Raw genomic sequence first — 72,089 nt, forward strand, 5'->3', positions numbered from 1 at the left:
TCATAGACATGTGGGTTGAGTGAATGCAGCAATATTAGTAGAACACATCAGAGAGAGTTTGAGCAAAATCAGACAATCCGTGAAAAAGTTATGAATTTTTGAAGTTTCCGCTCAGTCACGGCTGGATGAAAAGACTACTATAGCTTGTGATGTCACATGAGTACAACGATATAAAGAAAGAAAAAAGAAAATTCAACATATTTCCAATTTTCTCGCATAACAAAAGAACACTCGACTTTTCTCTTTCCGAAGGCAGTGAGAATTATATTACCCTTAACATACGTCAGTAGCAAGTCGAAAAACTGTCCACTTTATTCAAAAGTAAAGTTTTGTGAAATTCTCTTTTTATTTTCCTTATAAAAAAAATACGCATGTGACATCATACACTGTAGTAGTCTTCTCTTCCAGCAGTGGCTGCGCAGATACTTAAAATATTCGTAACTTTTGAACGGATTGTCCAATTTTCCTCAAACTTTCACTGATGTGTTCTACTAATATTGCTGCATTCTCTCAATCCTTATGTGTATGAAGGTGGACTTGTCCTTTAAAATGTTACCTTTATTCGTTTATAGATTATTGGACGTAGATTTACATTCACGTCTGCCGGTTTACAAATTCCGCGATAAGCCCCGATAGAAATCTAAGGTAGAATGACACATCCATTCCGACGTTACCTCCTATACAACCATGGGTATAGTGTTGAAAATCAAACATATATTTATGAGCAAGAAATGCCAGGTCGATAGATGGGATACTCCCATTGCAACGCCACCTGTCGATAGCAACCGTCCAGGTCCACGGTCATTTCGTCCCCTGACTATTACCGTCCGTCCATGAAGGATGTACCCGGTGAATATAAGGTGAATGCTTTATATCCGGCAACGCGGCGAGATTTTCGCGCGAGTGGGGAAAGCGTTTGCACCTTAGAGAAGATTATCTTGCGGAATAAGAGAGCCAGCCACGGCAAGCCAGACTTGCTAACATGTTTTCGTGTCAGATTGCTCTAGGCGAGTACATCTATGGATGAGCTCATACATCTTGCTGCCAGTCCGACAGATTTCTGGCGAGTGGGTGTTTCGTCTTCTGGCCTTAAACGCAAAAATAGAGAGTGCGTGTATAGGGGTGGGGCGAGGGAGTTTGATGTGAGTTATTATGGAAGGGTGCCATCGTAAGCAACCTGCTCCAAGTATAATTTGCATGCTTTAATTATGAGACACTCATAACCAGCGCAAAAAGAGAAAGAAAGAAAGAAAGAAAAAAGGTGCCGTTCACCTTTAGGGGGAATGCATTATCGTGTCTATGATGAAGGCTTTTGGAAGTATCTTATCTTCATAATGATATCTGTCTTGTATGAGAAGATTATTGCCCAAAGGCACTACTTTTTCATGAAGACGTCATATAGAGAATAAAAGCGTTTGAACATGCTTATCATATTTGAATAGATACGTAAGACTATCGATAATGTTCCTACTTTGGCATTATTCAGTTCCTGAAAAACGGGTATATCATCGTTGTTGTTATTGTTTGCGTCAGGTTGTTGTTGTTTTTATTGCGTGAGGGCAGTTTGCAGAGGGGATGTTTCCTTGCTTGTAACACTTAAGCACATACATCTATACCATTATGTATATATCATTAGAATGAAAATAGCAAATTAAATCGTTCATCGGGGCTGAAACAAGAAGGATAACACAAAACACATTAAATCACATCAGCGTTAACGCAGTTGAGTTAATTCACGAGGGCAAATACATTATTGTATAGTTGATGACTGGCGGGGGTGGGACATACGAAATGATCCATCGGAAGGGTTTGAAATGCCATGGAGATAGCTTAGAAGTCCAGAGGCAAAAATCGAGGTACACATTACCTCCCCGAAATAGCATTTCAAACCCTGTGGTTGGACTGGGGGTACAAATTTTCTCAGCGTCGCCGACAAGCCGACAGCAGTATATCTGCTAGTCAGTCAGGTACCTCTTTACAGTGTGCAATTCGGATTAAGCACCCTTCTTTTATTACGCACTGTTCCTCTCGTTTGCCATTGTTTAGAAGAAAAAAAAATCAAAGAGAGAATGTTTCAAACTATATGTTCAACTTGCGGGAAATTATTACAAACCGTCCGCTACTCGTGATTGGATTTCAGAAATGAAATCAAGAGAATAAAACTGAATTCAAGTTGATGTGAGTTCACATTGTTAGCCGTTATTTTTCTACGTAGCCGGAAAACAGGGTGTTTGTTTGCTTGCTTGTTTGTTTGTTTGGTTGGGTTTTTTTCAGCATTTTTCATCATTTCGATTCAAAATAACATCATCAATACGGACGAGAGAATATACGGTGCAAACATATCTTACAAATCTATTATCAACGATGATAATCGACGCCAGATAAAAGGGAATGTTTATAAGGAGAAAAATGCTTCAGACCACATATCGTAAACGTGTGCTTGAAATGATAGTGGCCTGAGAAAGTGGTAGTGGAAAAAAGAATCGAAAATGAGTGGGAGTATTGCGCCTGATATTGTGCAAGGTGCATCGTGCTGTGCGCGAAAGTGCATGGGCCTCAGAATAATACATAACTATAAAAAAAAAAAAGGATTCAGAAATGATTGCATTAAGACAATAATGCAAATGAGATATTTGAAATCAAGTTCCGATGTCAGACACAGTATCGATTTAATTGGTATGATTATGTAGACAATAAATATTTTTTGATGGTTGAAGGAATAAAGTGTGTGACAGGTAATGAGTTCCATACGTCAGGACCATGATGTCTAATGGTGATTTAGGGATCTAGGATTATTGAGATGAAAGTCGGATGATCGCCGTATGGGGTAAGAATGAATATCAGTATTGCAGGCAAAGAATGTTCAAATGAAGATGGAAGTAAGTGTGTGACATACTTAAACATAAAAAAATGGCTGTTTGAAATGTATGAATATTCTGAACATTCGATGCTTTCTTATCTTTAAAAATGGGAGTAGTATGATCAAAATAGTTGGATTTGGAGCATATTCTAATTGCTTTCTTTTGTAATAACGAGAGTGCTTCGATCTTGGTTTTGCAGCAGTTCCCTCAAACAATGTTGCAATAATTCAGATGCAGTGTCAGCAGGTGTTAGTAATGAAAATGGATCCACTAATCACATTGATTCCTCAGTGCTCGATTACAAACATCGTGACTACGACAACTAGACACCTTTGAAAAGTGAACTTTTTTTTTCTACTCTATGTCGCACACACATCTAACTCACAAAACAGGAAGAAAAAGAAAACCACCCAAAGAAAGATATAAATAGAAGAATCGATATCACATCACTACAATTCTATCCTGGCTAATCATGAGGTGAATTCTTCAGTTTCCACTTAAATTAGTCTCACCAACATAATGCCTCCCTCCCCCCAAAAAACAACACAAAACAAAAAAACAAAACCCAACAAAAACCCCAACAAGCAAACTAAAACTTATAATGCCAATCTGCGTTCCCCACAGTCTCTTATTCGATCCGCCGTATAATGGGCGTATTACACCTCATTCCCCGTCCGCACGCTATTATTACTTTCCAGATTTCTCTTCACAGCAGCATCGCGTTCATTTTGCTATCTACATACATGGAACACTCTAGCTTTGATGAATTCCCTCTCATCAACAAAACAATATGAAGGAGGTCATTGAAAGTACTTGATGCACAAGTCACGTGACCAAGATATTCAAATTACCGCTATGGGTCATTATTATAGCTGTCTTGTCGGTCCCTCGTGAGCTTAATAGATAGGTGTGCTATTGCCTTTGTTTGTAGCCACTAATTACAGTTGCAGGAGATATGATTCCAATCAATAAAGTTTCTTTTATCATTTTTTAAACCGTTGAAGACCCTTTCCATATAGATAGTATCTGCGTTTGGCAGACAATGCACATGAGTATGAATTATTGACTTTGCGAAACTAACCGTTATTCAGCGATATGGGTCAACATTCGACAATGAGTGTTGATATCATGAGTATATATCAGCAGCACACACTTCACAGGCGAGCCCTTCTGAGAAGATATCAATCTATCATCACAAGTCATTTACTTTGACGTCAATTTTTCTTTTCAATCTTTTTCACCAGTAATGCGAAGTTTCAGTGTAGATCAGCGTATGAGGACTACTATCAGCTACTGTTATCTGCTTCTTGTTGGCTTCGAAATCTGTCTTCATACATATCAAACTTAAGAGAGCATGGACAGCGGATCCAGGAAGGGGGGGGGGAGGACTACCATGGGGCTGATCAATCCCCAAACATTAAAAACACGTTCCACGGAAAGTGTACGGGGCTATGGAAAGTATATCCCTGGCATTAGTCTATTCGGGTATTGAACAACCTTTGCTTTCAGTATTCATCAAAGTCCATGAGAAATTATTAAAAGTATAGTGCAATGTGTTACCTTCAAAATGGGGTGGAGAATATTACTATTCTGATCGTTGTTAATCATAAGAGACTAGCAGTCAATAACATCCTAATTAGTGGGAGCAAGTAATAATCCAAGCAATCTGTCTCGGGAGACTCGCAAGGGGTGTAGAAGCCAGCAATCACACAAAGAACAAATAATCCATCTTCCAGGGAAGCGACAGCTCTCGTGATAACGAGTCTCACTGATGACAAAGCAGGTGAAAGCTCTTTAATTACCTTCATTCAACAGTCATCAAGTCCTGCCACTTAGCACTGGCGTGTCACAAACTGAACGAATCATGCCATTTTCTATCTCTTTGTTTGTCTTCAATCAATGATCGTGGTCTGTTTTAATAACTATACTTTACTTACTCCTTCAAGATCGATGACCCCCTACTCACAATTATGCTAAAAATCGATTCGATGTTATCTATCTAATTGAAAGTTATTACTCGCAGTGATCTCGACATCTTCGAGTAGTTGCATGCTTTTCAGCGAAATGTCAACATACTCCTTAACTGATATTTGAACGCTTCAGTCAGAATGATGAGCTTATGATTACATCCTCAGGGACTCGTTTTCTTGCGTCAGAGATATAACATGTTCCACCCACTATAGAAAAGCTTTATTTTGTCCATGGATCATCCAGTCAGTTAACCATTCATGTGTAAAATAAGGGGAAAGAGAACTGCCATTAGGCGATGGGATAGATCGTTCACACATCTCGCACGTACCAATTAGGTTAATCGAAGAAATCTCTTGCTTTCAAAACTGCTCGTCTTTCCCTGTCAACTAACTTGTAAATAAGTGCTGCAGGGACGCTTTGGAAACATCAATTTGAATTAGAAATGTGCACAAAGTGTCTCTCTGTAAAGTGGAGTAGTACTGATATATACAGTTTTACCAGCAAACGGTGCCCAAAGGATATTTATGACTTGGAAATGAATTCGACAACCCATCAGGGCGAAATTGGTGCAGCTGAATATTATCCACATTCTTTCTCTTTTATTTTTCTTTCTCTCTCTCTCTTAAATCTGGAGTCTCGCGGTCAAAATGCAGAAAGAAAGTTTTGCTTTGTTTCAGCCTATTTCTTCTGATCACATCAGATTTATTTCTTAATATCGTCTTCACAGACATCTCCTCTCTTACTTATGCGACGAAGGATGCATAAAATTGTATGAAAGACGGTTTATCGCTTCAAGTGGACACTGTGTGTCACTGCCGTGTGACTGTTATGAAACCTCCAAATACAAGTTATGAAATGGCACATGTTGCATATTTATAAGATTTACCAGAAGATGTGGGACGGTCATTTCTCTCTGATATAGTTCACCTTTTCCTGTCCTGCACCCCGCCCACGCCTCTTACCCCATTGCCCCCTATCTGTGGAATTGGTGATTTCGTGCACATCGAAGCTTACTATCTAATCCCTGGACTTTTCCCCAGTGCAATGTAAAGCGATTGACTTCATAATTGGCACTCATGAAAGTTGATAGGATGTATAGATGCCTCAACGGAGGGAACCAAAATGCGTTCATGACTGACAAATTCATGCCATCGTATCCTCATAGGAACCAGGGGGTGATTTTATGCCAAGATCAAGATGTTACAGCGACATAAAGAAGAGTACATGACTCGTCTACATTTCTTAGTTGTCTTTTATACATGTATTTCAATGTTAAAATCATCCAACGCCTGAGCACTGATAACAATAGCGTTTTTCCAAGATCGTCATTGTGTACCGCAAACCATATAATTTACTTATGCTCTCCTCTCATCAATCAATCTTCAAGAAATGAATAATACTGGTCATATAACATGATCGATATGGAAACCACTGCTATACAAACAATCTCGTAACCTCGTTACAGAGGCATGCCTGACATTACCACTAGTAAGTTTTCTACAAGTTTTGCTCATCTTACTTTGGAATGTATTGATTCTCTGCTTTGTGTTGTAATATTTTGAAACCAAATGTCTGCTTTCCCGGACGATCATTTAAGCGTTGTCCTTCTCCATGAGACGACACACCTTAATCTTGTTGAATTTATTATGGACAGTACCCCCCCCCCATCCTTTTTATTACTCGTCAAGAGGTGGTTATGGTTGTCATCTAGTCTGTTTATACATTGGGCCAGGTCTTGGGCAATAATGTCATATGATGGAGCCCATCCCCCTCCATGCCAGACCACAACCGATGTATAATAGGTGGCATTTAGTCGATTTTGAGTGAAAAGGAAAGACGAGATATGTAACGAGAAAACAGAAATGATTACAACGAGGATAAAAATAAGAGGAAAAGAAGAAGAAAAAGAAGACAAACATCTCAAGATTTAGTATGTTGTTTAGAATCACGTGAGTCTTCATTTATTTTGTGAAATTTAGTTGATTATGTGTATTATGTTTAATGAACATGTTTAGAAGCGGAGATCCACTGGTTCTCATGATATCAAAGAAACGACAACAAGCCTCTTAGAGCAATTGATAGCAATGTAAGAACTAATGTGAAAACCGTAAAAAATGAAATTTTGCTGTAAAATTTGTCTCGCAAATTTTTCGCAATCCCTATACTACATGCTATATAGGGGATTGTAATTCTCCTATACTGTATAGTGTGTCGTAAAAGTCTTTTATTGCATTAGTGTTGAAGACTATATATATATATATATATATCTATATATATATATATATATATATATATATATATATATATATATATATATATATATATATATAATTGAGTCAAAGAAGACAGTAGATGTCGCACGATGCCGGCTGTTGGTAGAAGCTTTCGACCTCAGGTCTTCATCAGCTTTATTGTCCGTTTACACAAAGTGGAATAGAGATTTTGAGCATAACAAGAGTGATGAACATAACACACTGAGTATAGTTTTAGCATGAGTTAACAACTTTAGAACATCCTTGTCAACATATTTAGCAATTAAAAACATTCCGCAATATATTACTGTTAGTAAATACATAATAATCGGTATATTATATATATATATATATATATATATATATATATATATATATATATATATATATATATATATATATTATGTGTGTGTGTGTGTGTGTGTATAGTATTTATACATATAATGATATACGTATGTGTATAAAGATGTATAATATATAAGATTTTCTTTGATATTGATTTACTTTGATTTTGCGAAATCCTTAGGGATTTATATGATAAATGCAAATGTATATTGACTTGTGTTGATTCATGATACCCATTGAATTGATTCATCTAATTCCATGATATAAAAGACATGGAGATTCAATCTCATACCCACACGCACATTCAAACACACTCACACACACATACGCATTCACATACAGATACAAAGACGCACTCGCAAGAAACACACTCGCAGTGAAAATGACTTCTATGGAGTCGACACAAATATAATTTTGGTCCACAACCTTTCATCTTATACCTAAGACTATTTTTTTTTTTGCATGATCACAATTTGCCAAACCTCACTACGAGGTAAGGTGCATCGACCTCCCTGTGGAAAGGACAGATGTCAAATTCAATTCAAAATTGAATGGCCCTTGCCTATGTACTTCCTTCACTACAAAGTATCCAGCATTTTCATGAATTTCAGTTATTCCTTGGTTAACTGCCTCGGTTCCTATTCAAACAAACAGTATTGCTCTTTAATGCAATAACAGACCCACCCACGCTTATGTGCGTATTGCTCGCCTCGCCTCGCTATACTAGCTCTACAAATGCACTTGGTTGTTACGGCTGTTGTCCGCAAGCCACTCGCTTTGCATTGTTACGATGAAATTGCATGGCGACCCAGATTGGAGGAGGTTTGAACGTCCTCCCCAATCTAGCTATCGGGGCCATTAGGGCCCATAAATACGCATTTCGTCCGCTGGAGGAGACGGAGCGACAATCGTCAAACCGGGAAGATAAATGAATTGAAAGTAGTCGGGATGTCTTTGACCTGTGAAACCTGAGTCTAAGCAGCAGGTGTATGAGAGCGATCTAGCCAGTGGTCATCATCTACGGTTTCTCTTCCTGATTGCTGATGAAGCCCGAGATCAAATTGCCCAGTACAATTAGAACACCCCCCAAATCGAGCGACTAATAGGGGCAGTCATTACCATGGAAACAACCGAAGCTGAACTTTCAAATCACTTGTCTTATTGGCTCCTGCTAATTCAAGAAAACCAGAAAACATGGCTAAGACTCGGTGAAGATGTTGGGACGTTAATATATCAAATATTTTTGATGTTGTTGGTACCACTATGCGCCATAGGCCTACACTTACACCATGAAGACTTAGCGATGTAATATAGCTTTTAGGCAGGCATGCGATTTTACGCCCGCACCCATGCATCCTACAATTAGCAATGAAAGTAGCTCGGAAACAACAACTTTGGTAATGAATCTGCAGTAATATTGAAGCACTCAAACAAGCGACTGTGTACCACGTCTGTTTCCCGGAACGTTTCGTAGGTATGAGTGGCCAAACCTTCATAATTATAATGCCCATCATATTCCATTGTTAGATATGAGAGTAAAATGAATGGAATATTCAGAACTGGAGCAAAGAGTGATGACACATCGTTATTATCTGTCATTTGAGTATGACTTCAAAATTACGTAATGCTAGATTTTTGTCAGTGTCACGTATCAGAGTCAAAATATTCGTTATTCCTAATGTTCGTTAATCCAAAAATGAAATAAAGTTCATGTTTCCGAAGGTTCGTTATTCCGAAACACACAATTTCCTTGTACCTGTTATGTTCGTTAACCCTAAAATGAAAAAGGAATAATACTGAATAACTCGAACATTTTGTGCCGTTGTTCCGAAGGTTCATAATTCCGAAAATGAAATAATATTCGATATTTCGCAGGTTTGTTAATCCGAAAATGAAAAGGGGGTCCGTACTAACTAACCTTTGGAATTAACCACAACTATATTGCTTTTTCGCATTTATAATCTCATTTCATTTTCGGACAGACAAACCTTTGGTATAAGGAACCTTATTTCTTCTTAGGATTAACGAACCTTCGAAATAACGAACCTTATTTCAACTTCGGGATGACTAACCTTCGGAATAGCGAACCTTGTTTCATTTTCGGATTAACGAACCTTCGGAACAGCGAACTGTAACCCATCTTGGCCATGAACCCAAGCGCTAAATAACAGGAACCTTTGCTGCTGCTACGTGGTTTGCTGACTCAGTGGTTACTCCCTCCATGAAAGACTCACAAAACACACGCGTCACTAGCTCTTGGGCAGGTTCGTCTGATCGGAGAATTCATTTTTCTGCCTATTTTACCTCCGCCATCAATGAAATAAAAACAACAACATACAAACAGAAGAAACATACAAAGAACCAATCGAACAAAAAAAAAAAAAAAAACCCTACCCAAACAAACAAGCAAACAAACAAGCAAACAAACAAACAAACAAACAAACAAAGCTTTCATGAGCAAGCGGATATCAGATGGAATCGTAACTGGTTCTATAGGTGTGAGGGTGGCTGTTAGATGGAATGATAACTGGTTCTAGGGGTGAGAGTGGCTGTTAGATGGAATGATAACTGGTTCTAGGTGTGAGGGTGGCTGTTAGATGGAATGATAACAGGTTCTGGGTGTGAGGGTGGCTGTTTTCCGCTTATCCTCCATCTCTGTCTTTGGTAAATAAATTGTGCTCCAATAATGTGACTACTACTCATTTGAACTTATCAGCTTTTCGATACGAAGCACCTTTCTAGGACAAGTTACACATACGACTACTTCCGGTTAGTGTGTATATTGATGGTGAATCTTTCCGAAGATAAGTAGATAAAAGGTTCTATACTCTTCTTTTACTATTGTTTTTCTTTTAATTTTTGTTTTATTCATTGATCTTTCTATAATTCCACTCTTTATTTTTGGGTGATTTAATATTTTTTTAATGCGGTGCACAATGATCTCGGGTCTTTCCTGGGTTTGCTTCCCTGTCTCCCCATCATGATCTTTCATGAAAACAAAGCATCAAGAAACAAAAAAACAGAAAAAACTCACCAAAAACCCTTCATATTTAACACTTGGCTCTCGAGTTCTGATGCTGATTAGATGTGAAATGAACAGAAAGGCAACATGCTATCGTTTTATTAAAAAAAAGATATCTCCTCAGGTTTTATTTGTCATCCTCTGACACTGCTTTTATGACAAACTTGTTGAGTTTATCATGAATCGGATAAAGGGGTAATTAGGGCACTCAGGGACTGAACCACTTTTAAGATAGGTTACTACAGGCGGTCCCATTAAACGTGTCAGTGATTCTATAATCATTTTACACTGGAAAACCTTGAAGGCTTGCGATAGGCCCACCCATCCCCATCAATTATACCTCGCTCCAACATTTGTCGACATCCTGAAGCATCGTATCACCATCCCTCTCCGAGTCATCTCCCCCACTCCCCTCCCTCACCCCTCTCTCTCTTACGCACTGACCTGTTTGTTAACTCGTTAATTACAGGGCAGAGGCGTGTCAATCTATCCGCCGGAAATAGCCCGAATGGGCGATTGTAATTTCCTCTACGAAAGTGAGACTGCTGATCCTTTGCATCGAAGGCTTTAGGGCAGGAGACTCCTAAGCCATCGATCACTTAAATCGACAAATACCATTAATTAACCATCAGAGTACACTACAACCGAGCCCAGGATGTTGAATAGCTTTCCCTTTAATCATTAATGTACTGGCGTTTTTTGATAGAGCGTGTAATTCCATCAGGCACGCCTGTCAACTTCAAGGAAAACCTGGTGAGAGTGCGTCACTCAATGGAGTATTTTTATATGTCATACTTTATACAAATACTAAAAAAGCATTTATGTAGGAAAGACAAAAATTGAAAAACTGAAAAACAACTTGGGTCAAGGGATTGCTGCTGAAAGAAAGGTCACATGGAGTAAAGTCAGAATGGACACATCTTCAGAAGATGTGAATGAAAGAAAAGTTAGAATGGAGAAGCATGGACGTTAACGACAAGCGTTGGAGACAGATGAAGAAACACACATACATACATACACACACACACACACACACACACACACACACACACACACACACACAACTCCCCCTACACACACACAACCCCCGCACACACTCACACGCACATACACTGAATGCAAATTGTCGAAAAAGGACGGTGAAAATGACCTATTCATACAGTAAGAACATATCAGATAAAGGGAAGTAAGACTTTTAAAGGATAGATGCTTTGTAATTCACTATTGCCAGGAAGAATTTACATTAAAAGAATGAGAACTGAAATGATCCATGGTAGGCACATCGACATTTTTCTTGGGCTATCTTTGCGTTTATCGATGGTTAGTATAGTTCATCCGGCACCAGTAGCTTAAATCATGTACTCACTTGGGTTGTTCTTTAAGCTATTTGAGAACGATTTTAATCCGATCAGGTGCTGAAATTCCCCAGGGGTTTATAACCATTTCAGGATCCAACACTTTGTAATCATGATACAGATTCATTAATGTCCATATACAAGCGCAACCGATCAGTCTCTATGATGTCTGTACTTCTTTTTACTGTATTTTCCCTTATTTTTCTACATAATTGAGTCAAGTAAAGGAAAAACTATCTAGAGTTAAAATCACCCACGTGAATAGATTATAAAAACCCCTTTCTTGTTTGCTATTTTGTATTGGAGGTTTCTAACCAGCAGTAAAACACCTGTCAGCCCTGAGGTACTGACGTTTCTGGCCACACAGTTGCTCGTAGCAAATGCAAGGCTACACTGCAGGAACCTAGAATGGAAGGGAGCAGGTGAGTACAGTAGAAAATAACACGCAGAGAACTGAGGATTCTTTTCTCCTTTTTTTTTACACACATGATATATATATACATATATACAGTAAACCTCGCATGAGTCGAAGCTCTCGGGACTGGCAAAAATGCGTCGACTTAAGTGAACTTCGACTCTCGCGAGAGTCGATTTTTTTTTTTGACTCAGTTATGTACAGTACATGTATTATAGTACATTTACATGCATGTGTGTGTGTGTGTGTGTGTGTGTGTGTGTGTGCGTGCGTGCGTGTGTGTGTTTGCATTCCAATTTTTCTGTTCTTGAAGATAATGTTCTTATTTTGTTCTAAATTGAACATGGAATTTGTATCAATACTTAAGTTAAACGTAGTTCTGAGAATGTCTGCGCTAATGTGGCAATGTGCATGTGCTATGTCTATGATGCAACATAGGTAGCCATCTCTGTCAACCTACCCACCCTGAGACAAACACTCTCCCAGGCCCATCCCACCTCCATTGAACAAAACTATACAGCCAGCCGGGCACGCACAAACAAGCTCCGCCCACTTGGCCTGTCACTAAAATATTAAAGCAGCGATTGGTTGACCAAGGAGTTCTGGCTTGACATGGATAAAGTATGGATGTGCTGTGTGTATGGATAAAGTATGGATCGATGTGCTGTGTGTATACATGTATACATGTGTATGTATTCGACATGCGTGCGGAGCGGTACGGTGCTTACCTGCAGCAGGTCAGGGACGGGGTTCTGCGACATGCCGATTTTTTTGTTCTCCTCTAAATGTATGAGAATGCCCAGACAAATCTTCTTCGGCTCAAGTGATGTAAACTACGTGTATTTTGTACAAAATGGACTGAATGTTTTACTTCGACACAGCCGAAATTCGACTCTCGTACTTCGGCTTATCCAAATATTTCTTAGAGAAAATACATAGGGAAAAATCGGGACTTCTTATTTTGCTTCAAGTTAAGTGATTTTCGACTCACTCGACGTCGACTTATCCGAGGTTTACTGTATATATATATATATATATATATATATATATATATATACATACGCGTTGGGGTTCCATGCCAAAGACCCGGGTTCGATTCCCGGCGGAGACCAATTTTTCAACTCTTGCACTTTTCCGAAAAGGAGGAACAGTGAGAGGAATAATGATGTCAAAGCTACGCACCGTTTTCTACTTCCTTTCTCATATCTCATAACATATATATATATATATATTTACTGAAGTTCATACTGTCAATATCAACAGTTTATTTTGGTACAGAAATTCGCACTTGTTCAAGTGTTCTTGATTCCGAAGTTAAGTTAAATATCTTAAATTTTCTTGCCCGAAAACTGACTACATTTGAAATTGCAGACTTTATTGCAATTATCTCTATTTTTACTCAGCTCTTAGAAACAGCCATGTACAAGAGGCTTTATACCTTATCACACACACACACACGCACACACACACACACACAAAACAACTTATCGATTCCTGAACACAATGGATTAAAAAACAACAACCCTGTTCAACTTCATTGAGTACCAATTTTCCGATTATGGTATAATTTACGATAATTTGAAAAAGATAACCTTTGTTGTGGAGTTTTTATGGATATTTCGGTCAAAAGCATTTGATATCATCGATCACCACATTCTACTTAAAAAAAAAAGAAACAAAATATGATATAACAACATGGATTAAGGGGACAGCCATTGCGGTATAATATGCAATCGAAAACAGTACTGGTATGTGGTGGTCGGTGTTGAATTTAAATGCCTGGGTGTTAATATCGGTGTTCCGCGAGGCTCAACTCTGGACGCTACAATTTCTGTCATAAATGTTGATAACATTGTCAATTCTTCAATTTTTTTTTCTGATGATACCGTTGTGTTATACTTGCGTATAGATATGTCTGGAATTATTTCCATGATGAATAATGAACTGTGAATATTGAGCAAATGGTATAAATGCAATAAATTATTTCTAAACTATAAAAATAAAATACATGTACATAACTTTCATCCAAAATGGAGAACTCTCACACAGCAGAGTGTTACGATGGGTAGTGCCTCTTCACTTACATTATGAGTCAATATCTTTTTTAGGGATGCTTAAGACCCTTGATTGGAAGTACAGTACTCTCCGTGTAATCGGGTATCGCTTAAACGGGTACTCCGCTTAATTGGGTAGTAATATAAAAATCAGTTCCAATGCACATTAAAATTACCTGATAATCGGGTTGCCTCTACGCATAAACAGGTAAATAATTTCTTGTAGTCTAATTTCTACCCACATTTTATCGCAGATATAACACTTTAAGAAATCATGAATGTCTAATTTCCCTCGGCTAATCGCATTCTCTGCTTAATTTGCAAAGAAGACGGATCATTTGGGGAGTGATTTAACATGAAAACACATGTACCAGTACCGACTTGCCACACGTAAACGAACATTGCACACGTAGCTGGCACTCACAATTGAATAGACAGACGGGAGTTAAACACACTTACGCTCCTCCCTTGCTCCGCAACAACATTCACAATACGAGAAATTTGCAACAAAAATCAGGTCATGCACCACCTCCATAATTTTGCTTTTCCCCAGTCACTTCTCGAAAAGTAACCCGACGTTCTACGTGACTATAGTGCACGCAAATAGACGTGTTCATTTTGGAAAACGCCTGCGTGTTAGCTAGGAGTCTAGAGTCAAACAACAAAGTTTTCTGAAGACATATTTATTCATAAAAAGAGTGTAAATTATTGCTCGTGACTGAGCAAGTGTAAGGTATGTATATGTGCCGTGCAAGCACGCGTGTTAAGCATAGAGTGAAGGTGTTTGGTGCAGTGTACAATGCATGTACATACACATTGTGTGTGTCAATTATGAATAATATGTGTTCTTCTGTTAATCGGGTACTCCGCTTAATCGGGTAAGAAACGCTCTGCCCGAGCCTACCGATTATGCGGAGAGTACTGTACCACATTTGTTTTAAATAAGCTGTAGAAATGAAGGTGTTTCATCCAAACTAACATAGTACCGGGTACGTCGCCTTCCAGTATATATTGGTTGATATTCAAAACGCAATGATTTACCTCATCTCAACTATCGCAGTGTCATTTAGGGGAACACAGGCAGTGAATTATTTTACATTGCAGAGAGGGTCTTTACGTGCAGTGTAATGGTCATTTTATTTGGCGTGCGTAAATTCATCGCTCAGTGTAGTTAAGAATAATTCCAATCTTTAATCAAAAATGTTAAACCTACTGTTTTGCCATTAATGTTTAAACTTTTTCATGATAATATGTTGTCTGGAGTATTTAACAATAATGCTGTAGGCTAATTCATGTTGTCATTTGTAACCCACCAGAGTTACAATTCACGAAACCTCTGATTTATTCAACTTTTAGATTGCAATATATTTTGTTTCAGTGCACGGCGTCAAGGAATGTGACTCTGTTGATAGTAATCTCCAATCTAGCACACTTTCCGAATTTAAAGTTCTACATAACAAATGTTACAACATAACATTAACAAACATAAACAATGACTGACTTGATTTTCTTTCTTCTTTTTATCTTTTTTCCTCTTCCTTCGATCTATGTCCTTTGTGAAGTGTGTGTGTGTGTGTGTGTGTGTGTGTGTGTGTGCACGTGCAAATAGGTTTAGGTACATGTTCAAGTATTTTATGGATATTTTTTTCTTATTGGTTTGTCTTGCGTGTGATTTAGCTAAACATCTAGATATGTCATAATCGTTGAAATGCATCTTTTATGATTTTTTTTTTCTCTCTTACAATAAGCACTCCAAATACAACTCCGTCTCAGGAGTCCTAGCCTTAGTATGACTCTTTCCTCTGTCTTGATTTGTATTTTATTATATTTATATATTATAAATTAATGAAATGAGTGAATGCATGAATACACACGGGGGATTTATAGGAGGCGCTTTTACAAAATAAAAAAAAGGGGGGGGAAGGTGCACGCCCTATTTTTCTCTTCATTTCTTTTGTTTTAACAAAATAAAAATAAAGAGGGGGCACGCGCCCGGTGCGCCCCCCTCTGGATCCGTCACTGAGGAGAGGCAGATGTTGGACCTTCTACAACCTCTGGGTGGCTCAAAGAATGTCAGCGACAGGCCCCCAGGATAAATCCAGCAAGACGCAGGTTAACAAACTGTAAGACCGCGATGATTGGAAACACGAACAGTGCATTTCTTCAGTACGTTCACCTAACCCTCTGCGGAGTTTAAATAGTTTTGGAATGACTGTGACATATTTATTGGATTTAGCTTTTGATTTATGATCTGGATATGTCATACATCTTTTTATCGAACAGTAAGTAATTGGCAATTCCACATTGGATCTATGTGTGGTTTTGCAAATAGAGGAAAAAATTTAGGAAAGGAAATGCTAAATTTCGAAACTAACGGCTGTCAAATTTCAATTTGATTCTAAAATCACTTGGTGCTTTAGATGTTTTGGAAAGCTTGACGAGGATGATAATATTTTGTGAGATATGAGGAGGCAGGAGAAGAGGAATCATAAAATGAGTGATGGTATGCAGTATGTGAATGTTTGTGAATGTTTGAAAAGATTTTATTTTCTGCATTTCATATTTTCTTTCAGAATACAAAAATAACAAAGGCAGGTTCAATTACACAAATACAATTCTGAAAATTATTGACATATTACATAGTAAGTCATATTTTGTATATAAAGACAAATGAAACGTTAAATAACATACAAAATGTTTATATGGCCAATAATGACTTGATTCACAGTACAATATATAATATATACATATAATGCAGAGGGCCGCCGTTATAAGCCGTGCTTGAACAGACGGACAGCCAGAGTTAAATTACCATTTTTTATTGTAGTACTTGAACACTAATACGGATGGGCCATGTTAAAATGCGTGTAAATCCAGTTTTATACAATTACTTGGTAAACAGGAGTGGTGCCTGTGAGTGCGTGTGCAGGTGATGAAGCGCGAAAGTGTTGATGGTCAGCACTTCTAAGAAAATGATTGAATATGTTATAATATGGGCGAAGGGTCAAGCAGCAAAGTAAAAGAAAGGGAAAAGGGGGTGGACCAAAATATTGCCTTGTTGTTGAGTATAAGAGGTACATGTTTAATGATTACTGTACCGTATGATATTGTGCCAAGAAATATTTCTTTGTATTTGCCTTAAAGGAATAGAGAGATGTGCACTGTTTTATGTGGAGAGGGAGTGAATTCCAAATATCAGGCCCGTTATGCCGAATTGATTTTTGAGCTAATAGGAGTTTAGGGTTATTCAAATGGAAATCATTACGATGGCGCGTGGGGTAAGCATGGACATCCCTGTTAAGGGAAAATGCGTTGTGGAAGAGTGGGAGTAGATTTTGCGTGTATTTGAACATAAATATTGCTGTTTGAAATTTGTGTATATCGTCAACTTTAAGAACTTTTAGTCTAAGGAATAATGGATCAGTATGTTCTAAATAATGTGAGTTAGTACATATTCTTATTGCCTTTTTCTGTAAAAGAAAAATAACATTTACTTTGGTTTTATTACAGTTTCCCCAGACAACATTACAATAATTAATATACGGTAAGATTAATGCATTGTATAACATAGTGAGTACTTTTTCCGTTACAAAATATTTTAATCTCCGAAGTATTCCAATGACTTTAGATATTAATGTGGTTATATTATCAATGTGGTTATTCCAATTTAAATTGGAGTCAAGGGTTACCCCTAAGAACTTGGTTGATTTTTTTCCAATAATGGGCATACCATCAATAATAATGTTATTAGGCATTATCGGTTGCAAATGTGAAGTATTAAAATTTATGAAACACGTTTTATCTATATTTAATGATAATTTATTGCATTTAAACCATGTGGAAATTTTTGCAAGCTCAGAATTAAGTATATCCACCAGTGTGTTTAAACAGTTGTGAGAGTAGAAGACACTGGTATCGTCCGCGAATAATACATAGGTGAGAAGGGTTGAGGAATTTATAATATCGTTAATATATATAAGAAAAAGTAGAGGTCCTAAAATGGATCCCTGTGGTACACCGCAAGTAATATATGACTTAAACGAGGTACTTGAATGAAATGCTACGTATTGCTGACGTTGGGATAAATAATCTCGGAACCAGGAAAAAACTATTCCTCTTATGCCATAATTATGTAGCTTTTTTAATAAAATTCCATGGTCTATTGTATCAAAGGCCTTGCTCAGGTCCATAAAAACTCCTATCACGTGCTGTTTGTTCGCAATAGAATCGATAATTTTGTCACAAGTTTGAATGATTGCAAAATCTGTAGAAAAACCTTTTCGAAAACCAAATTGGTTAGGATTTAAAATGTGGTTATCAACTAGAAACTTATACAAACGTTCATGTGCAATCTTTTCAAGGATTTTGGAAATGACGGGCAATAATGAAATTGGACGATAATTCTTTATTTGGGACGCATCATCTTTTTTGTGAATAGGGATTACTTTCGCAATCTTTAAAGAATTTGGGAAGATCCCAGTAGATAATGATAAGTTACAGATATGTACTATGGGGGTTACTAAAAAATATATTATTTGTTTTAGTAAGTGCATACTTAATCCATCGTGGCCACATGATCTACTCGACTTAAAAGATCGAACAATATTCAGTATTTCATTTTCATTCGTGGGAGTAAAAAATAAAGAATTATTATTACTTTCAGGAAGGTAATCTGTAAAATTTCCAGCGTTTGGAAGTATTGTTGAGGCGAGATTGGGGCCTATGTTGGTAAAGAACTTATTAAAACAATTTGCAATGATTTCAGGGTCGTTAACATCTTGGTCATTTTCGGAAATAACGGTCGGGAGTTCTTTCTTTTTATTCTTAATAAGGTCATTGATAGTTCGCCACAGTTTGGTTTTACTGTCCTTATTTGATTCTAATATGTCTGAATAATATCGCTTTCGAGATGCCCGGATTAATGTGGTTAATGTATTTCGATATGTTCTGTATTTTGCTTTGTTCTGTGGTGTTGGTTTACGTAAGGACATTTTATATAAACGATTACGGGTGAGTATAGAACGCATTAGCCCTTTGGTAATCCATGGTTGTTTTATTTTTGCGCGATTGTTCTTATTAACTAAGGGAATACGATTATTATAATAATAAAGAAATTTATGCAAAAACATTTCGTAAGATAGATTCGCGTCATTGACCGAAGTCACATCTTGCCATTGTTCGCGTAATAAATCAGATATTAATGAATTAATATTTTCGTGAGATTCTTTTCTTCGCGTTCTATAGCATTTTTGTTTTGGTTGAACGTTTCCAATCTGCTCGTGAATGGTAAATATGGGAAGATGATCAGATATATCTGAATAAAGTATGCCATTAGTATAATTTTTATCAATAATATTAGAGAAAATGTTGTCGATTAAAGTCTCAGTTGACGTGGTGTTACAGATTCTCGTAGGCTTATTAATGTGAGGATAAAGACTACTTAATGATAATGTGTTATGAAATCTAGAAGAATTATGGTTTGTCGTACTTAGTAAATCAATATTGTAATCCCCCATTAAAAACAAACTTTTATTTTCATGAATAATTGTATTTGAAAAAATTTCAATGCTGTCTAGAAATAAATCTATTTCGTTATTTGGTGGTCTATAAATAATACCTATAATAATATTTTTAGTTTTATCATTTATAATTTCGACGAATAAGCTTTCAACACCATTTATGGATAAGTCAGGTCGGAGTTTGTAACGAAGTTGATTATGTATATACAAGGCTACTCCACCTCCTCTTCCAGTCCTTCTATCTGCACGAATCATATCATAATTTTGAATACTAAACATATTTGGGGAGACATAATGCAACCAAGTTTCAGAAATTCCTATTACAGAAAAGGCAAAATGGTGAAGAGAGTTTAAGAGCGTTTCGATTGATTCAAAGTTCTTATTCAAGCTTCGTGAATTGATATGAATGAGGCTGAAGTATTTATCTATGGAAAAACTGTGAACAGATCGACTATCATTTCCAGTTTGGGGGCAAAATTCGGAATTGAATTCGTCAATTGTGAAGTATTCACTATGATGATCTGTTAAATATTGGTCCACAGCTTCGTGTGCAGGTTCGTTATTCATTATTCAAAGGAGAACACGACGGAAGAAATGGAGGCCATTGAACACAGACGCGCGTCGTACTGTGGGTGAGTGCAAGTGAATGAGTGGAAGGTTGCCTATTGTGTGTGTGCATCTCGCGTGCGAGAGGGAAAGATACAAAATGTTTAGCTTTACTGGATTCGGACAGTTATAGCAGACTATCTTTGTGAAGTGCAGGAAATATTGCAAGTCTCTGATAAATATCTTTCAATGATAATTTAGGACAAAACTTGTTATTTTGTTCAGTAGAAGTTTGTAGAAATTTGTAAATTGGAATAATAATTCTATGATAATTTAGGACAAAACTTGTTATTTTGTTCAGTAGAAGTTTGTAGAAATTTGTAAATTGGAATAATACGAGGAAATAGTTCAGAATTAATGAATACTAAAAGTCGACGAATATGACTGTAATTGTTCGAGAAATATATACATCAAAATTCGCGAGAAACAAAATCTGGCATAAGATACTGTAGCGATTCTCAAAACTAAATTCACGATAGTATGAATGCGAGAAATATCAGAAAAAAATATAGTTATCAATACAGTCTCACTAATTCTTAATTTCCGAATACCCCAACAGATAGTTGTTGGAACAGGTTTGTGACTTGTTATTATGTAAATAAACATCTTGGGACCGTAAACATTTGAAAATTTCAAGCTTCTCTTGAAAATTGAAAATGACTCATGCATCTTGGACGATCGGGTACAACAAAATTTTAGTGATGCATGTTGCCTATGCTGCATGCATAATAAGAAACAATCAGTAAGGTGCATGCATCTAGTATCATGCGTTTGAACAAAGACATAAAATTATGTTGGTATGTGGAATGTGTACTCTCATGATACACGGTGCATGTATGACAATCTCATGTAAATGTTATTCTCCTTTAAATGGGTTGGTGGAGGTAGGAATTCTGGACAGTGCACTTTACAGATTCCTGTATTTTGCATTGCATTGAGCTTTGTGAATACATTACCTTGACAAATTTCTCATTACATCCTAGAATTTACATAAGATATACTACACAATTAATATCCCCTTACTGCTCCCCAAAGTACTTTGCATTTGCACTGAAGTGGTAAGCGATTTTGCATCCTGAATCTAATTCATTTGAAACACACATACACACGCACACACAAAACATGCACATGCACACACACACACACACACACACAAACACACACACACACACACACAATGTATGCTCTCTCTACCGTATTTATGTGATATGTATATATATACATATATATATGTGTATATATATATATACATATATATATATATATATATATGTGTGTATGTGTGTGTGTATACATATATCTATTATGAATTATGCTCTCGTCCTATGCTTGCACTAACATGACATTTTACAGACATACAGTCTCACTAACACACGTATACAGTTATAGGGTAAACCTCGCACGTTAATTTAGGTTCATTTTCGTGACATTTAAGAGATTCGCAGCAAATTGAAGCCAGCAATTTCGGGTGATTTATCATTCATTTTTGCAAATATATCTCCATCGGACCACGGCCGGCCCGGCCTCTGTGCCGGCCAACGGATAGAGTGCTCAATTGCGAATGACGTGTTGTGTGAAATGTACAGAGTAACCTTGACACTAAGGACTTTATATTGGATTTTAATATTGGGGCACTTTGCAGAATCCTCTTCCAGTAAGGATAAAAACTATGATAGTCAATATTGTCAGTGGTAACTCCAATAATGGGTGTAATTTGAAACTCGTATTGGCAAATTAGGGAAATAATAAAAACAATGAACAAGAAGTTGGGAAACAATAAATATGATATCTGGCCACAGGATGGTTTTACAAGAACATGAACGTGCCTCCGCAGATAATAGGTTGCTGGGAAGAAAATTCAGCGAGGGCGTGCATTTCCTTTGAATATCGTCATGATTGTAGGGCCGTGATGGATGGCTGATCTTACAATTAATGGTATGAGGTGAATGATATTGAGAACTGAACGAGAAGCTGTACAAACGTAATGAAGGCTTAAGATTAAATCGAAAGATATCATCCCACTTCATTTAATGTTAAGGGCAGGAGAGACTAGTTCGTTTTTCCTCCACATGAGAAATATTCAATTAGGTAACGTGTTTAGACAAACTGAAATGAAATGACCCGGTAAAATGAGTCGTCAAAACCATGTGGCTTGTCGATTGCCCAACAGTAAAAGTATTGAATAGTAAAAAATGACCATTTAATATGACATGCTACGTGAGGTGTCAAAACTTTTAAATTGTTTTAAGAGACTAAACATTTTACCCTTCTAGAGACTGCGTGCTCTGGCTATATATTCTCTTGTACTCTAAGCTGGCAGATAATTTATTTTTATGTTTATAGCTTGATGCCAAATATTACCTATTTGTGCCATTTATGTTCTGCTTTCTTGATATTACAATTACGAACCATACACTCACGAATCCATAACTTTAAAGAATTTGATAAATTTGTGAATATTAAGACGAGAATATTCAAACAGTCAAAAGAACATATACATTTTGTAAAATAGAAACTTTAATGATTTACAACAGTCTTCAAAAAGGAACAGATAATGACAATAAAACACACCTATATGGAGTGTTCAATGTACAGACAGATTAAACATTATCACTTCTATCACGACAAAATATTCCTACGTCACCGTATTCACAAAACAAGATAACTAGTGCATATGAATATAATATGAGTGTTATCAATGAATACAAGTATGTTTCAGTTCTTACACTCATGCCGATAAACACCTATCATGTTGCAAGGTGTGACTTCGTCAAGTGGCTCTGGCAAAAATTTACACAGACCAACGATAAACTCTTGATAGGTACGACATGCGGTATTTCTGCCGCCTTGAACTTAGAATAAGATATTCTGGTTCTGTTCTAGTTATGTTCTATTGGTTTAGGCTGTATAGGACTTGAATGGACTATCTGACCATTCTTTTGGTCTAAAGTTAAAACTTACATACCATGTGGTATCGCAATGACTTCAGTTTAACTTCTGCGTGCACTTGATATCGATATGCTTTGGTCTCCAATTTGCTCCTGTGCACATAACTCTCCTTGCAGACATTCTCATAACTTGAATTCGTTACAAAGTGATGTTACATTCGCTTGTATACTTTTGCTAGCATTTCTTCTTTACCTATAGTTCTCCTCTTTCTTCTTTTATTTTGTGTTTGCCCTTTGTTCTTTGCTATTTTAGCTTCTACGTGTCCTCAGCATTAATATGTGTACCATCTCCATTAAAAAACGCATTTACATTGTTCACATCTTATCAAAATTAGTCCTTGACGTAGATTTCTTATGCAGACACACTTTCTAGTTATAATCCGCAATATATCTTATCTTTAGTACATTGTTTAATATCATGTATCATCTTAATTTCAAGTGAAATATGAAAATAAGTGGAACTGTCCACCGAGTCTCGAGTGTATACAAGACCGATGGAGTTTCAGTAATGAAATAAGCAGTTGGCTTCGAATATACTGCTGTGAATTAATTAAATTGCGTTAACGTAGTTCTACAGTGATGCTAAATCCTTCGCTACGACTCAATTTATTATCATCCATCGACATGCTTATCAGGATCAGGCGGAACGCCTCCGTAAAAATAACAGTTAAATTATTTACTGTTTGCAGCACATTCTCATTACGTTAATACACGTTTATTAAACAAGAGGAGACCTGGGGATCTCGCGCTCGCCTGAGTATCGCAAGTTCACCGTCCACACATTTTGTACACTATTGTAAATTACCCAAAAAGAACATAGCAAACTTGCGAAGCTTTGGGAACCTCTAGGAGGGTATGGTGTCCATTTGTATTCTCTGTCACAAGTAATGGCAGTAATACCTGCTAAGTTTGTAGATAATTTGACCATGCTTTTCCGAGAAGATGATCAAAATATGAAAAAATGGCCCCCAATTTGGTCCCGGCCCCAAGGCGGCCATCCCTGGATCTGCCATAAACAAATTTGAAAGTACATCCACTGATGTACAGTGCATTCACTCACAGAATACCTATCTGTTCTTGTATGTATAAAAAAAGATTATCTAATTTGGGGATTCTGGGATCTTCGTGGCAACAAATTAGGGCATGGTGATTTATTAAAGGTATTGTCTACCATTGGGAGCAGTGATATAAAAGTTATCAAACGTTATCACATTTGATGCATTTATGTAGGTTACAGTTGTATCACAAAAATCCTACCATGTATAAAAATAAGATATATGAAAATTTCACAATAAAGCTTAGAATATAAGGAGATAATAATAAGATCACTATTTTCTCACTAAACCATAACTGAAGACGGTTTAGTCCAGAAACGATTTTATTATAACTACTGTTTACATTTTGCTTATCTAACAATACTTAGCATTGATTATAATGATTAAAACTTTTACGTTGGTCGTTTTTATCCTTAAAGGACAAGTTCACCTTCATGTACATGTGGATTGAGTGAATGCAACAATATTAGTAGAACACATCAGTGAAAGTTTGAGGAAAATCCGACAATCCGTTCAAAAGTTACGAATTTTTAAAGTATCGGCGCAATTACTGCTGGATGAGAAGACTACTACAGTGTGTGATGTCACATGCGTACAACGATATAATGAAAATAAAAAGAGAATTTCACAAAATTTTACTTTTTAAATAAAGTGCACATTTCTTGGACTTGTTAGTGATGTATGTTAAGGATAATATTATTCCCCTTGCCTTCTGAAAGAGAGAAGTCAAGTGTTCTTTTGTTATGCAAGAAAAGTGAAAATAAGGTGAATTTTCTTTATACTTTCTTTATACCGTTGTACTCATGTGACATCACAAGCTATAGTAGTCTTCTAATCCAGCCATGACTGAGCAGAAACTTTAAAAATTAATAACTTTTGAACGGATTGTCGGATTTTCCTCAAACTCTCACTGATGTGTTCTACTAATATTGCTGCATTCACTCAACCCACATATCTATGAAGGTGAACTTGTCCTTTAAACAATACCTTTAATAAAATGTGGGACTTTTGGGCCCCCGATGGGCACCATGTCCCCCCTCCCCACGTGTGGAAGGGGGGGGGGGGACATCTTTGTTGCTGCCGACAACTCCACTGGTAGATGCACCACAATGATTAACTCAATTAAGAGTAGCACGAGGAAGGAAAGATAATAGTATTGGCAATTTCTGGACTATTACATGCTACAGTATATCTGAGCTAAACTTCTACGCGTCACTTGTCTATTGACATATTATCACTGCCACTGTAATACAAAATTTGGTGACAACTTCGCAAGGTTTCACAGAGGACTGCGGGCGAAGAATATCTCCGATCCGTTCCACTAAAAAGGTCACCAAGCTTTTGATCAAGTGCCATCATATACTTACCACCAGGGAATTGATTCCTTCATCATATCCTTTTCATCTCTTCAGCTCTAACTAAATATATTACATACTCAACCCAGACAACCATTATCTACATTGAGCTTGTGTCAGACCCTTTAGTTTGTACAATGCGGAATATAATTGCTCTAACCAGATAACATATTATGTGACGTGTATGAGAAAGAAAAACATTGAACATTGAAATTTCAGGGTCTGTGAACCATCAGGTACTCAAAAGAAAAGGTGACCCATGTACATAAGCACACACAAAATACACGCACACACCCACCCACACATACACACAAACAAACTTCGTGATAAAGATTACGGCACGGCAGTGCTTAGACAAAGGTATAGTGATGATTTTTATCAATTACACATAATTCTTCTGTCTACATTGTTATGAATGCGAGGATATAAATCAGTTCGTAGCAAAGTTTCGATTTTTTTTTTTGAAAATACAAATTCCAATCCATCCACAAAGAAAACACACTTCGAAGTAACTGCCACATAATTCAATTCTACACTGATGATTTCTTGAAGTTCTGTTCATGGACACTTTTGAAAATCAAGAGTAAGATTTGTTTTACCCTGTGATTTTATCATTTTCACATGAAGAAAGATTATATCACAAAAGTAACATCGATAATCAGCACATGGTAACATCAAAAGAACGTTACCTGAAGCGCGATAACAAGAGATATACTGCTGGTAACAGCTTGGTTAACATTTGGGAAGGACGAAACACAAAATGGTATTAATATAATCTTGTCATTTTAAAGTGTACACTATCCCCTATATGCTTTCAACTTTCAACCAATATAAATGTCACAAAAATACTTCAAAAGACTGAAATCCATTGAACTATTGATTCATCACATTTTTTTTTTTCAATCTCTTCTACAAGCTCAGCCTTCAATACTATTCGCCTTCCCGTGATACAAATTGATCACTGTAGCAAAATGTTATAGACAAAATTTTATTCATTTTATGTTCCCAATTTACAGGTGTACATCCGTTCTACATACATTATGTCAAATGCAGACCTGTCATAATACAGTGATGGATTTGTTTGTATATAAACTAAGAAACCTTAGTACCCACTTTGTCAGACGGCACCTGCGCTTTTTCATCTATAAAGGACTTACTCATAAAAAAAAAACCCAGGAGTTGCAAATTAAAAAGTTAAAGGGGGATAGGAAACAAAGTATTGCTCACGAAAAACTATTATTGCTATCACAGACTCTGAAAAGATAAAGATAACACATTCTGCTCTTTATGTCGTGATTGCAGCCTCAATCATACATATAGACACTAAAGTAATCAATATCAACGAGTTAACATTGGAGGGAATACATGTAGCTCCAAGTTCAATGTTACTTGTTGTGCCATTTTCTTTTTTTTTTTCAAGTTGACAATACCTTCACTGAAGACATTTCATCTTTTTTTGTTTCACTTCATTGCAGTAAGATTTTTCCTTAAGATCAGTGATATTTTCCTTCACCATTTCCTATGCAAAGTGCCAATTCTAAATCGAAATGTTTTGATAAAAACTCGTTCGTTCCATGTTGATTTATGACAAACTACACATGTCATTGTACTGCTATGGCCATTGCTACTTTGTATGTCTTTTAAAGTGATATAATAGGACAAATCAAATCCAGTTCATGAGTTCAAGTTGACATGTACTCACATTTACACGAGTAAAAGCACAGCAAATTGTTGTGTCTTAACGAGATTTACAGATTTGAACATATTCAGAGGTGGTCGTATGAACATGTTCTTTCACTACGCTCTTAAACACTGTAATATAAAAGAATACATAAATTTGCATAAAATATTACAACTCTTCGTTATGCACACGTGACAGTAATGTACATTTCATTATATACAGGCAAATTCTGTGGGGCTCTACACTGTCTAATGCAACACCCGTCATGGATAGCGACGTGTAGGTTATGTCCAGAATGACTAGTTTTTCTTTCCTTTGTATGATCTTTATTCTATGGAATGACCAGTCGTCAACTTGAAATGGTGATTGTCAATCATTACCAAAAGAAAAAAAAAGTAACAACAAAACCAAACCACCACCCTACTGAGTATCAATAAGCATTATTGTTTCGGAGATAAATGTATCCCTGTTGGTTGGATCCATTGGTGCGTTTGTTTGACTCGGGGTTCATGGATCTCATGGAGTACTGAGTCATCTGTGTGCCGTCCCGCGAGTTTGACATGCTTGATCCACGGTCTCGTGTAGATGTAAACGCGTAGCTTCGCAACGAGATTCCGCGCATGCGTCTTCTGGCGCAGCGACCGCGGCAGCTGCAAAGGACGAACGCGGCCTTGATGATCTGCCTAAAGCTTCGGGACATGAGGGCGTATACGATGGGGTTGAAAGCGCTGTTGGATATTGCCAGCATGTTGAAGGCGATAGAAAGATACTCCTTGGTGTAATATTCAATAACTGCTACTCGACTCACGACCATTAACACGATGAGCGGTCCCCAGAAAAGGGCGTACAGCACTACTAAAATGCCCAGCAGCAGCATGACCTGTGTGGAGCATTAGGAGAGTAGGATAGGGACAGTGGGGGAGAGATAAAGAAAAAGAGAGATAGAATACAACAAATTACATTTAAACGGTCATGATCAAGTTGTAACTATGTATGCATCAGTGCGTAACACCTTATATGATGTAATGTATTTCTCTTTATATTCATATCTATTATCTATATGCATATATAATACATTTTATATACAAATACTATACATATATGTATATTACATACTTTATTTCTTCACAAATCAAAGCATGTAATAAACAATCCTAGGTTACTACCTGCCCACAGGCGCGTTAGTACAAGGATATCAATGATGACAAAGGATGCCAGATTTGTTGAAGCTTTCGACATTTATCTTCCTCAGTTCTATTGTTTGTACATGTACACGGAGTAATATAGAATAAAAATAAACAGAGGTCTATGGGATGGAAATATATTGACCATGAAATTAAAACTATGGAATAATAGAAAAAGGAACAGAATTGAACATAGCGTGAGTTCAGCATACCATTTGTAAAGCATATCAAGCAATTACAAAACATGAAAGCATATACGTACGTAGACATGTATATGGTTAGCATACGAACACGAATTAAGAAATGACAAGCAGATAATAAACATGAAATTCTGGTAGAGTGTAATTATCTGCTCGACACACATTAGTGTACTGTTTTCGTTGTATTATGACTGAATGCGGCGGAATGAGGGAGAATCATGTAATATACCCGTAATGGGTGGTGTGTGTCAGGGAGGTGAGACAAAACCACCTCCCTGTGTGTGTTATGTGGTGGTGCGTGTGTGGTAGCGGTTGGATTTGATGACGGCTTACAGGGGTACATGTAGGTTGATTTGCCCATGTGAGAGTGTTTCAATTGGGGTGCAGTTCAAACGGAGAATTGTTTTGAGACTAGCGAATAAAATGGGCACTCTGGAGGTCATTATCTGTGATCCTTATACCATGACATCCTTTAAGTTTGTCACCATTCGTCACATCTGTAATACTCCCCAAAGATCACATAACATATTGAAAGCATTACGCCACTGTACATATATGTAATCATTTATTATATAATCCCTCAATCTTATTACATGTTCACCCATTGTGCACCAAGCCTGGTGCACCCATAACTCTTCATTGTATGTTCTGATTTTGTGTTATGTCATATTGATATTTGTGATTGAAAGCCGAATAAATAATAATAATAATAATGATAATAATAATAATAATAATAATGATAATAATATTAGCAATGATAATAACAATTATAATTATATATATGTATATATATATATATATATATATATATATATATATATATATATTGATATCTTCATATATAAAACACATGAACCATAACATATAATACATAAAATGTGTGTGTGTGTGTGTGCGTGTGCGTTTGTGTTTTGCATACAGTAATTAAGTCAAACCGTTATAGCGGTCACTCAAAACAATTTGTGATCATTGCTATACTCAGTTTGCCATTATGTGAAGGACCAATAAAATCTAGTAACATTGCAATACATATTCAAAGTATTTCAAGTGCTCTTCAAATTCAAGATAAAATGTAACCATCTTCTGTAGATGCACTTACTCAATGAGTATTGCATGTGCGCATTTACATTGACAAACTCACGCTCCGTACAGTGAACATAGTTGCTATAAAGATATAGACACCGCACCTGAGCACATACGTTTATGAGTGGTAACAGCCAAGCGCACGTTATAATTATGTTTGATAAAAACTACGATAGTTTTGACACTTGTTACTTGTGTCAGAAATCCGCGTTTGCAGCGCATCCTGGTCTGTTTTTATCATTAAGCTTCTAGAAGTGGTTGGTGAAATGAGAAAATCGCCGAGGGTGCGATAATCATGAATATTTATTAACTAACCAACAAGGAAGCGCCTGAACGACAGCTGGGTTCGTCTTCACATCAGCCTTAAAGGCACACGTCTATTCCTCTCAGCTCAGTTGAATATTCTCATCTTGAAAAAACATCAGATACATCAGTGGCAAAATGTGAAGATGTCAAAATTTTCCACAAACCTCCCTCTGATGAGGCTTTCGAAAGTAAAAATATTTTCCACTTTTTATTATCCAAATTTTCTCCGAGTCGCACTGGATATAGTACTGCATTTCTGTTTTGTAATTTCACAGATGCTTTAAACTACGAAGTACTTGCTAAATACGTGATAAGAGTCAATGTTTGCTTCATCATTATAATCAACGGATGAATATAAGACTACGTCTTTCTATTATATCCCCGTATTTTTCTGTCAATCATACCACAAAAAAAAAGAATAATCAAAGAGAAGAAGATACGCAGACGCATTACACACGTTTGTTACATGAAGCGAAAAATGCGCTTTCCCTTCATCAAAAACAATATCTGAATGAAGATAACAATGAAACGTGTTTGTTAATTTCTCTTCTGAATACCAGGCAAAGTATATAACGATATACACATAACCAGACCTAACATTACAAAGGATCAAAATGTCAGGAAAAATTCCAACCACTATAGGTTTGTCCAATACACTAATCCAGACTTACTTATCCGAATAAGTGATGGGCCACGTATACCCATCGTACATTGATGCACATGCATGTGTATTATACATAATTATATACATAATGATATGACAGTGGTGCCGGCTGAGACTGCCTCAAAGCTACATTAACATGACATTGTAGAAATAAAAACTATCTTCTGATGAATCGTTTTCACGCATTGCTGGAAAAAAATCTATTATCGAGAGTTTTCTTATTGAATCAGGGATTTGTCTGATTTAAAGGACAAGTTCACCTTTATAAACATAAGGATTGAGAAAATGCAGCAATATTAGTAGAACACATCAGTGAAAGTTTGAGGAAAATTGGACAATCGATGCAAAAGTTATGATTTTTTTAAATTTTTATGTTGGAACTGCTGGACGAGGAGACTACTACAGCTTGTGAATCATATGCGTACAACAGTATAAAGAAAATGTAAAGAAAATTCAACATATTTTCATTTTTTTCGCATAATAAAAGAGCATTTGACTTGCCTCTTTCTAAAGGTAGGGGGAATAATATTACCCATGACATATGTCGGTAACGAGTCAAGGGAATGTGTATTTTTTTTTCAAAATATGCAATTTTGTGAAATTCTCTTTATATTTTCCTTATATTGTTGTACGCATGTGACATCGTACACTGCAGTAGTCTTCCCATCCAGCGGTTACTGCACAAAAACTTCAAAAATTCATAACTTTTGAACGGATGGTCCGATTTTCCTCAAACTTTCAATAATGTGTTCTACTAATATTGCTACATTTTCTCGATCCTTATGTTTGTGAAGGTGAACTTGTCCTTTAAGTACTCAGTCTTATTGAAAGTCGAAATCAGTGACGTCACAGACATATCGATTTTTTGTCCAATAAATTTGACATCGGAGTAAAGGAACATGGCACGTTAGTATGTCAGTGTATAATAAGTTCATAGTCACAGTTTCGCCGATCAGCACGTTTCAAAATTATAATCGTCACAACGATTTAAACATCTACTATCACCATCGTCTGGCACCAATCTTCTTATCTCAAAAACTCCACCTTTTTGTCTGCACAGTTTTAAGGTTGTTGAAAGAACTTTAAAAAGAATTTTGCTATCCTACCAGCCCATGGGCAGGAAATTATAATCTTAATAAGTTCATTAGATTTACCAAACCCACTTAGTGGTTCATGTGAAAAGCCGGTCTTCTTTTATTGTTGCTACCATTTTATCAAGTTACCGCTGACAGAAAAGGGAGCTTTTTCTTCTTCAATAACGATTGTTCTCTTACAGGACAGCATAGTGCACACAACTTAAACAGGAGGGAAAAAATGTGAAAGGAACACAATTTACGCTAGAGGCCAAATTGTAGGGCATGGCCTTATAGACGCTGTCAGTCTCGCCTTAAATCAAAGCAGAGAAGAGTAGGTAGACACAATTCATAACAGGATTAAAGGTCAGGTTTAGATAGAACAAGTGCATCTCTACTTGTACGATATTGTGTTTCGGGTTCTTGGAGATAAGAACATTGCAATGATATTGCTCAAAGGCTACTGACTCATTTGATTAGACTTATATACGTGCCAATACTTATCCCCTTCATAGACAAGAATATAGCTGGTCCATGGTATAAATGTAGGTTTACAAGTCTCATTTTTATATACACGTAATGAAAGAATAAACGTAATGTAAAAGCTCCATCCTATAACCAGAAATTTATAGCAGGGGGACAAACGTAATAAAATATACAATGGAAATCAGGGATAATAAGAACACTTCAGTACATTTTACGCATAGCATTGCATAACTTTTGATATGCCAGTTGAATCTAACATAATACTTATAATATTGCGTGATAAAAAATAACACAAAGGAGGTTATGTTGAATTGGGCAAGTTATTTTGAACTGTTTCTAGATGTTACATTTTTTTTTCATTTTCATTATGCTTCCATCCCCGCATAAACTTTTGCCTAAGTAAGATCAGAGATCTCTCGGGAAACAAGTTAGAAAATCTCTGTTCTATCTGTGCAGCAAAGATGCTATCCAACAAGAACAAGAACAAGAACAACAACAACAACAACAACCCCCCAAAACGCCAAAAAACAAAAACAAAAACCCAACAACAATTGGCACTATGCTTGTACTGAAATCGTGTTGTCTTAAAAAACACCATTAGTCAAAGCAGGCTATCGTTTTATTCTCAGAATCTTAAAGTTTCCATCGGTCTGAAAACACTGGTATAATAAACGTAAGGTGAACAGATATATTTGCTGTTTATTTTGTTTTCTTATAGTTATGTTAATACCCTGCCAATATAGACAATGTGGTTGACGATTTTGCCAAAGCCTTGAAGTGAACTCACTTATACGGCAGTTAATTCACCCCAAATATATACGTGGATTTAGTAAAGCAATATTATTAGTAGAGTTAAACAATTTTCATTTTGCTTGAGTTATACCTATTTCCGAAGATAAGTAAACGACAGCATGGACAAGTCGGAGGAATGTGTACTTTTATTAGAAAATAAATAATGTGGAATTCTCTTTATTCTCTATATTTCGCATTTATACTGTGACATCACGAATTAATGCATTCTTCTTTTCCGGCAACGACAGTATACGATTCTTGCCAAAACCATATAATTTATAACTTTTGAATTGTTATTCGTCCAAGATTGCCTGATTTTCCTCATACCTCACTAATGTGTAGCCTACTACTTACATTTCGGCAGCCCCTGAATCCACATACATATTTTTGTTTTGTTTTGTCGTTTTGAGATAAATTCCATCGTGAATAATACCATATACTAGTAGTTAAGGGGGGCATAATTCAGGATACGACCTTTATGCCTTTGTAAAGCAGGATAAGATTATGGTGCGATAAGAAAATCAGAACATCAGCACTTTATTCAAATTCAGTAAAAGCAATACTCAAGGTTCGGTCTCCAGAAAACCAGTGATACATCTTTAGAAAACAGACACTCCCATCTTTCATCTCTTGGTTTCATGGCTTAACTTATCTTTCTCCCAAACTATATGCACAGTATAGGATAAGGAATAGCGCCTTCTCCACTTTCCAGCTTATACGTGTATCAATACGTAACAATATTCTATGTTCCACACAGTTTATCTAAGACCATAGTCATGGATTGCTACTGTCAGCTATCTCCACGGTCTAGGAACACAGGTCTATATGTCGCTTCGGCAACCTATTCAATCACGTTTACTTTGAACTTGTTGATTCTTCCTGATGGAGAATATTTCAGCTTAACTTTCCAAACTCATGTCCCAGAAACTCGAACATTTTAAACATCAGTTGTCTGAGAGAAAAGGAGGTTAAACCTTTTACATTTACATTCCCTGGAGGTGAGTGTACAATTCGATGTTCCTGCCTCAAATTTCTGGCACGGAATAAGGCGGAAAAGTGCACTGTTCGTCTGCAGGAATGCATCACGCTTTCCTCCCACGCATGTGTGTGTGTGTGTGTGTGTGTGTGTGTGTGTGTGTGTGTGTGTGTTATTTCCTCGCTCTCCTTTCGAAGCTTGAAGCGCACGTAGTCTATCCTATAAGCTCTGTCACTATCCATTTACAACGCGCCCTAGGGACTCAGCGACATAACTCAGGTCTGGGGCAGAATAAAGTGGACGAAAGGTGTCAATCTGACTCAATTACGCATTAATTCACATTTTGATGGAACAATAGAAATTGCACATTCATTCTGAATCAAATACCGAAAACAAATCATTAATGCAGCACTTGTCTGGGAGATGGATTAGCTCAGGGAACTAGGAAGGGTCTCGACGAAAAGAAAATAAACCGTAACACCGACAGGGAGCAATTGCAAACATGTTACATCTTTCGTCTACATTGGATCGTCTGGTTAGACTTGGGGATATTGTCACTATTACGAAAGTCATTACCTCCATGTACATTTGTCTTTTCGGCAAGTCAGAATGCATTTGTTTGGTATTGTAAAGCTTGTCTACAATAAACCTATCATAGATAATGTCGGAGTATGCATTCAATATTTCGTGACAGAGTTAAAAAAAAATCCGCCTTCCCCCAAGAGAGGAATATACAACCATTTATCCAAAAAAGAAAAAGAAAAAGAAAAAGAAAGAGAAAATACAACTTATTTCTATTGGCTTCATTGTACTACATTACTATTTTTTCACCTGATTGTACACATTGTTATTATCATTTTGTAATAATTTTGTGTTATTTCGATATGGAAAATGAATAAATGAAATGAAAGTGCTGCGCATCGTTACGAAGGCAATTAAATGAACATTATCATAATAAACTAGAAAAGCACTCTGAGAGCACAGACCTCCGCCAAGCAGCTACTTTCCACCGATGATCTTGCTCTTCCCAAAGAGATTTTTCTCCTCTCCACCACTGAGGAAAAGCTCTTTGGGCGAGAGCAGTGATTTCCACCCATATATGCCTTTGTTTCGTCATAAACCCTCAGCTTACGCGGCGCGCCTCGCCCTAGCAGAAACTACAGCACGCGCGATTGAAAACCTAAAAAATGCGCAGCTTGAACTCCCAAGTTCATTGATTGGATAATTGGACGATTGGTATGATACGCCCTATCTACAAAAAGAAAGGTTCTGCCAATGACCCTGATAACTATCGCGGAATATCTTTATTAAGTTGCATTGGCAAATTATTTACTTCAATAATTAATGATAGATTGACAGATTTTGTCGATGATAATCATGCAATGGGGAAGAACAGGCAGGATTCAGAGACTCATTCAACTGTTGATCACATACATTATTTGTGTTGCACTCAGTTATTGACTTGTATTTTATCACAGAGAAAAAGAAGAGTTTATTGTGCGTTTATAGACTATAAGAAAGCTTTTGACTCTGTCGATAGAACATTGCTATGGAATAAAGTTGCTAGATGTAATATACAGGGAAAAGTTTTCGATGAAATTCGAAATATGTATAAAAATCTGAAGTCATGTGTTCTCAACAATTCAGAGCGTTCTGAGTTTTTTTTATTGTAATATTGGAGTGAGACAAGGGGAAATCTATTTCATTTTCTGTTTGCATTGTACAATTCAATTCAATTCAATTCAATTCAATTCAATTCAATTCAATTCAATAGTTTATTTATTTCCATCATCACAAAGAAATGAAAAGAAAAAGTTGACATAATCCAAAGTGATACAATTTTTTACATTTCTCTTACACTCGTCTGATAAAGGATTTTTTCAATACAATATAAAGTATATTATACACGAATGATGTCGTAAAAAAGAAACAATGCACTTTGTCATGGCAACAAAAATAGTAAATAATCACAATGATGGAAAACAGTGTTCCACTAAAAAAGCCACGCTTGTAAAACGTACATAAATGATTTTCAAGATTATGCAAGTTCCGCATATAATGGCGTTGATTTTTTGCCTAATAATTTGTTGACCGCATTAAATGATAAAGGAATAGACGTATTTCTAAGACTCTTCTCATTGATGTATGCTGATGATACTTTAATCCTAGCAACTAGTGAGAATGAACTGCAATCTGCACTCTATTTTCATTGGTTTTTGTTTTATGTTAAAAGGTATTTACAATGTTTTGCTTTATACTATTGAAATTGCTTTTATCTGCGTTATTGTTGCCCTGCTTTTTTAACTGTATTGTTTGTCTTGCTTCTCTCTCTCTCCCTCTCTCTCACTCTCTTTTTCTCTCCTGGATCCTGCACCTTTCTGTATATTCTGTATATTTTGTAAATAACATACAACTTTCCGTATATATATATATATATACATAATTTATGATGTATTAACTGATTTTGTATGTTACGATGTTTGGTCAAATGTTCTTCCATACCCTGACTTTGGGTGACATAAGAAAAAAAAAACATTGTCATTGTCATTGTCATTGTCATTGAGCCTACCTGTCAAAATATCAAAAATCCTTCATAAATTCCCCCCAAAATCTCGGATCACCACCAAAATTTAATCATTTGTTACTTGTATCATTCTCAACCGTTCCTGTAAGTTTCATTCAAATCCGTTGACTACTTTTTGAGTTATTTTGCACACGGACAAACAAACAAACAAACAAACAAACGGTAACGAAAACATAACCTCCTCCCTTCGCGGAGGTAATGAATTATATGAACATAATAAATGAATTATCAGAGATCAGAGATCAATGAAAAATAAAGGGAGTTAATGTTGTTTTTCTCTTTCTTCCTTCCCTGCTTTGCATATATTATAAGAAGCCGTACGTATGTATTTGATAATAATGATAACAAGAACGAGAACAACAAGAAGAACAACAATCAGAACAACATCAATAACAACAACAACAACAGCTTGGATAACAAAAAAGCGTTACAATCACGAATGCTTACAATTTATACACGCAATGAGGTGAAATTCAACCCATCATGTAACCTGTCACCACACATCTAAATTGAGGCTTAGCTCTGGATATTTGGCGGACGTCTACCTCGGAGTGTAGGCCCAAACAAAGCTCAGGGCGTTTTACAAGTTCCTCCACTGCACCGTCCCCGATTGTTGTGGCTATTCGTGATGAAGGGAAGATGATTGAGAATCTGGGGCTTTTTCCCATCACGTGCATGAGTATGAAAAATGATACAATTTCCTACGATTTCCAACTTCTTCCCTTCAGTCGCAATCGATGTTAATTGTCACGTGACCGTCTCCGGGGATTGTTACCATCAATCTTGGCCAGGTTGCCAACCACTCTACACATCTCGTCTGGACTTTTTCATTCATTTCTATTTTCACGTGTATTGGGATGTGTGCTATCTATACTTAATGAATATGGATGTAATAAGCTCGAGACTCTAATCCGTCGACTTGCGGCAAGAGCGAGAGCGAGAGAGAGAGAGAGAAAGAGAGAGAGAGGGAGAGGAAGAGAGAGAGAGAGAGAGAGAGAGAGAGAGAGAGAAAAGACATGGAGAAAAAGAGATGAAGAGAAGAGATAGCTGCAACTGTTCTATGGACACACCATGGAGCATAGTGTTCAGTGTTTCAATGTTGTATTTCTCATATTAGTCATCATGCACCCTCGAGTAAATGTTACCCGTCCTGACAACTAATCACACACACGCACACACACACACACACACACACACACACACACGCACACACACAGACAGATTCTGTCAAAATGTTTTTATTGATCTGTGATCCTGCGCGAGGACCAAAGAACTACAAATTAAGGCGTTCATTGTTCGAGAGGAAACCAGGATCCCGTTTCACAAAAACTTGTCATCAGTAACAAGTTACGATAGTTGTTATAAGCTACTGAAATCCATGTATCTGATTGGCTGAGAGCAAATTTGTCATATAGATGTGTCAGTTGCTATACTGATGACAAGCTTTATGAAACGGGACCCAGATCTAGGCCTATATACTTCAAATCAAGCTCATGATATTCTGTAGCTGTAGAGTTTTTTCTTTAGATTGTTGACGATGGCATCTACATGGCCTTGTTTACAAAGGAAAGCCTCTTCAGAATCATCAGCATTCTTTCACTGCAAAGTACTCATTCATAACGACACACCGAGTGTGGCAGAGAGCGCACGAATTGTAAGCCATTAACTGAAGTGTGTATGAAGGGAAAAGCGATGAGTACAGATAGAAACACGGATCATTTTAGGAGGCACGGTTTGCCTACTCACGTGTAAGGGCAAGGTGAGAGTAGGAGAAAGAAGTTGATGTTTTATACAGGCTTGGACGAGATCAGCAGGACAATTGTCAAAGGACAGGGTATAGATTACCGTTTTGTGATTCAAAGTATCCACAATGTGTGCAAGCTAATACCAACTGACAGACCGCTATTTTCCTCCGAGCTTATCCTTGTTTCCCAAGGACATTTTGAAAAAAAAAAACCCACACAGCTGAGGGATTTGATATACGAATTTTCCTTTTCCGTTCGACGATACACATCGCTGATTCCTGTCACGTTATGCCATAGACCCTATGGACAAAATACTGAAACCTAAACCAAATTTGCTGATCATATTAATCTACAAGTGACTTTGTTTGTTTCATTTCCATCTGAGTAGATGGCTACATAGCCCATATTTAGCTGCAATGGCTGATCTTCCATGGGGTCCAGTTGAATGTAAGGCGGGACCACTTCCCTGCTCTTTACGACGAACAAAATAACAGCGAATAAAGCGGGATCTTCTATATACGTGCATACGTTGTGACTCTCTCATTCATAGGACTTCCATTTTATTTCCTATCCGAGGGACAGAGTGTTTTGTCTTTTCTAGAGGGGACGGTATAATTACACACAGCATTGCTCAGTGGGACCCGGGAATCGAACCGGGGTCCTTTGGATCGTGGGGCAGACGCGCTAACGACTGAGCTAACTCGCCGCCCTTTGTGAACCTATAAAATGTGACTAGAGCCATCGCATGTTAAACGATTTGACCCATAACTAACCTATGAAATGTGACTAGAGGCAACCCTTGTAACCTACATGTTAAACCATTCGACCCATTACTCACATATTGAAGGTTACTAGGCCTAGAAACCTTGTTAATCAATTAAAACTATAATCTCACTCATTGAGTGTGACCCGGAGCAGAACCTTGTTAAACAATTCAAACCATACCGTTCTTATTGAATGTGACTGGAGCAAAGCCAGGTTAAACAATTTGATCCAAATCACCTACTGAATGTAACCAATGCCGACCCTTGTCAAGCAATATGACCCATAGTTAAACTATAGAATGTGACTGGAACCAACCATTGTCATTCGCTTGACGATTAGAGCCACATGTGATTATATAACATAACAGCCAAACCTTGTGAAACAATGAGAACCATAAATCACTTACTGAAGTATGTGACCAGAGCCAACCTTTGACTCGACCCAGAACTGACCTATATAAATGTAACTATAGAGCTAACTTTGCGATTTGGGCGATAAGTGACCTATGGAATGTGACTATAGGGCGAACCTTGTTATCTGCTTGTTAAAAGGTTCGACCCATAACTGACCTGTTGGGTGTGACCAGAGCAAAACTTTGTTAATGTTCTTATTGAATGTGACCAAACTGAACCGACCCTTGTTAAACGATTCAACCCGTAATTCACATTGAATGTGACCGCTGCCAACCTTGCTAAACAATGCGACGCATAGCTCACCTATTGAACGTAACTAAACTCAAATTTTTTTGAACAATGTGAGACATAACTCATGGAATATGATTTGAGCCAGCCCTTGCTAAACAATTCGATCCATAACTTACCTATGGAATATGACTACAACCATCTTTGTCCCTTGTCATCTGTTAAACAATTCGAAGCATAACTCATCTATGGTTTGACACTATTCGAAAGAAAGAAGTTGATATGAAAATAAAATCTTCTTTCCAGACATGCGAACACAAGGAGACAAACATCAACAACAGCTAACAACAACGAATGCACAAAAGCAAAGGCGAAAGCGAACAAAAGACGAACATGTAACGGACATTTTGTTCATGACAAAGACTGAGCGGGGGCAACACCCATGATGGGTCATTTCCGTCATAGATGAGATAATTATTACGTCACTGCTCATTTTGACTCTGTAACAGGTTTTATTGATTAGTGACGATGAAATTTCACATTGTCACACACCTGCACACAGGATTCAATGATTTGTGCAAAATCTTTACAAAAATCAATGATAAAGTTTTGCGGTTGATATTCCAGCTATCATACCATCTCTTGAAGTGAAAAGGAGAAAAAGAAAAAAAAAAGAGAGAAAAACGGTAAGTGATCGCACTTGTTGAAAGTGGATGTCGGTGTACGCGAGTATGTGTGCGCGCTGTTAAATGTTTCCGACCAATTTCTTGCGCCAAGCGTTGATCTCACATTTCATAAGCTCTGATATGTTTTAGCATGCGACTTAACTCGATGGACGTATATCAAAACACATCTCAATGCACCAAAATAAAGATAAACAATTTACGTATCTTTCCCAAAACGATGAAAACGTTGTTTATCAATTAATTACGCAATGCTTTTGCTGTGAAGTACAAACGCGATAGTTTTGCTTGTGATGAAATCAGTCAATTTTGGTAGTTTATTATGAGCAACTAATAATGGTTATAATACTGACTGTATGAAATATATGATTGTTGTGTTTAGTGGTAGGCCCTACGGACCTTTATAACAGAACGATATAATAAAAAGTCAAATTAGAGAAAAAGGGAGAGATAAAGAGAGAAAAAATACATATGTGGAAAGGATGAAAAAGTAATAGAACTGAAAACGTGAGAGCCAGGAACCACTGGGAGAGTAGATGGTGTAGGATGTGAGAGAATCAGAGTAAAGAGAGAGAGAGAGAGAGAGAGAGAGAGAGAGGGAGAGAGGAAGAGAGGGAGGGAAAAGAAAGGGAGAGAGAGAGAGAGAGAGTGGGGGAGGGGTGTTCTTATTCGGTGACTTAATTAAATATCCATTATCTTTGCTAGCGGCTTGGCTTCGGCAAAATTTTAGTGCAATTACGTTTTTAATTCAGGGCGCGCATTCAATCAACCAATATAATGAAACGCTCTTTAGCGAGGAGCGATATGAAAAAATGGACTCTTCTGATTGAAAATGTAATACAAGAGCGGATGTTGAACGGTTTTATCAGCTATTGAAAGGTTTTGTCCATTCTACCGCGAAGATTAGCGGCATCCAGAGCTCATATCGACGAGTTGTGTTGTGCGGACACAAGGGTATGTTTATTGTCTGGAATAAATGACTGAGTCAATTACCGAAGCGGTATTATGTGGTATATTGCGTTAAGAGTTCTCCAAAAGTGCATCACTTGTTCCGTTTTGGAAAAACAAAAAAACCCACCAACACCCTAAAACCACCACGGAACTGCATTTTCGCCGTAGAGGTTTATTAATATGTTATCGGTTCAAACGCTCAGTCCAAACACAGGATATATTTACTGGTTCAGATGACTATACGCACTAGTAACTTGATTGACCCATAAAATGTGTGATTGATCCGTACACACAGTTATAAAACGTGATGAGGATAACATTCATACAGTCAAACGTAGAAGTAATTTGTATATAGCCACAAACTCTTTTAATATTTCAGAACAATCAACATTTACATCGACAAATTTGATGAGTTTTAACGTTCAAAGACCCCCCCTCAAAAAAAAAAATCAAGAAACCTTCATTCACATTTTTGTTCATGTTGGTTCTCTTATAGCCATCAAATGAGGAATAGGCCTATTGCCTTGAAATCATGAAACTGATATAATCAACATGACAACTGGCTGTGTGCCTTAAATCACGAGTGTGTAAAACAAACGACTTACTCGTTTTCTCTCCTGAAGAGTAGACTGAGCGTTGTTTCGAGATTTCACACTTCTTTTTTCCCTCTCGTCTTCGTTTAGACACTTCGAACCGGAAGTGTATTCGCTGACTCCACCGCCTTGGGAGATCACTGTACTAACTTCCGGGTCACCGCAACTCATGCGCATCGAACTCCTGTCGGCGCTCTTGATTCCATTGCCCTTAAGTGCACGCACGCTCTGCAGGTTCTTCGTGACCCGGCTACTTCTATGAAGAGTGAAGATCACCCTCACGTTGCAGAACAGCATTCCCAGCAATGGGACCAGGTAGAGGACGATGAAGAAGTAGCCCACCTTAAAGTTTTGACCCGCTATGGTCCCAGCGTCTCGCTCACACTCTGCATACACGTGGCCACCATAGATAGTTTCATTGTATTTCTGAAAAGAAATTAAATAGGAGTTTTGAGTAAATTTAAGGCCGGGTTGGGGGGGGGGGGGAGGGAGAAATCAAAGTTTCTATTGTATAGTGGTCTACCAAAACTTGGTACCTTTGTGGGTACAGAGGAAAAGAGGAAATGGGATGTTTTCTTGCTTTACTTTAACAGAAGATAAACCCCATTCGCTTTTCCCATTTATTTCGTTGGTAGGGCCTAAGTTCTCTTTGTGAAATCTTCATCCTTGCACTAAAAAAAAAAAAGAAGAAAAAGGGTGAAGACACGAATTACATTCTTTCATTACGAGAACTGTTCAGTTTGTCTAGAATTCGAATCCAGGCAACTAAAAATCTGAAGTGATAAAGTTCATCTTTGAGAGAGCAAAATTGCCTTTTGTGATTCTTTTTTTTTCTCAACAAGAATGGTTCATGACGCGAAGATATAGAATTGTACATTCATATAGCTTTATGTGATACAAGCAGGTTATTTCCTACATACACTGGAGGCTTAATGATTGTTTTCAATTTGAATTACAATAGACTTAAGAGTTTGTAAATTAACAATTTACAATAAGACTACAATAGTCTTACAATCTCTCACCGAATTGAAGAATCCCCTCAAAGATCTAAAACATGTTTAGCTGCAGTATAAGGCGAGGCAATGATTGTGAGATAATTTGGGTAAGGTGCTGTACAAGCTCAAATAGATGCCGTGGTGAGCATAATGTATAGACAAGGTTTTGGAAAACAAGAATGTTTGTCTAGGCTTGTCTCTCTCCCTCTCTCTCTCTCAAAACAGGAAGACATCATCGATTTTCTAAAATGTATCTTTGTTCTTCGAGGTATTTCAAAATGGTCTAAGATGGTGCAAAGATGTTTAAAGGTCTCGTGGGAGACAATTTCCTGTTTTAGGGTAGGGTAATGAAACAAATCTCTACATTTATGTCGAAAATAAAAATCGTTGGAGAGTCACTTAAATATCTTACATTTCATTGTAACAGATATCATGATTTTCTAAAGGAATTAGTCTTATGACAATAAGTTCTTTGATGAAAATTGTCATGAGACAAAGAGAGTAGGAAATATTACCGTGAATGGAACTGAGACGAGGGCGAGGAGAAAGGAAATCAACCAGGTAATTGCTACGATGAAAAGACCGCGTCTCTTCGTGAAAAATATTTTGGCCTGCAGCGGGAACACAACCACCAAGTACCTGTCGGGACAATCGGGAAATGTTAGGTCAATGTTACCGGGATATCCGACGGCTGGCCGACAGAAGATACAGACAAAGTAGCTAGTTATTTGATTGAAAAAATAAACGCGGAGAAAAAAATATTATTAAAGTAATGGAATGTGACAAAGTAAGGATCAACAACGCATTGGTAGGCATACACAGAACAGTAAATATCCACGTTGTGTGGCATATTGGACGCATTCTATTATAGTCGGAAAGCGAATTCAAAAATTGTTTTTTTTTTTCGATGAGAAAAGTGTGAAATATGAAAAAAGAAGACCTAAGAATTTTGTGAAATCAAATATATCATATTTTGGGGTGTTTCTACAACATAGCACCCACTCATATACAATTGATGAAGTAAAAAAAAAAGTTTTACCCAGTGAAAATGATGCAATTTGTTAATTTTTCTTCCAGGATTTAATCGACTTTGTTCTCATTGCTGAAATTTGTCACGTACCTTCAAACACAGGAATTGCTTGAAATAAGATCGCCAATAACAAGAAGCAGCTGAGAACCAGAACATATTATTTAGATGCAATATACTTGACTGCATACTACTTCTGACAATCGTTTTCCCAAAGTAATGGATACACGTGACTCTTTCAATTGTCGGGCAGAATCACGGCATCATAACATTAATTGAATTGTAGAAACGGCCCAGACGTTCTTTCTTTGCAAATCATTAAGAAATCACGGCACAAGATTTTAGGAAGACAATGTTTGTTCCAATGCTATACATCTGATGGATGTCAAGATAAGTAAGGAGGACGGGAGAGGAAACTGTATGCAGAATACGTAATAGACTCTTGAATTAAAAAATAAAAATGTGAAAGCATGTTTTAGCAAGTAGAACCCATTTGAAAATGGCTTAACTAAGTCAAATGATAAAATAAGAAGAATAGAAAGAGAATAGAAGGTTATTGGATGAAAACGCGAGAAAAAAAAAGTCGCACCTTTCAGCACTTATTACGAGAAGCATCATGGCTGATGAAGCGGGTGAGAGTAACCAAAGGAAAGACAGGATCTGGCAGCCAAAAGGACCAAAGATGAACTCATAGTGGATGGAGGCGTGGAGATTAATAGGAGTGAAGACAGCTACGAAGAGAAGATCAGCAATGGCGAGACTACACAGCATCATTGAGGTGAAAGAGATACGGTGTAGTGTTCGTAAGATGCTGAAGATGACAAGTGAGTTGCCAAGTAGTCCAACCAGAATGATGGTAACATAGACGACCAAGAGCAGGATCTCAATCAATCTGTGTAAAGGGAAAAAGACAGCGACTTAAAAAGTAAATGTTGCTGGGAGAAACATTTTTTTCGGATTGATATAGCGATAAAGGTAACAGGAGGTGACGTGATATTAATAAAGGTTATTTCTGAAACAGGATAAACACGCATTATTAATCATTGGATTTAATACTCCCCTTAGATGGAAGTTGTACTTGTTCAGGAGATAATTACAAGCGTTGAGCAACCAGAGATTTTAATGTCATCAGCCACCTGTTCTGACGTCAGAATTGGCTATCGTTTCATTTACCCACTAGGGTACTCACAGAACAAACTTCTGTCTGTCTGTCTTCTTCTTCTTCTCTATAAGTACCCCCCCCCCCCCCAAGTATTTTCGTACCCCAAAACTCTATGAAAACAAAGAAACAAACAAACAATTAAACAAACAAACCAAACAAAAAAAAAAAGCAAACAGAAAAAAAACTTGTTGGACCTCTACAAGTTAAAACGGATGATTCTGTAATGCATACAACCACTCAAGGAAGTCGACAGAGAAATGGACACGGTCATTATTTGGACCACTCGAGATCCTTTTTCAACTTATCATTTAGCTTGCAGTGAAAGGTTTGTGAGTAGGCCCTATATGACATTCTCCTGAGTTACAATTAGTTACACATCTTTATCAATGGCAACATATCTTTGGTATCGTTCAATAATAAGCAAGACAATTCAAAGAATCGGTCAGAGATGTGACAATGTAATATCAATATTACGAACGCTTTATTAAACTCTTATATCACAGTGTCTCAAGTCATTGTTAAATTTGGTAACATATCAGTTGAATAGGATGTTCAGACAACAGGCTAGGTATCTTTAAGATATGTTACTTTTTTTTCTACTCACAAAGCCAGCCGTTGGAAGACAGCTAAAGTGTTGTCAGTATAGGTTTTTCAACTTTCCTTCCTAGGCCCTACTTAATTTACTGCGACAGTGGCATTTGGACATTACGAAAACAGAATGAACCCCAAGCTGAGCTAGTCATTTCAAGTGACTTTACGTCGTCTCTGTCTACCAAGGAGCCTGATCGTTTCTAGCCACTCACTATTCACCTGATGCAATCTCTGCGCAGTTCGTGAGAGATTTTGTGATCGGAGTAGCCCGAGGCGCAGGGCTAGGTGTAATTCAAGCACAGCGCAAGACAAGTGAAATATTAACTTGTTAACGGTATGTAATCTCGTTCTCCCGCCTTCTCGCTGCTTCAGCATTACTGCAGAGACAAAATATAGTTCCTCAGCAAGATCGGTTCCTGCAAGGCCCGTGTGCAGCAGCTGCCAGCGGTTTAATTTCCTTATGAAGAAAGCCAAATAGAAAACACTTCTTGTAACCGCTAGCAAAAAACGAGAGAAATGATTTGGCCGTTGAATAACTGTTGAGGGCGCACAATGCACGCTCGCAAATCCTGTCCTCCGAATGAGAATTCAATCGCTTTTCTTTTGCTTGGAATCATTTCAGTGTGTGTGTAAAAATAAAGAATATCCACATAACTTAATGAATCCTCTGATGGCGGTAACTATTTTGGGAGAGAACTAAATCTAAACATTCTAATTAGATGTCATATCAATCGACATTGGAAAGTGACGGACCAGGGATTTGTATATTATCACCTCACTCAAAAGATTGTTATGATTTCTCTCAGTGTGTGTCAGAAAACCCTTTATTTATTGTAGGCCATGTTATTTACCTGCAAATTTATACGTATTTATGAACGAATTATAACAGAGATGAGTTGGCGGTCCCCTACTTTTTCCATGTACTTAAATGGTAGATAAGGAATTCTCTAGCGGCATAACACAAACTATCACTGCTATGTTGATGATGTAGCTTTGCCTTTATGTTGTTGGTTTTTTTTTTAGGTACACCTGACGAGATGGAGGTTTGTGAGACAGTTCCCTGGCTTGAATCATGCATTGTTTGAAATTCGATAGTAGCAAATAAGAGTTTATTTGTGATGGATCTAGAGCATAATTTGGAAGAATAAAATCATCAATCCCCTCGAAACTCGTACATGTCTTTATATCATTTAGACTAGACTAGACTAGATATAGTGCTGTATAAATAACCATTATTATTGCCATTATCATTACAAGTATATTATTACTTTACCCAAATGGACAAAATTCAGTTACCTATGCATTTAGCCTTTGACCTCTCAGCCCGTCATTTAATCTTTGTGTTATTTTTGTGTATATCTGTACTTTCTTTTAACCAATTGTTTGGAAAATCATCCCTTCCTATCCCATCCCGAAAAGAACAAAAAATTACCGACCTTGACTGTTTGCAACCATTATTTTATGAAAATGTAGCTTTTTCATTATTCGTTCTCGTACTTCTTCGTTTTCATTATTTCTTTTTACAACTGGTATTTCATTACCTGAAGAAAAGTTCATGAGCTTGAGCAAGTTTACAAAAATGCTATTATATCTTTTCTATTCATCTTATCTGTAGCGACAGAAGCCAAACCGTGATGTGAGGAATATCATTGAGATGTATTGTATCTACGTGCTTGTGAAATATAAAATGACAATCAGAAAACCGCAACTTTGAATTGTCAGTCAAGGATGCTGTCTCCATTCGAACATTTTTGTTTTAAACTGAAAAGTTGAAAACGGACAGCTGCAATTTTTGGCAGATTAAAGCAATATCAAACAAACTAATACCCTCCTAATCTCTGCAGGAATACATGATGACACTATAGTTCACTCCTTGCTGAGGAAAGATTAGGAGAAGTGAATTATCACTCATGTAGAATGATTAGAATAATATTTTTAAGTGAATTTAAAACAAAACGCGCACTCGTTGAAGAAACACTAAGCAGTCTCTAATTTCCTGTTTGTGAAGAACGAACGATGTTTGACTCAATCAATAAAATAGAGGCATCGTCATTTAAACATCTAATTGGCTTTAAGTCTGTGCCATAAATCACTACAAGCTCGCGGCAACCCCCATCTCTACCCTGTTTCATTCAAGACTGAAACCATATCTACTTACGCCCAAGTCGACATGTCTCCGTTATAGTCATGGTAGGAAGAAGATTCGTTGTACCACTCTGTGGCCGTGTCAGTCACAAGCTCATCAGACATGATGGTGGACGCCCCCTTTGTCGGTGTAAGGCTTGCTGGACTCCGTGACAGCTGGTTTGGTGTAACATCGCTATAGGTGTCTCCGCCTACTGTGATGCCTTGAATTGGTGTATTTTCCGCACCAGCCATGACTACTGGTTTGGGGAGACTACTGGTATTCTCGAAGGAAATAACTTGTGTCTCCGCGTCGAATTAATCTGTGCGAGTAAAACAAAATAATAATGTGATTCAATCAACACACTTCAATGTGCACTTTCCAAAATGAGAGACTTTCTATCCAAGCAGCGCTGTCTGGGTAGAATAACTTTCTTTCTCACGACATTTTTTTTTTTCTAACACAATTAACCAAAGAATTGTTTTCCTTTTGCGAATGTGAGAACTTAAATGATTGCAATATAACTACATCTATACATACGTATATTTGATTTGCTGAATGTATAAGTATTACATTACATTACAATTTCTCTCGTCATTTCTCGTACAAGCTTGTGTAAAAGATATTTCATACATTATTATCTTAAATATATTCAGTATTGTGGACAGTTCATCCTTATTACATTAAAATTGTGAAGTTCTAAAGCCATCATATAAACTGAGACACTTAATTGAATCTAAAAAAGACCACAAACTATGAAAAAAGTCATTGGAATTTTTTTTTTGTATTCAAAGAATACATATAGAAATATACATGTATGTGTCTGACCTGTTTGAGGAATCGTTCGTCTGCTACGGTTTAGTGATTAGTTCTTGCAAGAACTGGAAATCAGTTGCATTTGTCTCATCATATGCAATGTGTTTGCGATTTCAAAACATGAGCCTGAAATGCAGCACGTCAACTATCGATGGTCGTACTTGGTGATTTCAACAGGCAGTGCGTATTTGACAAAATGTCGTTTGGCTTTAATATCTCTGCGAGTCCCTCAATGGTGTAACACCATTTCATTAGGTTCCACTTCCTGGTGGGGTTAAGTGGTATCTAAATGAAAGCGCATGCCTCACAGGCATGCAACCCCCTCCCCCATTAGAGCCGTACTAATTGCAGCTTTCGATCTAGCCTTCTCCCCTCACTAACGTGCTAATCAAGGTAAAAATCATGCATATAATAAGTGTACCCTAGCAGGCTTTATTCCAAGAAAACGACAGACAAAGATAAAGAGTGATTTAGTGCTCTTGGTCTTGTCCGTAGTGCGGTGAATGGATGTAGTGCGATGGTAGGACTTTGCTCAGTTTAACAGTCCTCATTGGACTTTTTTTTTCCTTTTTTTTTTTTACCGTTCCCTTCCTCTGCTTTCAACCCAAATCTCAATCTATCGAGCACCCTCACCTCGGTCCAAACAGAAGCAGCTCAAACTATCTAAACTACATAATACTATTGACTTTTTCTTTTGAGTAAAAGAAATGTAATTTAAACGAGTACATATCCACGTATATATTATATATAGAGAAAAAGATGGATAGATAGATAGATAGATAGATAGATAGATAGATAGGGAGAGAGAGACGTATAGAAATGTGCAATACACAAGAGTGATACTTATCTAATACTTGCGGAACAAGAAAATGACATAATACTCAACTCACATCAATCTGGGTAAAAACATAAACAAATCTATAAAACGTACCACAAGGGAACCACACATGGTCCATGTTTCAGTGAAGTATGATATGCATTGTGTGGTAACGTCATGGGTGCTAGCACTCACAGACTCACAGACTTTTTACACTCCTACAAACTGGTATTAAGAAGAAATTGAAAACTCGTCACGCCAGATGTCACAGTTATATTGGTTCGGAGAGTGAGCGACTTTCTCTCGTCATGCTCGCCTGTCTCTTGAGACGATGATGATGTCGTGCGTTTACGACCAACTTTTACCGCCTCTTCTTCTTGTGCATGAACAGCCATGTGAAATATCTCTCTCCTACGAGCCACAGCTTTCAAAACCATTCCACTTCCTACTCAACAGCATTCTGTCTTCTTCATCGCACTTTTTTTTTTCTCGAAATGCTTTCATGATTAAAAAGCCAGGCATTTCCTCCTCAATTTAAGATACTGAAACGTCTAATCAAGACCTACATTCCCATTCTATCACGAACATGAATAAGAGTAAAAAAACAATACACCACAATACATCGCTTCGATTTCTTTTATTTCATTAATCGTGGGTTTTGATCTGATCAAAAAAGCCAAAGTATATAATGTATACACACGATCTTTAATGATTAGTTCATTTACTGTGTTGTGGTAATTCGAGAGTAATTCTGTGTTGTGTACAGTAAAATGGCGAAATGAGAAATGCGTAGCTAGCAAATGGAAAGAATGTGACTTCCAGTCCAAGTATAAAAAATTTGACGTTTGCAAAAACGGCATGATGAGGCAGAACATAGGAAGGCGATCGCCAAGGATAGTCACATTGTGAGTCCGCAATCAGCGGAAGACAATTAATGATCAATTACTAGTACGCTAACAGTCCCGTAGCTGGATCTATAAGTGAGTACACGAAAAGTTCAGTAAGATCCGCCAAAAAGTTATTTCCCATTACTTCCCAAACAACATGCATTGCTGCAAAAGAAAAGTTCGACAAAATTATCTCCCCACTACTTCTAAGACCTATGGCCTTGGATTAAATGATGTGCGCAATCTTTGTCGTGAAGTGACTCTGAATGTACACAACGCTGCTTTATCCCGGGCGGCTCATTTTGCCTACGTCATTGAATTAGCTCCTTTCAAGAGCGTACCAGAAAACACTCACTCGATTGAACTGCAGCTAATTGTTTCCAGAGCGTTTTCAATTTATCCATGCCAGCTTGGATTGAAAAGGGAGATCTTCCCTCCCAAGGGTTGTGGGTGCTTTTTACTCTTTAAAAACCCCCTTTTCAGTAAGCCAGCTAGAGTAGACCAACTGCTCCAGGGCGTTTTAAAACATCTAGGCTGTTTGCTTCAGTGTCTGCTGTTTTTTAACACCCACTGGATGGGGTGCTACCACTTTCTACGATGTTGTTGTTATTATCCTTTTTAAAATATTGGTTACACGACTGTATTCGTTTCTTAAGCTTGACCGGTGTTTCAGGGTGTCTATGTGTGTGTGTGTGTGTGGGGTGGGGGGGGGGGGGGGGGGGGGGGTGGGGGTGGGGATGTAGTAAGAGGCGTGTGATTACGGGTATCAAAAGCCGAATAGGGCCGTGTTTGGCACAGACCAAAGTATCGGCACACATCAGCTAGACAAATTGCTCTATGTATGCCTTAAACAACCCGAAGATAGACCGCATCTATTCAATATTTGTATAAGTTTTGATCAAATATTCGCTTTATCTGTACGAGATATATAAAGTATATTGAGTCGAAGTCGAAATGACATATTGCACGAATGTCAGACTGACTTAGACTTAGCATGGGTAAACTGGCGGTTCAATTGGGAGGAGAAATAAAGAGTGACTGCAGTCTTACAGGTGAGGGAACCACGCAATATTCCTTAATGTATTGAATGGAATGTCGACAAAGAGAAAGATGAAAAAACAGTTTGGTTGTTGGAGAGAAAACACGAGTGTACGCTGCGGGTTATTTGCTGTCCCTGTACACGATAGGCCAATTCTCTCTTATTGAATCAGTTCTTGTGAAAACAGATGTAGACGCACACAAAGTAACACATACACATTTTCAGGGCCGGTGGAATTGAGTGGAATATCTGGATGAGAAAACTTCATATCATCAAATCAGTTATCCATGTGTTTTGTTACGGTGTTTGTGTACAACAACCACATATATTCATATAAATATCGCTACTCTGTGTGTTATTTATGTACTTGTCTACAGTTTATACTATTAACCTCACAGAGGTTGTTTGAATCTGTTTATTAGTCTCTATGCCTATTGACACATCGCTATAAAATACGATTTAATGAGATATGTCAAACAGACCATGGAACCATATATCAAATTATGTCCACACGCCAGACCACCGTATGGACGTAGGGTGACTCAAAGGCTTTACCCTATGGTTCGACAGTAGGCCCTTTGTGTAAATCATGTTCTACTCTGGAAACAAATGATAGCTCGGTCACAATAATTCTTCACATTCTAGTATATTGTTTTCTTTCTTCTTTTTTTTTTGAATCACATAGGCATACCCCGCTTCTCTTATTTGGTACCTCTAGATCGCCTGGTCTAATCTTCTATCCATTCTCCGTTTCTTTTTCACAAACACTGATTATTCGGGACTATACAGTCAAACAAGCTTGCCTCTCATGTAGGTCCCGTCATACTTCTCTTTGTACAACCCCATTTCGATTTCGACCAGTTTTCATTACAATTGCTTTGTTATGACCATGTATATTGTTTGTTTTTGTACATTGTTGACAAGGTAAAGAACTTGCGCCTATTTATCTGATGTTATATTCATAAATGAGAAGTATGAAATAAATGAATTGAATTTACAGAGGAAGGATTCAAGATTGACATGGGTGAGGAGTTTTCTACCATTAGGAGCGCCTATTGGAAACCATGCATGCCTGTCTTGATTCGTATCAATGATAAAACAACTGTGAATATTCTATACAAGCCTAATATTGCGGTTACAACAAAATCCCTTGGTGGTATTACTGCCTTCATGGCCCTGTTTAGTACATGCTTTAGAAATTTATTAAATCGCGTCCACAATTTTAAAGATTTAGTAAGAACTTAAAGCAACTGAAATCAATGTGGAATTCATCTGTCTAATATTATTTCTGCGAGCGAATACGGGGGAGGCTAGTAATGCAGATACATGATTTAGCACTGGATACATTTCACACGTACTCTTCTCTCTTGACGCAGCTTAGTGCAATAACCAATATGCAAATGACTGCATAAGTCTGCCTGAATGCATCGACTTGATTGTGACAGGTAAAACAGTCTCTACTCTGGCCTAGATTAATTCATTCTATTTGTAGGCGAAGGTTGTAAAAAAGCCTGTACTCCTCCACCTCATCCTCTCACATAAAGCGAGGCACTTTATGTTGTAATCTACGTGAGATATGAAAATACTGCATTGATATCAGAAGTTCGATATTCATCAATCTATGTCAAGCATGAAAAACTTTAATAAAAACACATGTATGCGCGGACAACATACTATCAGATGGTGTGAACTTCATGCATGCCAATGACTCTGTTATCTTTCCTACACATAGTCCAGCCTTGAATTTCCATAAAGGCGATTCCAACCCTCATTACGTTATACAGGGTAACTCATTTCCAGTTAGCAAGGCCATGTGCAACATGACAATGAAATGACTTTTGGATGTCATTAAAAATGTCTGTTTTGAGTTTTACGAGTCATGGTCGATACATGCATTATGAGGTAACCATGGAGAGCGATTTCACATTTTTTTTCTGTTCTAACAATGGTGCACTTTTCAATTGAATTTTGATTGTGAATTTAAACTGAATTTATTTCTCATAATTTCACAACAACAGTCAAATACAATGGAAATCACTAAATTGAACAATATCAAGTATTATCATATTATCAATGTACAATTCGAAACATTATCAAAGCTACAAAAGCAAATGCAACATATTTAGCAAAAATACTGAATCAAAATTCAACGTTAAGAAATAAGCAGTAGGAGTCTAAATGCATTAAATCTAACCTCAGTACGGACATGTTTCTTTTACCAGGCATTTTCTTTTTAAACCAAATCATCTAATAAAATCGACTTCGTGAATGGGGTCCAAACTTTCAGTTGCTGTGTCTTGACGAATGATCACCAGTACAACACAACCATTGACACAGGTAGACACCTGGAACAGTAGCGTAATCTAAATAGGAAATCAGAGCCTTGGGGCTGGAAGTACAGTTCTACAAAATCTTTTAGTTGTCTTGACATAGTCCGCTTGATGACAGTAACAGAGTTCGGAAACTATTTCTGAATACAACACTTTCATTTCCTTATCATAGTAAGATACGATGTGATGTAATTGCGCGAAAGAAGAGCAACGCATAATCTTTTTTGCTTCCTTCATATTTTCAAGTTAATTTAATAGTTATACCGATTTGAGGGTTTCATGCAATATTAATATCAACTAGTTTCTCATCTACAAAACCGTTTGCCATTGCAAAGTGAAAAAAAAATACAACACTAGCCATCAAAAAACTTTACAAATAATAATCACGTAACATGATAACCTACTTTCTAGAGGAAGAAAAAAAAATCCTGCAATTTTTCTTTATTTCCTTGAAAAGATCGAACTTACCGAACCAATAGATGTGATGACCAACCAGCACTTTAGGAAATGGTACAGACAAACGAACAATCAGCCAATCTCCAGGTCTGGTCTTCCTCTCTGCAATCAACACTCACTCACTCTTAGTCTCAGTAAAGCAGAACACCAATCACTGACTTACATTCGTGGCATCCTTCCAACTTCTCTGAATTTCTTTCAAATCTCTTACCTGACGATGTTGAGAAGCCACTTCAAAATCAGTCGAAGAATATTCCAATGTCTTGGGTAGGATGAGAATTGACTTCCAGTCAAAATGGTTGAATCAGAGTACAGGATCAACTAAGCTAATCCAGGCCAAGAGAACGGCTATTTATCATACTGTGCAGCTTCAAGTGAGATTTAAAGCAGGCAAGCAGGTTGTGTGAAAATCTGACGCCTCCCCACCCTGCATAGACCGGAGATAGCAGGTATCTACCTCGGTGATGGCAGAATAAGCTGGCTGCCAACGTTTTAGTGTTACCACGCTCTCGTATTCAGAGTATATTCGCGTCGGTTCATGTGATTGAAAATTGACTGTCGCGCAATCAACCAATAGGAGGACATCTTTCCACAACAGCGTATCACGTGATCTACTATGAGTGCACTCTCCCACTTTCCCTCCCCAAGCAATAAACACTCCCGTGTCAGATAGACCGCTGTCACAGCGGACCAGCGATGTGATAAACTTCGTATTCCCTTCGTTACCCTTCAATGTACCGACTTGAACCCTACTAAAAGGATCAGACAATGGGGTAATTGCAGATATCTCTCTCACGTTTATCTTGGGTCATAAGTTGTCTCAATCAAGACATTTGAAGCTGTCATAAAATGATCTTTACGATTACATCAGAACGAGAGAAAAGTAAAGAGAAAGGCCAGTGAAAAAGAGAGTGGAATGAGACATCAAGTAAGGAAATAAGAAAGAGAAAGGGAGACTTACAAGGAAGGGGAGAACTATAAAACAGTAACATGAAAACTATAAAGACTGAAGAGCAAAAATTCTTGGAAGCATGTTTATGATAAAGATATTTTGCGTAATGTATAAAAGGAAAATTTAGGTGGGATTAATAACAGTAAATGAAATCGTTGCCGCGAAAATTGTAATAGACACTTATTAAATTCTTTATGTAGGCCTCTTGTCGGCAGTCATAAGTGTCTGACATCGGCACGATGTCTACACGAGATTCCCATCCCGCATTCCTGTCCGATCATCAATGGTTAAAGGACAAGTCCACCTTCATATACGTAAGGATTGAGAGAATGCAGCAATATTAGTAGAACATATTATCAGTGAAAGTTTGAGGAAAAAGCATCTGCGCAGTCACTGCTGGAAGAGAAGACTACTACAGTGTATGATGTCACATGCGTACAACGATATAAGGAAAATAAAAAGAGAATTTCACAAAAACTTTACTTTTTTAATGAAGTGCACTTTTCTTCAACTTGTTACTGACGTATGTTAAGGGTAATATTATTCCCCCTGGCTTCTGAAAGAGAGAAGTCGAGTGCTCTTTTGTTATGCGAGAAAAATGGAATTATGTTGACTTTTTTTAATTCTTTCTTTATATCGTTGTACACATGTGACATCACAAGCTATAGTAGTCTTTTCATCCAGCCGTGACTGAGCAGAAACTTCAAAAATTCATAACTTTTGAAAGGATGGTCCGATTTTCCTCAAACTCTCATTGATGTGTGGACTACTAATATTCCTGCATTCACTCAACCCACATGTCTATGAAGGTGAACTTGTCCTTTAAATACTAGTAGGTGTCAAATCAGACAGGCGTTTTAATATCTCGGTCGGCGCCACGTTTTAAGAAGTAGGGGGGGGGGCAGTTTATATTTCTGGTGCCACTTCCGGGTTTCATCAGCTGACAATCACGAAAAAAAAGGCCTTTTCTGCACTTCATCTTCCACTTCCAAGTTTTATCGGCTGTCCAGAAAAAAAAAAGCCCTCTGGTATACAACTTCCAATCGGATTCTAGTTGATATCGACTTACAAGCGAAACAGAGCTTACTCACATTTTTTTCCCTCTGGTGCCACTTCCGAGCTAAAAAAAAAAAGGGGGGGGGGTGCCCAAAGTGGTTAGACCCTAGGTATTCCTATGTATGATGTAAAAAAAAGTGTGTGTGTGTGTGGGGGGGGGGGGTGAGCACCCTTCCCCCGGCCCCTCCCCCACCCCGTCCGTATATATCTATATATTGTACATAGAAAGAAAGTACACAGGAAATACCATTAAAAAGTTTGAGCTTACAAGTCACCTTAAGTCTTATTTGGAATACATGGCCATGATGGCAGTGAGTACCAACGACCTGGCGATCAGGCAGTAACCCTGATTGTCTGTCTGAAATTGGGTTACCCGAGCGTTGGCGCCACCCGACTCCCTCAGTATGAACACCGAGCACAACATTTGAACATCGCTCTCTTCCGGGCATGGCACACTCAGGTCGCTGCAAAAATATTTGCCAGCTTGGTGTCGTTTTGAGTTATCGTGATATAATTGGGTCATCTCGACGATGCATGACATCATCGGCCTTTACTTCGCACTTGAACATGTGCTAGAAAAGAACACCTCGGTTTGATGCCAGGCCTGATTTTATCTCCTATCTAACCCTTTATGTGCTCTGAGACCCGATTGGCAGAGAAAACCCCATAGCATTGTACACACCCGGCAGAAGTTGTAGCACTGAACTGGTTAAGAGATGTCTTGCCATTTACCTTTGCTTGCTGGGATATAGGAAGTAATCGTGTTTGTCAATGCTCAGCTACGAATTGTAATCCAAGAAGACATAGAATATTGAGGAGTCGCAAATACTGACTGAAGAGAAAGAAGTCACAGTCTGGTGCGCACCTGGTCACTTTTATGGCAAAACTCAGTTACCATGGTTACATTGACCAGTTAATGGAACAGAAAGAGAACATTCCTTCAGGCATTGCTCACGCTGTTTGAACCAAAGATTGACGCAAGAGAAACAAAAACCCAAACACAACCCCCGACAAACAAGCACTTTTGTAGCTTTATCTCATAACTTTATTATCACAGTTCTCATTTTGTAAGTCTGTCATTATAAAAATCACTTTTTATCACTCGTCATTATGAATGCGCTGTGCGAAGAAGAGGAAAAGGAGCGTTTGCATTAGTAGTGTTCTCATTTATCATTATTGCACACAAATCACGAGAGGATTTCGGAGGACTTGTTTTCTATTCCTGGAGGCATCTTCACGGTCCAATCAACCGTGTTAATCTGCAGAAAGAACCTAATATGTCATCTTTCTTTGTCATCAAAGATGTCCCCTCCCTGTACTAGGTTGAAGATCATTTTCATAATATACAGGATTCAACTCAATCTTAAAGTCTGCAGTTATCTGTTTGTCTTGATGACAAAAATGTTGATGGATCGATTCCGTGACTCTTCTGCAGTGCGTGCACGTTTCCTTACTGAATTTGTCCGTCACTAGGGGAAAGGTTAATGGGAAAATTTTGCTGTGCTGATTTCATCCAATTATCAGAAATCTGCAATGATTATCGTTCACAAAAGGCCTGTAGTTTTGAGCCATCCTTTGTACAAAAATTTATTCCACTTTATTAGTCACTTGATGTCTTCCAGGTACAATAGACTTCCCCTTCCCGAAATAGTCCGCACTATTCAATACGTGACACAGAAATGCCACCTGTATACTGGTTTGATCACGGCCGTAAGCGAATGAACCCGGCTGGTAATTGCTAATAATACGCAGAAAAAGAAAGCAGCCATGTCAGAAAAAGGATCCCTCTTCCTTCCAATTGTTTTTCGAGGAAATGCTTTGACTGCCTGAATCAATTCTACTTGACATTTCTTGTTCTGCTCGTCACACCAGATCGGCCGCACGGTCGAGTGGAAAGGCATGTTATCGAAGGATTTGAAACAGAGATAACGATAGAGACAGTGGTATAAAGGAAAAACTGGCCGACACATAGGTGCACTGTTAGACAACAGAACATTTGCCATCATGAAAGTAAATTTAACAGGGCCGGCGGAACCGGGGGGGGGGGGGTCACTTTTTTGCATCATACAAAGGAATACGTAAGTTCTCACCACTTTGGGGTCCCACTTTTTTTTTACCCCGGATGTGCGTAAGTGGCACTAGTGGCACTACAAAGTTTTTTGCTTTGTTTTGTTTTGTTTTGTTTTGTTTTGTTTTGTTTTGTTTTGTTTTGTTTTGTTTTGTTGCTTGTCAGCTGAATAGCTAGTGAAACCCGGAAGTGGCACCAGAAGTCTGAAGTGGGCTCCCACTTTTGAAAACGTGGCGCCGGCCATGTTTAATACTGAAAGACAGACGGACAGTCATACAAAAAAGAACAAACAGACACTACGCTAAACACAGAGACTTACTGATGTACCAACGAAGTGTTTTATTATTGATATTATCGAACGTCCAAAACATTACAATAAAGGAACAGAGAATAGTGCGTATTCATTACTTTGGGGTTATGTTCCAGATAAAGCAGATAAAACAACTGTTGAATACTAATAGGAATGTTTTTCATCTTTCGAGTTTCTCTCTCTTTTTTTAAAAATTGGTAATATTAGTCGCAAACACATATCGATGCAATAACACTAGATTATTGCAGTATTGTTATATCGTAATTATGATTTTCATTTTTTTCATTTCATTTTTATTTCATTCTTCTCCTTTTTCCAACAGACCATAACACAGTATAGATTAGGAATCATGTCACAATTGTATACATACAACTTGCAAATGATATCAAATGATACAATAATAAAGTTACCTATATATGCATGTATACTTGCAAAATAATACACAGTTGGAAAAAAAAAGAACAGAGAGGTCCACTAAGAAGCAAGCTTGTAGATTGTGAACCACTCAAGAAAAATCTAATGAAATACTTATTTGCATATGCGTAGCACAAGTATAATTTAAGACAAGACGGATCTGTATGGGAACGTGGCGGGACGCCACAAATAACACGAAGTGCCCTTTTTTGTAATAACAATAATCTATCTAATGATGGTGACTTTCAGAGAGGAAACACGTAGTTTTGATAACATTATGCGTGCAATCCAATCGGGAAGTTGTGAGGCCCCTCCCAATGTGGAACTTACAACTCCTATTTACTGTTCCACCTCACGTCTGATTTTAATGGAACTTCTTTGTTCTGTTTGTCCTAATTTCCTTCATTAGATGTCATCAAAACCTTCTTATATAGAATGTGAAATTGCCCATTTAACGTTTGATGACATATTTTACGTAAAATGGCAAGTTGTTCACGAAAGGAAGAGAATATGCTTTTTGTTTTCATTTCTCCGTGTAAAGAGTTGGGATGTCTTCTAATGATGTACAAATTCATGGCGATATTGATTCTAGCTATCCTGTCGTCAGTAGATGTGAAACTGTTGATAAAAATCTCTTTTGAATGACGCAACAACTTTGGGATTTCCTCTCCCTTTCAATGATTTTCATTAAATGCATCGGATCTATAGCACAACAAGAATTTATATGATGAGCAAAAGCAACCAATGAAAGACATCCATATAAACTCAGTCCCGTCAGGGAAAATCGTCTTTAACTAGATCGAACAGGAACTAAGAAGGACAGAGGCTAAACGATATCAAATCATTAAGTTTTTTTTTTAAATGTTGAGAGTAGGATTGGTTATTTGTCCATGAAATAAATGTCCTCCATGCTTTCCTTGTGATCAGAGTATTATTAATTTTGAGGCATACAATGTTTCTTTCTGAGAACGAAACCAGAACGTTCCTTTCCTAAGTCGAACTTCGTAAGGACCCACTTGACTTTCAAACTCAGCAAATTTAAAAGCTTTGGCTGAGATCCAACATTAACTAAGCAGACCAATCTTGAACTGACAACGTGAAATAGATGCTTTTCTTTGTTAGTCAATTATTACCGGACATCGAGGCTGTTGTTTGCTCACAAGTGAACGATACATTGATCTTTCGTAAGGCTCGACCTTACCTTTATCATCACTTTGGAATAGACTTCAACAGAAAGAGACGACGAGAAAGAAGAAGACGGAGAGGGAGAGATCGAAGTGGGAGGGAGAGAGAGACAAAGGGAGAGAGAGAGAGGGAAGGAGAGAGAAGAAAGAGCAGAGAAGAAGAAAGGGATGACAGAATGAAGGGAGGTAAATCAAGGTTGCGGATCAATCGATGGTTGAACTTTAACGCTATGTGTGATGAAAGGAAAACATCAGTTTGATCCTCATTACTGCTTTGCACGCATCAAAGCACGGAAGAGACGGGGCCAATGTTTGATGAATCATGGCTGCTATGTAATGTGACGCTTCACTGGACAGTGGATGTACTTCGTAGCGAAATACGCCCCCATGCGACCAGGTGAGTGTCCTCAAATTGTCATGGCGTTCAGTCTACAGCAGACAAGTATGAGAGCATTGTCCGACTGACTTTGCTCGCGGCATAATTCAAAAAGAGGTTCACCAATGACAATGCCCCCGCAATGCCCACTTCTCTCCTCAATTTCTTTCTTCTTTCCCTTCGCCAGGAACAGAAAAGTCAAAATACTTTCTTTTGTAACATGCTTACATGCAAGAGTACACAATGTGGATGTAGATGTATAGTAGATAGATATAGGCCTACAGGTAACTAACTTTTTATTCTTTTGAGACCCCTTCGAGTCAGTAAAATCTATAAATCTCCAATTTTGGTAGCCCGAAAAAGAAATGTCAATGAATATGGTGTATGGTCGAAACTAAACGAAAACATAGCAGTTCATTCTTGATCTGTAATGCCAAATCGGGGCAACAACAGATAGCCTTTTGGAAACTTTAGTGGCCCGACATTAATTTTCATTGGCTCTGGGTCTTCGTTAACGTCGAACCCTGATATTATTATGCATGTATTAAAGGCGCAATAAAATACTTTATGTATATATACATATATATATATATATATATATATATATATATATATATATATATATCTCGAAAACGGGACGAACACCGATCTAGGGCTTTCAATAGCTCAGTCGGTAGAGCACCGGTCTAGTAATCCGGAGGTCTCGGGCTCGAATCCCGATGAAAACCCATTTTCTTTGCTCAAAGTTTTCGCTATTTATTATTACAATTGTTTCTGGTCAGTTTTTCCTTCCTTGTTTCAATATATATATATATATATATATATATATATATATATATATATATATATATCTATATACATAACATATATATATATATGTATACAATGTGTGTGTGCATATACAATTTTATGCAAAATATCCAAAAAAGAACGGAACTCAATTTCATGATGTCAATACCAACAGTTGTTTTAATCGAATCGCCCGAAAATGTGTGTGTCAAGATAAACTATTGGTATTGACAGCATGAAATTGAGAACTTGAGTTCTCAGTACATATTGAGAATTACATTATATTCATTTTCTTATATATATATATATATATATATATATATATATATTTATTTATTTATTTATTTGTAATCATATAATATTCATATATATATATATACACATATATATAACATATATATATATATATATATATATGTATATATACTTAATATGATATTATATGACAGAGTGGAAGATTTGGATACTGATAATTATGCTTTTCTAAAATAATCTTACCAAGAAAACAAATCTATCAGGGTAGCCCCAGGATAAACTGTTAAGCCTCCCACGGATTTCCCGCTGGATATTCCCCTATCCTCTACGAACAGGAACCGATCATGTACATTCCTGTTAGTGGGCGGGAGCGGTGAGTCGCCTACGCTAAAACGCAATTACAGTCAAGTCTGGCTATTCTAATTTTGTTTGAATATTCATTTTCTTCTTGTTTTTATCCCCTATTTGAATCTTATAAGATAACATTAACATTTGTCTGAGCACACAGCAGTTCTTATTTCTTGGGAAACGTAGGATCATGGCAGGTTTCACATTCATAATGAAATTGTGCAAATATAATTTATGTGTATATATTGTTGAGTTTGTACTTGAATCGTTAATTGATATCATTCTCTTCAAAGTGGCATGCTTGTTTTTCCTTCACTTTTACCTCGTAATAGATGGTTGTGTGAGGGTTTGAACATACCATGACATAAGGTGTTATGTGAATTCTGTCTGTCGCCTGTAATCTAGCAATGTGCCTTCTGAACGTCTTGGTCCGCAAACCTAATCCAGATAAACAGGAATTTTCGTTTTACTTGTCGCCGACTTTTTACAGCTGATCAGGTCTGACGTGGTGTGCCTGTTACTTGACATAATATAATATGCGTCCATTTTAGCATTGTGGTTGGAAAGCGTACTCGATTGTGCTTCTAACACAAGGACCACAGGACACGCTTGTAACCTATTTGCATGGAAATAGCGTATCGAGTAGGCGACAAAAGGCTGGCCTTCTCCAAAGGATTTGGGGTACAACAAGTCTTCCAAGAACATGTGTACGTATTGTGGGTCAAATATTCCAAAGGGAAAATGAGAGTTTAGAATTACATACGTAGGCATGGTAACTCTAATAATGAACGACAAACAGCGTAGCCCAAACTGGCTACCGTGGTTTGTGTATGGAATTCAGACTTGAAATCAAATACTGTTCATTTGCATTTAATCGCACGACTAACAAGTTACGGACGGTAACAACAAAGGACAGAATGTTTAAGATTCCCTAAAATGTCACTCAAAGTAAACGCGAACGAGTTAACGTCTGCCATCGTTCAGATTACATATGATGAATGGTTTCAGAATTTGGCTCTCAGAATAATGCGGCAAATTCTAAGGAATAAAGATGAAGAGTAAACTAGTTCAATTGATGCTTTCTCAGGGGCGGTTCCAGGAATTCCGTAAAGGGGGGGGGGGAGGCGGGGTGGGGGGTATGGCGCCTTTACAAATATAATCAATTAGATTAATTGATTAATTATCTTTCTATTGTTTTATCAAAATGAGGAAATGAAACTGAAGATCGCGAAACTTTTGTCCTTGCTTGATCTTCAGTAGGAAATATTTCTAAACTAGCTAGGATTTCTGAAAAATTCTTACCGTATATGTACTTCATGTAAAAGAAAATCATTTATCGATGTAACTTCATTGAAAATCAATGTGTAATACTTCGTGTCTGCAAACAGGGCATATTATATCTACTAGAAGGAGACAACCGCAGACTGGTCCTGTATCTTTGATACAGATGATGTTAATTTGTCTTATGAATATTTTATGAAGATTTTTATCCAACATTTGGACATTTGTATTCCAAAACGTAGAGAAAAATCAGCTAATTACAAAAAAATACCCAGGCTCCCATGGATTTCAAAATCGCTCCTGCGTTCAATAAATAGAAAGAATAATTTATATTACAGATTGAAAATGAAACGTACTGAGCAATCAAAGTTGAAATACACTAGTTACAAAAATACTTTGACGAAAATTATACGAATAGAAAAGAAAAAATATTATACTAATCAGTTACAATTTTACAGGCATGATATGCAAAATACATGGAAAGTTTTAAAGCAAGCCATGAATATATCAAATGTTAAGTCAAATATTACAAAAATTAGATTTGATGGTGAAATTGTTGAAGATTCTCAACAAATTTGTGATGTTTTGAATAACCATTTTTCTTCAATTGGGGAAAGCCTGGCAAGTAATATTCCTCCCTCCACAAAACATTTTTCCGAATTTTTGGGTCCCCCAAATTCTAGTTCAATATTTTTTAATCCAACATACACTCAGGAGATAATTAATATTGTCTCTGATTTCAGTTCCAAAAAAAGTGCTGGACACGATGACATCAGCAATTTTCTTTTAAAGGGGGTAATATCGTCAATTGCGGATCCCTTAGCTCATATATTTAATCTATCCCTTTTTAATGGCACCTTCCCCGAAAGTATGAAAATAGCAAAAGTCATCCCCTTGTTTAAAAAAGGTGACAAATTAGATGTAAATAATTACCGACCAATTTCTTTGTTAAGTGCATTGTCAAAAATTCTTGAAAAAATTATTTATAAAAGAACTATTAATTTCTTTAAATTTAATCATATATTTACGAATTCTCAGTTTGGATTTAGGGAGAAACATAGCACCACACATGCATTATTGAGTTTTATAGAAAAAGTGGCACATGTTATCGATAAATCTTCTCATTTGATAGGTTTGTTCCTGGACTTCTCCAAGGCCTTCGACACCATCAATCATGATATTTTACTTAACAAATTACACCATTATGGAGTGCGTGGGAAGGCAATGGAGTGGTTCAGGAGCTACCTCATGAACAGGAAACAATATGTTTCTTTAAATGGTTGTAATTCACAAATATTAAATATTAAATGTGGGGTGCCACAGGGAAGTTTATTAGGTCCACTGTTGTTTACTGTTTACATAAATGATTTTTGTAGATCATCAGATGTTCTTTCTTTTATTCTTTTTGCAGACGACTCAAATCTATTTTTTTCACACAATAATCTTTTTACCCTTGTTAATACAATAAATTTAGAATTAGAAAATGTTGCCCAGTGGATAAAAGCAAATAAGCTATCTCTTAACCTTCAAAAAACAAAATATATGCTCTTTAGTAATTCTACTGAGGCATTACCTGTTGATATTGTTTTAGATGGTACTCCACTCGAAAATGTCTCCCATATAAAATTTCTTGGAGTAACAGTTGACAATAAACTGTCCTGGAAATTTCATATTGACAGTATATGTAAAATTATTTCACGTAATATTGGTATAATTAATAAGCTTAAGCTTTGTTTTCCTTTGTCGTCCCTGCTCGTATTATATTCATCCTTAATATTGCCATATTTAAGTTACGGCTCCGTGTTATATGTCATACTGCATTTTTGTCCCATACTGACCCACTATTTTATGAGCATAAAATATTGAAAATTAATGATTTGTATTTGTTTAATCTAGGACAATTTATGTATAATTATAATAAAAATAATCTCCCGAATATATTTGAAACAATGTGTCAAAGAAATCAATCCATTCATAATTATCCAACACGGCGATCAAATGATTTCCATTTGCCATTTCTGAGAACTTTGTTGGCTCAAAACACATTTATTTACGACGGGCCAAAGTACTGGAATTCACTTCCCAGTAACATTACTACTGCTCAATCTCTGAATTCCTTTAAGAATAAATTAAAACCATTTTTATTGAAACTTTACAACATCCAACAGAGTTAGTTTCCCTTTATCATCTCAGTCAAGTCATCATTTTTTTTTACATAAGTCCTCCTATTAAACTATGTCCCTCTCTGTGTTCTAAATATAACGATGTGTTTTTTTTCTCCTGCATTCTTACCAACATAACTACGTATAAAAAATGTTTTGCATTACATTCAATCCAGCTTGTATTTTATCACTTATTTTACATTATGAAATCCAGATTGCTTGCGTCCACGATGGCACATGCTGTAGTTCCCTCTTTTTTCTCCCTTTTTTCCTCTCTTTTTTTCCTCTTCTTTTTCCTTTCCTTTTCTCTCTTTTTCCTCTTCCCAATCATTTTGATGTCAGTTGACATCGGTTCGTTTATTGTGTTTTATATTGATGTTTTGTGTATTTTTCTGAGGGTCCCATATCGTACAAGCTTTGCTTCTTAGTGGGACCCTCCACTTCCATCCTCATCCTTAGTTGACTTGTATTATACGCTTTATGTATTTAACAAAGATGTAATCACATCTACTTTTCATTTTCATAATTTTCTTATGTACCTTTTCAAGTTTTGTTCTGTATCACAAATATCCCTTGTATACGCAATGTACATAAAGTTCTTTGTTCATTTTGATGGAGGTGAAAATAAAGTTGAAAGTTGAAAGTTGAACCATAGCAGTTATCCTCCCCTTTTTCTCCATAAAATTCGAGTGTCCCTTTTTCATGCTTTTTCAACCCTAAAAATTGAATATCTTTCATTAACTGGTATACTGTAGAGGCAAGTAATTCAGGCCTTTCCTCACAATGTTAAAACTGGGGATTTCTTTGTGATGGAGGGGAGATAGTGTCATAGATTCCCAGCGAATTCATTCGGACCACGAAAATAGTCCAACCGTTGTTCTCGAGTGTACAAGAAGGGAGCGTATTCTCAAGTGAAATGTTTTTTTTCTCTTTACAACAACAACAACAACAACAACAACAACAACAACAACAACAAATCTCTGAAGTGTATTGCCCTATTAAGATATCCCCCCAAATGTTGGGAGACATTATTCTTAACCATGTGATATTTCGTGAAGTTTGCAAAAGGGACATAAGACCCTTAAAGCTGTTTACTCAATATCAATCCTTGTCTGGGATGAACCAAAAGTCATGACTTCTGAGAATATCACAATACGATTGCTCAATAAGCAATATTAGACTTACGTTATTTTTGCAATAAAGGTCCCTCCTGTTTAGCTTGATTTCATTCCTGTGATGATTTTATTATCTCGCCTATGGGATCTTGAATTGGGCATGACAGGATTCCATTAAATGAAACAATGCACCGTAAAGTTGAAAAGACATTGGCAAAAACAACAACAAAAACAACAACAACAACAACAACAACCGAAACAAAAAACGACAAAGTCATTCTCTACTCCCTCCTCCTGATGTAATTGTGCATGTAGGCGTGTAATATTTGGTATCTTTTAAAGAGGTTAATTGACCCTTGAGAACGGGAGGAGATAACATAGACGAGAAGGATGCTTTACGTCTGTAACTAAACTGGCTTATCTAATTCGTCTGTCTGTAGGCACTCGCTACAAATAAGTTAGTCATATCTATATACAGACAACGCATAAACTTGTCAAAAGCTCAGCGCCCCATCTCCCTTGTTTCGTTTCGTTTTAAAAACAACATACAGACTTAGTATTTTGAGTTAGCTATGATCCCCAGAGTGTACGATGGGGAGGGGGTGGGGCTGTTGTCGTGACTACATCACACTTTTAAGAAACGACAGCATACAAAGTACAAAGTTAGACTTTTATCACATCTAAAACGTCATTCTGTTTTGTTGACCAAGATCTCCCAAACTGAACCGATATTCCTGTAGATGGGACAAAAGCTTCGTAGAAATAAATCAATTCAAGGCCTTTGGTCGAGATAATACACGCAGACTCATTGTCTCTCCAGAAATGGATATTGATGGTGGTTCTCAACCCAATAAATTTGGGGGCTTCATTGCGCCAGGGAGACACAATAAAGAAAGGTCAATGACCGATTCTCTCAGACAACCATCGGCGATAAGACATGCCTTCCGGTCGACTTGGGTCATCGACGCATCGAACATCGATTGTACGAAGAACTTTTAGTTGAATTGGTAAAAACTGAGGGGGTGCTGATCGTTATTCCGAAGGTTCGCTATTCCGAAGGTTCGTTATTCCGAAATCCGAAACACACAAATTCCCTATACCTAGAGGTTCGTTAATCCGAAAATGAAAAAAGGGTTCGTTAATCCGAACATTTGTGGCGTTATTCCGAAGGTTCGTTATTCCGAAGATTTGTTAATCCGAAAATGAAATCCGGAATAACGAACCTTCGGACTAACGAGCTGTAACCAACTGAGGTACCCCTTAAAAAAAAACAACAAACAAACAAAAAACCCAAGCAAATAAAAAACAAACAGACAAACAAACAAACAGAAAAACAAAGAAATGAATATTTGCATAGTACCTACGAAACCAGGGTCTTTATCAAAAGGATGGTTGATATTGTTGCAAACTGATGTTGATCTAGTAACGCCTGGCAACGGCTTGGACGTCCACAGCTGGTCGTTCCCTGGATGCTATCATGACGAGACCAATAAAACCAGCTTTTTTTCTGTGATGATTCCATTTGATGAAGCAGGCCCTAGATATACTATTCCAACATCCTTTGAGCTGTGCCAAATTGACGAATTATTCGTGATAGCTATAGTGCATGCAGTCAACAAATTTTAGACGTCTATCATAGTTTAGAAAATTGATAAATGCTCAATTATCTTGGTTGCACTAGGAAATTTGGATGAGAATTTAAGCTGAAAGCTTAATCCGCGGACGGACGTTCTTCGATTGTTTACTATCCTTGTCAACAAATTAAGGCAAAAACTTTTACGGACATATAAGAGGTCGGTTTAGGCAGAGTGGGCGAACTGAAAAAAAAATGTGACCAGTGTGTGTGTGTGTGTGTGTGTGTGTGTGTGTGTGTGTGTATGTGTGTGTGCGTGTGTGTGTGTTTACTTGTGTGTGAATGTTTGTGTTTTTAATGTTCTGTGTTATGAATGTACCAATGTATTGATTTTTGCTATACTTATATTTTACTTTAAAAAAAAAAGCAAATGCGAGATAAATAATTCATTGCATACAACCCGTTTGAATCTCTCGGTCTGTTGAGGGTTGATGTTCTGCTCCATGGTACTTATTCCTCGAATGAAGAATGGACATGAGAAAAGCTCAAGGGTTTATTCTCAAGAGAGTAAAAAGAAGTTATCATGGCTTGCTCTCCTGTGCGTATTTGATTTTTTTCCTGATATGCCATATAATGTTTGCAGTCCTGCATCGTTCGAACGAGGAAATATTTCCAGACTCTTTCAAAACAGAGGATTAAAAACTGTTGGCTGATTCACGTGGAGTCGTGAAATTTATGAGAACAATATGCCAAAATCTGTCGTGCTGGAAACTTCTTATGTCATGTATTGTTCTTACTTCTTATCATTGATTTATTTTGAATCACTCCCAGGAATGATTCATTTCTGCAAGTTAAGTGCAGCTATAACAAGGTAGAAATCTGAGGGTTTGTGCAACGCCAGTTGACTGAAGGTGAGGAAATGATATCATTTTACTTGATAGTGAGACAAGACCGGATTGCTGCTAATGGCGCGTCGTATCTGCTAGATTAAGTACTCCATGTAACACGAATCATAACAAATAAGATTATAAGTGATCAAGGGGTATTAGTGATGGCCTTGACATTTTGCTGAAGTAATCACGCTGTTCATCAAAGGGCAATCTCATACATGTGCTTATGATTTCAAGCCTAGCTGACTTGGATCTTTACTACACAAATCTCTAGCCGAAGAGATAACAAGTTCAAAAGTTCTGAAGACTGAGAAATCGCAGAAATTGCTATTTCACTGTCAATTTGACCAGAATCCATACATCGATGTAATCATTCTATGTACAGTTCTCCAAATCTAGGCCATGAACTAAAGCAAGCTCAAAATGGGCGGAGCTTGCGCCTGCGCATGTCAACGTGCATTCATTATCAGATGTGTGTTGGCGTCTACACGATGTGTCATGCACGTTACGCAGTCAAAATTTGCGTAATCCATAGACTAGGTAAACTGCCTATGTGAGTTCTGGCCAGAATCATATTGTGGTACATTCTCACAGCGGTTCGTTCATATCCTTTTTTCCCCCTTGTTAAATCAATGTGTATTTCGTTTTGTTGACATATTTTACAGCACTACACAAATAACTCCTCCAAATGATCAGTCCTTTTAGATATCGGTTCCACGCTCAGGCTAGCCTTCATTTGACTGATTGAAGTTTTACTTTATCCAAATTAATGCTTTGTACGCCGAAGAAAAAGCATCTATCGGAGAGATTCTCAATGCAGGACCTGCTTACCTCTAGTCCACGCTCCACTAAAGATTACCTCCTGAACTAGGCCCTGTAATAGTCCACAGCCCAAACTGAACCACGCCCCAACATTACACCACGTTCCCAGCTGAAAATACGTCACACTCCTTGCTCACCCTTATAGGCCAAGCCCTGAGCTGACCCTTGTCCACGCCAAGAGCTTACTCAGTCCGCTCATCATTCTGACAGTGTCCAGCTAACCTTTACCACGCCTGACCATTGTCCACGCTGTGAGTTGACCAGCGAGGGGATCCGCCGTCCGCAGAAAAACGAGAGGCCAAAACGATCTTTGACCATGAGCTTAGAGCTCAGATCACGTGCCATGATAGTCACGTGATCACTTCTCTTCACTTATACAGGAATTAGATTTCAGGCGTTTTTAATTCAATCCTTCATCAGTTGTCACTTTGTTGATGAAACCGAAACAATCTGAACTCTATTAATCCAATCTCAATACCGAAAATATCCAGCTATTTTATACTTCTGCATCATGATCCTATTTGTTTGGCTCCTAGAAATGTATTGTCCCTCTTTTATACAAGGTGTGACCAACCTCATGAGGCGCAAAGACTCTCTATTCCCTTATATCTTTCAATAATGCAAATTCATTGCAGTTCGCGATTGTGTGTATGTATACATGTATTCATGATTTCCCATGACTACGCACAGTAGACAGGGTGGCAGGATGTAGAGTGTTTTTCCGATCAGTGTTCATCTACGTCCATGGCAAACTCAGGCTTGATTCACGCCTTTTATTTACAGGAAGAACCAGCCTACCATTGTTCTAATCAACGTCAATTGCTTGCCTACTGTAAATTGTAGGACACGTTAGTCTTTGAAATGCCCCCTTCAATATCCCTGCCCAAGGACAGGTACATAGGTGTGCAAAAGAAATTCTTGTCCATATGTCAGAGCCAATTCGTTTGATGCACCCCCGTAGATGTTCAAACATGTACAGGGTCATATCTGACCCCATTCCTTGTCATTTCTGTCCCGGAACGGTGTGTGACCCCAACGGTCCCAGTTCTTGGTCAGCTCTGACCCGGATGTTTTAAGAGTGTCCCTTTATGCATTAGAATGATTTAAAGCCATATATAGTAAATTAACTGAGTTGTAACCGTGCCATATAAATGTATATATCCATGTATCTTCGTGTACTTATTTATTGTTAATCCATTCTTGATATTTGTATTTTGCAATACCACATATAATCGTATTTTCTATTCTCATGAAGAATGATGTTTGTACTATACTGCAAGGCAACTTTGGAAAGCAGTTTTACAAAACTGAACAGGCTAACCCTGGAGGATAAAAAAACCCGAAATAAATATACAAATAAGATTATAAATCCATATCAAGAATGACAATTCAACCCTGAATATAATGACTATGATCATCTGACAGGAAATGCCTTAATCATTCCACTGTTGAGTTCACCTTGTCTCACTTTAATAGTTCTTAATTACTAATTAATACCCCCTCCATTTCTTGTTTTACACGATCCAATTACTTCCTTGATACATAAATCATGGTCCTGCGGGGTACCGATTCTAATTAATTCCTGTAGCGTGAAGTCGCTGGATGACGGTCTGGTGTCACCCTACCGTACACATAACTATTTTTCTGATGGGAACTGGTTTTTCCTTTTTGTCATTTTCTTCTCTTTGTAGTTGTCTTGCCATGATTGCAAACTACTGCAACGGTTAACCATTGCCTTCTGCAGGTTGTCCGTCCATGTCATTCATTGAGTACCTATAAGCCATCGCAGGTAAGCGTAGAATCATAGTATTGCACTGTTTTCCAGCAAGATTATAAGGAGGTCGCGATTTGGCTGAAAAATTATTCACAAACTCATTTGTACTCAGGCACATGAATGCCCAGCATAACTCCAATAGCCACTATAAATAGTGACTCATGAGTATGACATGTTTGATGAGTTAGGCACAGGTAAGGGGCTGGATGCCATCACTGTTATTCAAAAACATGTTTTCACTCTCGCCTTAGTGACTCAAATACTATAACGTCACGTGGATCATCTACAGGTTAAAGATTGACCGCACCAA

General features: G+C 37.4%; 1 protein-coding gene across 1 annotated transcript; it reads right to left on the bottom strand.

The window, feature by feature from the left end:
* Positions 1-27,869: 27,869 nt before the first annotated feature.
* LOC139744258 (QRFP-like peptide receptor) lies at positions 27,870-48,163 on the bottom strand. Its single transcript, XM_071654701.1, has 5 exons — positions 48,099-48,163; positions 44,777-45,079; positions 43,676-43,799; positions 42,178-42,591; positions 27,870-28,319 (listed from the first exon to the last, which is right to left on the bottom strand). The coding sequence occupies exons 1-5, from the start codon at positions 48,110-48,112 to the stop codon at positions 27,870-27,872; spliced, it is 1,305 nt and encodes a 434-aa protein (XP_071510802.1). The 5' UTR covers positions 48,113-48,163.
* Positions 48,164-72,089: the final 23,926 nt, after the last annotated feature.

This window comes from Diadema antillarum, unplaced genomic scaffold (assembly GCF_040938485.1).
Source record: "Diadema antillarum isolate AM-2024a unplaced genomic scaffold, OU_Dant_1.0 seq00001150_RagTag, whole genome shotgun sequence".
In the NCBI taxonomy this organism is placed as follows: domain Eukaryota; kingdom Metazoa; phylum Echinodermata; class Echinoidea; order Diadematoida; family Diadematidae; genus Diadema; species Diadema antillarum.

Excerpts from the sequence above, each read along its gene's own strand:
- LOC139744258 (XM_071654701.1), bottom strand. Across the intron at positions 43,800-44,776 it reads CTCGTAATAAGTGCTGAAAG|GTACTTGGTGGTTGTGTTCC; the intron begins GTGCGACTTTTT and ends TTGTCCCGACAG. Across the intron at positions 42,592-43,675 it reads TCGTCTCAGTTCCATTCACG|AAATACAATGAAACTATCTA; the intron begins GTAATATTTCCT and ends ATTTCTTTTCAG.